Raw genomic sequence first — 72,089 nt, forward strand, 5'->3', positions numbered from 1 at the left:
TACGAGATGACACAGTTAGAAATCACCTATTTGAGTGTGAAGTGGAAGCCGCTTCAAAGAGAATTTTATGTCAAAAGTCTATTCTCTATACACTCATGAAACTAGGAGGTGTTCATGGCTGAAACGAACACAACCGTAAGAATCATAAACAGTAAAGGGTTAATTGTGTGACATTTGGTTGTCTAGGTATACACCAAAGTTCGACGGTTCAAAGATATCACATCTACCGATTGACCGAGTATATCCGACATATGTTCACTACGGAAAGTCCAAGGGGAAACCTACTTATCCAGATGCAATTAATCCTTGCTTGTAAAGTACACAATTGTCCGTGCATTCCTATGTTATAACTATTCCCCATCAATGTGGGGGATTGTTGGGTATGTAGCAAGAATTGATGGGAAATAGATGGAAGGAAAGGAATTTGAAAAGTTTAGAACTTGAAAGGTTGGGAACTTGAAAAGTCCTCTAATGCTTTATTGAAAAAGGCAATAGTCCCTCATCGGTAATGGAAATGAAAATAGGAGAGTTTAAATAAATAAACACTCCTATTAATTGTTAAAAGGGTTGGAAAGAGGGACCCCCCTCGCGCCGTCGTCGTCGCTCGCTCGCTTGGGCTTGGGCTTGGGCTTTGGCAAATGATCGATCGAGAGATAATTTATTTTAATTATTTATTAATTAATTTAAATGGCCAAAAATTATTTTCAACTTTTTAGGTAACCCGATCCGACTCGGATCCGCGCAGTGACCCGTTTTAAATTCCGTTATATTCAAATTTCCCGCCATGACTGTTCTGAAAAGTTGCAATTTTCAGGAACAGTCAATACCATTTGAAAGTTTGCAACCTTTCATTAATGGTCGTGTCAATTCTAAAAGGGTAGCAACCTTTCAGAATACATTATTCTTGCCTATAAATACCATTCAGTCTTCAGAATATTTAAAAAAATAAATTTTCTGATCTTCCTTCTTCATAAAAAACACATCTTTCTTCGTGTACTTTCCTGCTGTGGATTGATTCGCTGACAGTAGAGTTTTTGGTATCTATACTATACTGATTAAGATCATTTTACCCTGGGAGGTTATATTCCAAATCAAACCTCGGATACTAGAGGGGAATAATTTCCTTAAGGAGACACTGTGAATTCAGTGGACTAGATTTTCTTCCTAAATTATCAATAATAGTATTCCAGATTCTGGTAAGTTTTCCAAATTTAATTATTTTTTGCAAATAAATTTCTGTTCATCTTATTTACTGGTTCTAAAAATCTCAGTTACTTCGTGTTTCTGAATGATTTATTACAACCAGTAATTTCAGATTTTCATAACACGGATTGGCAACACAACTTTGATTGGCGATTGAGTAAACGCATTCAACTCATAAGATGGTCTTGGCTATAAACGACTACCACAGATCTGTTTAGCCTAGGACTTTTACATCGAACAATGATAAAAATTTTAGTTAATTGAACTGTCAAACACTTCGGTGAAGAAGTTTAGAGGTTTAAGATAAATGAAAGAAGCATATGGAAGAGTTAACCTTTAAACTGCTGGAAAAAATAGTTTCAAGATTTCTTCGAACTAGAAATCCACATTTGATACATACACCAACTTACACAGTAAAATAAAAAGCTTTAAAAAAAGGAATAAAAAGGTGTGATCCCAAAAAAGTCTACTAAGCGTAACAAAGGGAAATAATAAAATTAATGACACATGTGGATTTGAATTTGTATTAGGAGAGATAATATTTGATAAAATTTAATATCCTGATTATACTCCAGATAATAAGGCACGTACTCCTAATAATATGAGAGAATAATTGGTAAAAACAAAAACAATCAAATACAAAAATTAAATCTTACGTATGTAATTTAAAATTTATTTTGTAATTAAATATAGTATATTGATATTTTGTTGATAAAAGTTTTAAGTAATATACTTTGTAATTTTCACCTACATAAATACCTAATTCTCTAAAACATCTCTTAAGTACTTAAGATATTACCCTACATAAATCTCAAAAATTTTACTACTTTTTGTACCTTCAAAAGATCATCTTTATTTTTCACCATAGCCTGTTAAATGAAAAATAAAATTTTGTTGGGCATTTTGGTTATTTTAGAAAGGGTCCTACCATCTTAAACTGATACTCTTACAAAGTACATTTTTTTTATTTATTTTTATTTTTTTAACTTAGAATTGTATGAGTTAAATAGTGGCAAAATATTATACCTTTTAAGGGCTTTTTCGAATAGGCCAATTTTCCACTACCAAATTACTATGGATTGTTTTAAAATTAATCTACTATAAACATTGTATGTATGGAGTATATTTAATTTCGTTTTATAAGAAGCATCCTTCTAAAAGGGAAATGGGACTTAGCTCGGTAGGTTTTAGTATCAGAAATTCTGAAGTAGACATAATAAGTGCCATGTGTAAGAGATTACCTGTGTGCGCAAACACATAATTTCAGAAGCCACAACAATAAAGGAAAGATTGGAATGATGTAGCAGTTACAAACTCACTCACAATAAAGAACTTGGAAGGTTGCCTTGGAGTGTGGTTATGGAGGTTAATGTTAAAAGTGTGCTAAGAGATAAAAAGAAATTTCTCCTGTGTTGGGGCTGCAGATAACAGTTGGCAGGAAGATTCTAATCTAAGACAAGTGACATCAGATCAACAACTATTCAAACGAGTATCAACTGAGAAACATTGTAGACATTTATTTAACACACATAAGTTGCACTTCAATCAGAAACACTAAATCCTTACTGTGTGTGTGGTATCAACATATCGGAGTAGCAGTGAACTAGTGGTGACAACAAAGGCTTGCTTAAGCAAAACTGGAACAGTGAATCTTCGTGTTCATGTACAGCAGCTTTATAAGATGGAAGAAAGGTTCTCAATTTCATTATCCGTAGACTATTGCACTTGTTTGCTGGGATTAAAATGACCAAAGGAGGAAGGAAAAAATCCTACAGGCCTCTAATTATGATATTACTTTGTTAGATATCTTAATGTAATTTAGGAGTCCTCTGAGGGCCTTCCCACTGTCAATGGCTTCTCTGGCTCTATCAAAGGCTGCACTTATGTCTTGAGCTCCATCAGACCCAAGCAAATGGTCAACCATTCCAGCATTTAAAACAATTCTATCGTAGGCTGGACCTTTCTCACCACGTAAAGCTGCTAAACCCAACTCTATATTCCTTGCAACCTAAATAAATGCAGAAATAAACGGAGTATTAAAAATCCTGATTTTCCTTGAGATAAAAGCCCAAGGAGGTAGCCTACAAGTTGAGAGAGAAGCAATTAAGTTGAAACAATCAAACTCATCTTCTTCACATAAATTATGCTCATTTGAGAGGGTAGCAACCATGTTAAGACGATCAGCCTAGTCTTCCCTTCAGTATAGAAATTTTAGATCCCAAACTAAGCAAAGATGATGTCTTACACATAATTAACTTTACAGAAGCAAATGATCATTTATACTTTTTTAGAATTGATGTGCCACAAATAGAATAGTCAAATTATACAATGACCAAGAGCAATCAGTGTCACATGCAAAATGATAACTGAAAGCTAGCAGGTATTTAGAAGTTGTGTCGGTTCTATAGCAGGCATTTAGAAGTTGTGTCGGTTCTATCTTTTTGGTAATTAACCCATTAAGTACCTTTCAGAAAGGTACATCAATCTTAATAACCGATACATCTTCAACAATTTAACACCATCTCTTAGCTTTTATTATTTAAAAATAGTCTATCACCATGATATTAATAAGAGAAAAGGAATAGTTTGTCCATATTTTATGCCTTTAAGATAATCAGCAAGCTTAATAAATATCAATCACTGATCTGACAAATTTTGTACTAAAAATACAAATCAAAACCCGGTAACCGAAAAAACATTTGGAAGAGAACAAGAGAGATGGAGCTTACAGATCTATCTGTTCTTGGAGTATCTGTGGATGCAAAGCCATAATCACTAGCATTCACCTCAATATTGAAACTCTCACGTGATACACCTGCGACATCTTAATAGGCTTGAGCTTGCAACTCAACACAGACGGTAAAGGATAAAATCACTGACAGTACAGTAAACACGTACCATCAACTGCACAAGCAGGTGCCAAATTCACTGAGCGAAACCCTGAGCAATAATTTACAGGAAGTCCTTTTGATGCATTTGCTGACCGCAACCTTGTCGTCATTGAAAGTGCACCTTCCTCGCCCTAAAGATGCAAACATATACAAAGATTACATGAAATCAATGCCTGCACGAGTTTACTCAGGTCAGAGATGATAAAAGACAGTGGATGGTTCATCCCCCACTACTTCCCAACCCCCCCACCCCCACCCCCGGCCCCCCAAACAAAAAAAAAGAAAAGTAACTCTTGCAAGCTATGAAGTACCTTGACAACCAAACCAGCATGCACACCCCTTCTTCTCATAAGCATTAACAATGGTTCTTCATAGCCTCCATGATAGAAACCAGCAACAATTGCTTCCTTTCCCCGAGCCTGAAGAAAAAACAGCACATTTCAACTGCAGACCATTTTGTTCAAGCCAGCGAGCTTCTGGTGTTTTGAAGGTAAATATACACAAATAGGAGAAAATAAAAAGATATCTGAAAACTAGTAGCTTCTTTCTAAAGAACCTACATGTGATTGAGAGTAAATCAACTTAAATCATTAACATGACTACCTGAAATCTAAAAAATTTAAATAGCCAACTTGGCTCATTTGGTACAACAGGAATAAACAGTACCATGACCTACCCGCACAATTTGTTGAACTTTCTCAGTTGTTGCCAGTGGTGGACGTTTCTTTATATGTTCCCTTAACCCAATCAATGAATATCTGCAAGGATAATAACATATGTACCATCGTATCAGCTGATTTTTATTATCATATGAAGTTTAACGCAGGTATTCATAAACCAATAAGCTAAGAGACAACTTCTCTCTACTACTGAGACGAGCTTAAACGAACATCTAGGATCTCTACAGAAGGACAATGACCACGTGCGTAACCGTTGAGCTCAGCCATTAGTGACAGGGAATTTTGCAAGAAAATTGAAACAAGTAGCCACTAGAGACAAGTATAGCATACTATGTATACAGATTTTAGATGTACAACAGCAACATACCCGATGAAATCCCATAAGTGATCTGGGAAGGAAAAACGTACGCAGACCTTATAACCACTACCCGGTGGAGGTAGTGAGGTTGTTTCCAAAAGATTCTTGGCTCAAGTGCAACAAATCCCGGTATGAAGGAGACAGTAAAGAAAATATAGCAAATAACAAGGAAGCAGTGCAAAAGTCTACCCATGAGGAGTCAAAACAACACAAAAAAAAATCATGTGATAATCGAAACACCATAGACAACTTACTAGGATAGATAATTAAAAACAATAATATACAATGATAGAAGTAAAAAAACAAGAACTACAATTATAAAAGTCGCACCAAAGCAAACACCACCCACCCTAAGCAAGACAACATAGACTACCTACTAACATTCTACCCCAATACGTGTCATCAACACCCACCCTATCTAGGGTCATATCCTTGATAACCTGAAGCTATCTCATATCCTGACTTATTACATCTCCCCAATACAACTTTGGCCTACCTTTGCCTCTCCTGGCACATTCTATAACCAACATCTCACAACTCCTCTTTGGTGCGTCTATGCATTTTCTCTTCACATGTCCAAACAATCTCAATCTCGCTTCCCTTATCTTGTCCACCTCGAGGGTCACTCCTACCTTATTCCAGATATCCTCAATTCTAACTTTATCACTCCTAGTATGACCACACATGTAATGCCCTCAAATATTTAAACTAATATTCTCACTCCAACAAGTCATTCTTTGATGATAGCAACAACTCCTACTTCACAATTCCTTAACTTTTGAGTCATGGAAAATTTATTTATCTTTAATTATGTTGGTATTATAAAGAGTAGTGTCGGGGTAGTTTAGTGAATTATCATGACATGATAGACATCCTCCTAATAATATAAATCAACTGTGATATTATCAAACGCTCGGCAACCAACAATGACTTTTTGGGCAGCCACCTTTTCCCAGTAAGCTCTAGTGATAAAAATATCACGTGTATTATGCATAGCATGTGATTTTGGAGCTCCTCTATAGAAGTTGGTTCCTTTATGACTACGAAACATTTCTAACTCTCTCATAGCTAGGGATGAATTTGAGATACACTCTACCTTGTGGTAAGTAATCATAATTTGTTTTGAACCGTGCAGTTTTTAGTATTGGCCAAACCCATCGGTGCCCCCTAATGTTGGCACCAAATTTCATATAGACACCTCAACTGGACGATATTTACTTTAGACACTTTAAGTAGGGTCCTACTATGTCATTTTGACACTTTTTGCTGAGTTGGCATATTTAGTGTGTTACACTTACTTTGAGCGCATGAAAGGCGTAATTATTATGATTTTTTTAATTTATTTTAATTTCTTCTTCTTCTTCTTCCTTCTCTCTCCTTCCCACACTTCCTCCACCATTTACCACCACCTTGCCACAATTTTATATTCAACTTTCTCCTCTCTGTCCTTTCTTATTGTGGAAAATTAAATTAATAATATAAATCAACAAACATAATTTAAGAAAGGACGAAAATATGTCTAGAGCATATATCTTCTTCATGATATCAAATTTCTCCATCTAATTTTTTCCATAGTTCCATTGTCGGAAAGTTTGCCGAATCCTTTAAATATTCATTGGTCTATTTTAACCCCTCTCTCTATTTAAGTAAAAAAAAAATTCATATTCGATTTTTGAAATACTAATTTTCTACTTCTTAAAGCTTTTAACTTTTTCTATTTTGATGAACCATTTGAAGTTAATTCATAAAATGATTTGATCTTATCATGGATAAATTTTTTGGGTACTTTGAAACTTTCAAAACGAGCAATTCCAATGGTGAAGGTAATTGGAGGGAAAAAAAGGATGAATTTGAAGTATTGAAGAAATGGTAATAGTATGATACTTGAATCATGGGTGTTGGATTATGACCCAAATTGGTTAGAGGAGGAGGAGATATGGAAATGGTGGAGGAGAAAAAAAATGTGTTGTAGAATTTTTTCCTTTTTCTTTTTTATTTATAGGTAATTTTTAAAGTAATTAATTAATTAAATAATTTTAAAACAGGTTTTTATTCATAATAAATTTTCTTAATATTTATTTATATATAAATATATATATGCCACGCGTCTTTATTTAATTTGCTACTTTGACACGTCATCGACGAGTCTAATACACACATCTTATATATTTGGCTGGTTGTCAGAAAAATGTCAATATAATACAACGACCCCCTACTTAAGTTGTTTAAAATGAATAAGGTCTACTTGAGGTGCTCAAGTGAAAATTGATGTCAAATTTAGGTGGCTACAGATGGGTTTGGCCTTTAGTATTGTTAGCATATTTAGTTGTATAAAACCTTATTTTCAATGAAATAAATACGTTTTGGAAAGTTAACATATATACCTACATCTTTCATGAAGGACATAAAGTCCAATTTTGCCGTTTTCCTTTTCAAAACTAAGCTACAATATGAGGTACTAGAACTGATCAGTTTTACTGTTTTGGAAACGAAGTGTTATTTACACCCGACTAAGTTAACTTTTGATGATAATCTTATTTTATGTCAACATGATGTAACTACAAGAAATTAAAGAATGTATTTAATTGTATTTTCAAGGATGTATATACTCATGTACAAGTTGAGGAACTTGAGAGATTGGTTGGTCTACAGATTGAGCTCTTGAAGTTGTTCGCCAACTTGTATGCTAAAGGCTAAGGTTTGTGCAATGTTTTGAAAGGCGAAAGAAGACAATGGTCTGCTTCACCACAAGGCGAGCCGCTCGCCTTTTTGAATTGCGGCGCAAATTAATACCAAAAAATAAAGGCGGAATGACATGAGAGACCCCTATACTTCGCTTCGTTTGTCACATAGGCCCTTCTACTCACGAATTTGCCAGATGAACCCTCGAACCCACTGAAACATAACATTTTAAACCCTTTTGGTTGTGCATGCACTTCAAACACACAATAAAAATAACACTGCATCATCCATGTAAGATTTTTAATGACACGTTATTTATTTTTAATTTATTTAAAATTTACAATTTCTTTCTCTTTCTCTCTCTCTCTCTCTCTCTCTCTCTCTTTATCTTTATCTTTATTTTTATTTTTATTTTTCGTTTTTCGTTTTTTTATTTTTATTTTTATTTTTCACTATGTTTCTCCCTCACCATCTTTGTTCTTGACTACCTCCCTCCATTTTTTACACCAAAACACACTATTGCAATCTTACATCCTTACCTGAATCATTGCCTTAAATAACTCTAATCTGTCGTTCTTCTCCAAATTTTCATCGTTCACAACTTTCTGTCATTTTTTTACAAACGTTTTTGTCCACAACTTGAACCACCATGAATCGTTCCTCCATTAATGCCGACAAACCACAGTAAAGTACCTGAATATTCTCAATGAACCACACTAAAATATATTAACATGCTCTAACATCATCTTACAATTTTACACAATATATTTCACCTAATTTTACAAAGACATACAACAATCACTCTTCACTCTCCAAAATCGCCGAATTTTTGTCACTTCACCACCTATATTACCTATCCTCTATTTTCTCAATAGCTTCTCTCCATATAATTTTATCTAACAAATTTTGAAATAATTACGATAACTGAATGGGAGAGAAATGGGAATTGGATTGGGGAAAAATGAGTGGGGGAAGAAAGGGTGGTAGACTGATAGTTAGAGAAAAGAAATTGGGGAAAAAACAAAGAGGGTGACATATATTACATTTATTTATTTATTTCATTTTTATTTTTTTATTTAATTGTTTTTAGTCCAAAATTTAATGTCTACGCCCCTTTAACTAGTGAAATCACGTGTTTGTTCCAGCTCAGCTATTAAGTTGCCATGTAGACTAGGCAATGGTCAGAGGGGTTTAAAATGTTATATTTCAGTGGGTTCAAGGGTTCAATTGACAAAATCGTGAGTAGAAGGATCTATGTGACAAACATAGCCAAGTACAGGAGCCTCCCAAGCCATTCCACCAAAAATAAAATATGTAAATACACACATGAATAATCAAAATGACAATAGCAATAACATATTAGCAAATATATCAATTCAAAAACTGAAAATAGATAGTACATACTAATAGTCTAGAACTTGGATGAGAAAAAATATAATAAAAGTCCAAACAATGAGCAAAAAAATAGGCGGAAGTAAGTCTGATGTCTGAAGCAGAAGGATAATGAATTAGAGGAAGAAGATCTCTGAAGAAGAAAAGAAGAATTATGTATTGGTTAGACTTTGGAGTTGCCGGAGAAGTCTAGTCGAGTCAATTAGTTGGAGCCCCAGTTGTGAAAATTTTTAAAGAAGGCCCTAAAATTACCTTTCAACTTTTAAGTCCCTCAATTGGTTGCCTTTTTTGAGAAGGTATACAAAAAACCACACCTTTCTGTCCATGGCGTCACCTTTTAAATATCGCCTCGCCACAACTCTAAAAAGCGATGAAAAGTCGCCTCGCCTTTCACAATACTAGGTATTTGTATAAACTTATGAAGAAATGGCGACGAGGCGATCGCCTTTCACAACATTGGGTATGTGTATTAACTTATAAATATATCTAAAAGGTTTTCTAAATACGTGGTTACTTCTTGTCACTTGTACATGAGTATATAAAACCTTGAAAATACAATTAAATATCCTCCTTAATGTCCAATAGATCAATCATGTTAACATAAAACAAGATAATCATCAAAAGTAAGCCTAATATGTGTAAATAACACTATGTTTACAAAACACTAAATTTGGCTTGTCCTAGTACCTCTATTGTAACTTAGTTTTGAAAAGGCAATCTGGACATTATGTACTTGATGAAAGATGTAGTTGTATGTTTAAGCTTTCCAAAACGTATTTATTAATTGAAAACAGAGTTCTATACAACTAGATATGCTAACAATACTTAACATTGCACAGTTCAGAAAGAGATTTTGATTAATCACCACAAGGTAACGTGTGTCTCAAATTTCAACCAAAGGAACACATTTTTCATGTGATTTTGCTGATATTTATCACTAGAATTTGCTTTAAAAAGGTGGTTGCCAAAAAATTCAATGTTGGAGGCCAACTTCTACAATTATCACACTTTGATTTCTATAATTAAAAGGATATGTATATTTTAACGAGAATTTTCTAATCTAGCACAATTCTTTATAATACTAGCACAATTAAAGATAAGCAAGTGTTCCATGTCTCAAAATTCGAGTAAAGCAATTGTGAAGTAGGAGTTGTTCCCATCATCGAGGAATTACTTGTTGGTGTGAGAATATTAGTTTAAATATTTGGGGGTGTTACAACACATCTACCTCAGCTTTCTCATCTCTGCAACACGTATCTTCTGAACATGGGAGTTCTTGACTGGCCAACACACAGTCACATACAACAATGTCAATGAAACACCACTCTACAGACCTCACTTTAAGGCCTACCTCACCCATGACATCTTTGAATTTGCACTCACATATTCTATCTTAGTCCGACACATCCAAAACCCTTTAGCCTCCTAAGTATAAAGATTTTAGATGTAAATTTTTATATCATTATTTCCGTATGACTTTCATAAATGTGGTAACTCTCTTTTACAATTTAGCTAGATATCAATATTTAGTGTTTTATACTTGCAGTTTTGCACCACAAAGAAACTCCCCCCCTCCCCCCCCCCCCCAAACAAAACAAACAAATAAGTAAGATCATGATTGAAGTGCTCCAATCAAAGACATAATGATGTCACGTTGATCATTTAAAGAAAAAAAGAAACTAAAATGTGAAGAAGAAACCACAATGTAGGTGTGGTGTTCAGATGGGAGTTGAAGTCAGCAAATACCAACTCTAGTATTAAGAAGACATAACATAGATGAAGGAAGGAATCCAAACATATCAAACATATCAGATTCGATCAACCTAGAACTTTAGAAGTCTTCAGATTTCCGAATTGGGAAGACCAGATTAGAGAATCCATAGCAGAAACTTGCCCTTTTACTTTTAATTGATATCTAGGACAGTTGCTGGGAATTTAATTGGGGAATTAACTTTTTCCATAGAAAGTACAAAAGAACTAAGAAAAAGAAAAAAAAAGGATAAACAGGTAATCAATGGTTTCTGAAAGGTTGGATCTACATACAAAGATGGGCGAGCTTCACGCTGACTTACATAAGCAAAACCAACTTCATCATCCTGAATACAATTTGGATTACTAAGAAACCGCAGCAATTCATTTAAGTTTTAAGTTAAAAAAAGTATCAAGGAAGGGAGAATCATGGACCTCAAGAAGCATTTTAGCTTGAGAGGGGGTTAAGTGTGTGTTTGCCCCCATAAACATCAGCATTTGTTCTTCAGTAATGCCTCCCTGGAGTAAGAAAAGGAGATTTGAGTAAACCACTTGCTTCAAAGAAATGGGAAGTGCAAAATTGAACAGATGTGATTATATATCTGCCATTATAAAGTCATAACATTCTCTGCAAATTCAAGTAGCAGCAGGTTCCTTTTCAAGTAAATATTTCCATTTTCCTCACATATTCATGTATACTACTAATAAAATCTGCATCTCAGCATATACAACGGACATAAATTTCAGATTAAAATAAAAGTAGTCGACATCATATTAGTTATTTCAGCATATAGGATCATATGACCTTTGGTGGCATCCAATCCACACCATGAAGCAGGCAAGATTCACCATAGCAGGATCTAACAGCAGCAACAAACAGTGTGCTTCTGAAGTAGCGGGTGTTACCATCATAAGGTTCACCGTAGTGTGTCAATGAGTTTACATCAGCAATAGGTGCAGGGCCTGATAAGGGAAGATGATAAGATTTAAGCAGACACTATAGCAATAGGCATGTATCAAGTAACAACCAATTATTTTTAAGACAAAAGGTAATAGTATTATACCAAGTTCATCATCAAATGCAAGGCAGTAGGCTTTCAACTCACGGTCTGTCTCCCGATTCATTCGTTGTCCTATCATAAATGCAGAAAGGAGTGACTCACTTACATTAGATGATCCCATTTCTTCTACTTTCAATGGAAGGATGTCTTTTAGAACACCTTGAACTTCCTCGTATCCAAGATGACCCCCAGCCAAAACCTCCCTGAGGGCACCAACTAGTCTCATCTCGGCAGTACTATTTCCAACAAATTTGGGGCCTATTGAACTGCCAATTCCCATTATTGAGTCTTCTGGATCAGCGATAAATATGATATCTTTGGGAAGCACTCGAATTAATTGAGGCCAATAACGATGCATCGCACGCCTTTCCCCTTCACTCCACTGGGTTGGCTCTGGAAAAGCATTTGCACGAATTGTCATTGCAGTAAAAAATGCCCCAAGTTGTGCTTTTGATACTGGCTCTTCATCTTTGAGCTCTCCCTTTGCTGAAATCAAACAATATGGTACTGAGTATCTTGAGTAACTAATCAAGAACTGTTACACAAAAATATATGTGTTCCTCTAGGGATTGGGAAGTCAAGCCTCAATAATTGTAGTGGCTTCGGTTAAATTTAAATATCTGGACCCTTTAAATTTCATCTTCCGAAATTCTTCTGCAAGAATGTAGATCAAACTATATATGGCACGCAGATTATGGAAGAGTGGCAAAATCAGAACAGTAGATGAACTCAAATACAAGTTATTTGATGCCTACTTAGAAGGGAAATCTCACTCTTGTCCGTATATGTACATATAAATCTCTAACCAAAATATTTGACAGACATCAAACCTAATGTAAGAGTAACAAGAAAAAGTAAGAAATGAAAAGAACCTGATCTCAAAATGGTGTCCAAAACTTTGAGGGCTTGTTCCTCATTGAGAGGCTTGGTTTGTGTGGGGCCAGTACAAACTTTGGTTTGAGCATCCAAAACAGTCTGATTAGGCTTTGAAAACTCAGAATTTCGATAGGAAGTTGACAAAGCTGGATTCTTGATATCTGGTTCTTCATGCCTCAGTTCATCAATCGATGCCGAATCTAATACAGCCTTAATTGCAAAATAACACCTCTTTCCGACACGTTTGATGGGAATTCGAATTTGAGCATTGGAGAAAACTCTGGTTTTTGTTGTAATGTGTAGTGGAGATACCAACGAGTCAACTGGATATAACAAATCTTTCATATCGAAATTGACCTCAAAAAAAAATAACTGACGTTAAGTTTATGTGCTCAACTTCGATCGATGAGACAAATCAATCACTGGGTGAGGAGGGTGACCGCTTATTACCACTATATATCCTCCAACTTGTTCCTACTCCGGCCCTTCTTTCCTCTTTACACCTTCAATATTACTCTCTTAAGAGAATTAAAAAGGGGAAAACATAAAGAGAATATATTAAAATAAAAAAATATTTATTATTTATAGTGATAATTTTTTTCACTTAATTATTTTTAATTATTTGTAATATAAGTTTAATACATATTACAAAGATCAATTATTATTCATATATAATATAAATTTTAAATATGAATAATACATTTATCACACATTTTAATACACTTATAATACAATGTGTCAAATTTTTACCAAACAAACATAATATATGTCAAAAAATAATTATAACTCATATATATTGCAAACATAATTCACTTTTAATTCATATTGTAGATTTAACATAATATTGTTATAAATGGTAATAGATAAAAAGTATTGCTAAAATCAGTAATTATTTATTAAAATGTACTACTTTATATAATTTTTCGTTAAAAGAAAGCTTCCAATTAAGTTTTTTTTTTTGGGACATATTAACTCAAATTCTCTAAATGTAATCAAGTAATTTTTGGACCAAATTAATATTTTCAAAACTTTTAAATTTTTTTATATAAATACCAAAAAAAACACGTTTTTATAATTAAATTCAAATAATTTTAAAAAAATAAAAAATCATTTCTCCCAGGGTTCTCTCTTTTATTCTTCTTCTTCTTTAGAAATTCAAAGATTTGACTAGCTTCATTATCTTCCTCCGACTATCACCATTATCTTCTTTCTCATCGACAATCGTGACTCTTTCCTCTTTCTAAACTGAAATCGTGTTCGACTTAAAATGGGTAAGCTATTTTATTTTTTAACGATTTTACAAATTTTCGAATAATAGTAGATTTTTTTTTCTTGGATTAATAACGATAAATCATTCTATAGATGTGAAAGTTGAATAACAATGTAATGATACCTATTATTTATTGTTTTTTTAAAGAAAATCAACAAACCCAAAAAATTCTAATTTTCAGGAAATGTATATGTATTGATAACATTCACTGAAAAATCATTTTTTGTTGCTTTTGTTGTGCTTTTTTTTGCCATTTTATTGATATGATTTTACAAATACAGTCATGTTTAGTAGTTCAACATATATTACATTTGTTGAAAGATGTATCGTATGTTGTCACATTTTAGTGACATGTTGGTGCATATTCCGACAAAATTGTCATATGTTGGGACATATCTCCTATATGTTAGGGCAATAATACGGTGATTTGTGGCAACATAAGATTCATTTGTGGCAACATAAGATTTATGTGTGGTAACAGAAAATTCATTTGTAGCAACAATAGGTACATATGTGGTAACATAAGTATAAATTGCTACCTATTATTATTTTATAATCAATTGTAAACTCTCAACCCTTTTTTAATAATCTTGTAGATGAAATGATACAAGAAACTTCATCCATGAAATCAACTCAAATTTTTATAGATGTTGCTTTCTCTTCTAACATCAAATGTTCTTTTTGTCTATGCGAAGAATGTGAGTAGAAACATGATTATTTTATTAGTCGTGTTAAAGAACTCACTGATATATTTAATGAAATGACTTATAATATTGATGTGCATACATTATAGAAGATTTTAAAACCTTTGAAGTGTAGCAGGTTGAAAAAATTTATTTTTAATCACTTTTTATAATTAGTGAAAGAAAAAAATCAACGAATATTGTTTTAACATCACACTCAAACCCAAAAGGCAAGGAGAAGGAGGAGGAGAATGAAAAGGAGAAGGAGCAAGTGAAAAAAAAATAGCAAAAGAGAAAGAGAATTCGTTGGCACTATCAAAGGGTTTAGTATAGCTGGTGGATTGCCTTGGCACCGCGTCAAGGACTACTAGAAAATTGTGCTACGAATTCAAAATACATTATTTTCAAAATATTTTGAATTTTTTTAATAAAAAAGACCGAACCAACTGGTCAATTCTTAAATCTTACTAAGGAAAGATCAAATATCGTTAATGCGAAGTCAAAGATGTTACTGGTATTGCAAGCCAGTACTAGTCTATAAATATCATTTTTTTTGCCATACCCTATTAAAATATGATGTTACTATATTTTTTAATTGATGATATACTATGCAGATATTGTGGACTTTTTTGTTACTGCATATACTGAGTTTTTGAGTGATGGACTACAAAAATCAATTCATGGAATTAGTTCTGAAACCCTTCGTTTGAGATATGTTTCACTCCTATGGAATTATGGAATTCTAAAGAGTGACTATGTTAGTAATAATAAAGACCTACATAAGGCCTAAACCTAAAAAAACAAAGTAAGTTGAAAATATTGATGTTATTTATACCATCGTAAATTACTTTTTTGTTGATAAGTTGTATAAAACAAAACAATTGGTGAGGTGCTCATTTTTGCTGATAAAATTAATATTAATGATTATTATTCTTAGTTTATTTTATTGGAACAAATTTCAATTACGATGGAAAGAAAGAAATGTGGTATCTGTGGCAACATATATAACCTCTATTATAGAAAAACACCAAAAAATTATCTGCATGTACCCAATAGAGAGGATATATGTCGCAACATATGTCACCGAAAGAAGATATGTGGTAACATATATCACAGAAATGATATATGTGGCAAATTATATTGTCAAAATTGTTCTTTTTTATTGATAATATAAAAATTAGTCATTATTCTTATTATTTTATTTTGATGGAACAAATGTCAATTATGATGGAAAAGAAGAACTGTGGTACCTATGGCAACATATCTAATCCATGTTGTGCCACAACAGAAAGAACTTATGTGGCAACATATGTTACAGAAAGAAGATATGGAGTAACATATGTTATATAAAGAAGATATGCGGCAACATTAGATTGTCACCAATTGCTCATTTTTGCTGATAATATTAATTTAATTGTAGCGACCTCCTTTACACAGATACTATCACTTAACAAGAAACCTAATTTAATACTTTGGACATTTAAAATATATTAATGAAGGGCACACTAATTTTAATCTAGTTGAGTGATTAGGTTCATAACGAATAATTTAATTAGGGATGAGCATCTTGTCCATTTAAAATATTTATTTGATGTCAAATTGATATGACACGGATTTTAAATTATGACAAAAAATCCTCTCCATAATATTTTAAGAAAATAATCGATGCACTTTTCATGCATATATTGTTTTCGCACTTAAGGATGAAATAAAAAGAATATTACCAACTTCCAAGTACCAAAAATCAGTTGGTTCATGCTTCACAAAAAATTTTATAATAAATATTTAATTAGGTATCAAGAAGGGCCAACACCCTGTGACATGATCAAGACTTGAGTTTACATATCCCACAAACAACAAACATATAACCATACTTATATTATAACCTATGGTGACATGATCAAATCATCCCTTAAAATTTCATATAAATATACAACACATAGATCATGGACAAATCCCAAGGTTTATACAAAATACAGATGCCTATATGCAAATGTGATCTGCCTTAAGACTCTCAAAATCTTCATCTCCAATGGCCAGCTTCACGCATCTTCTCGAACCTTTCCAACGATAGAAACAACTATCGCTAAGCATATAGCTTAGTGGTACAAAAAATATAAGTTCGGAGCTCTCATATTCACCAAGTTACCTTTCGTAAGTCATGGGCAGCATAATTGAACATAATAAATAAATCAAGTAAATAATATATAAAGAGTATCAAGTTTGATATTTAAAGATCTAAATATAAAAAATGCTCATAGGACCATTTTTCAAGAGATTCAATAACAAGGCTCGCCCAATATATATATCATATCATCACACCAAGCACAAACATGTATCAAGAAGGGCCAACACCCTGTATCAAGAAGGGTCAAAGCCCGATAATCAAGAGAACCAAGAACCATATTAAAAATGGTTTTCTAGTTCATACTTAACATGGACAACTTCCATTCTTAAGACAAACTAAAAATCCAGAGTCAAGATGACAAATGATCATAGCACCAATGTATACATCACTTCAAAAAATGCTCATAGCACTATTTTCCAAGAGATCCAATAACAAGGCTTGCCCAATATATACATCATGACATCACACCAAGCATTTGCATGTATGAAGAAGAGTCAACGCCCTCTATCATGAATGGTTAAATCGTTATAATCAAGAGAACCAAGAACCATATTAAAAATGACTTTTGTAGTTCATACTAAAAACGGACAACTTCCATTCTTAAGACGGACTGAAAATTCAGAGTCAAAATGACAAATGATATGAATGAAAAGGCATTTTAATAGTGACCAAGTCAAAATCACAAAAAGGACAAGGTCCCAAAAAGAGTGTCAAGTGATCAAACAATCCATTTGGGCGAGTTACACAAGCATCTTTAATGTCTTAAAGGATACCAATACGACAATGCAATGTGACAAGAGGTAACAAAGGTACCAAAGTAAACTTTTAAACATTCCAGCACATAAAAGAGTTGAACTACAAGTTTATACACAAACCTCAATACTTTAGCAAAGAAATAGTCTAACAACATTTCAAGAGTTCAAATCGTAGACCAACCAACTTATGAAGGTCCTCAACTTCTTCACGAGTGTATAAAACGTTTAAAAATGAATTTACTAACTTATTTACTTTCTAGTAGTTCAATAGTTATGACGTAACACAATATTATCATCACAAGTAAGCCTAGCCTGTACAAATACGACTATGCTCCCATACCAATAATTTTATCCAACAAAAGCACTACATATCGCAACTTAGATTTAAAATATAAAACGGCTAAATTGGACTTTATATCCTTCATAAAAGATGTAGGTACATCACTTAAGCTTGTAAATAATCAAGAATCATCTCAAATTACATTTTGTACAAAAAGATCTAATCAAAACACTAATACATGAATATATAGGATTTCTAATTCTAGAATCTGAACAAAACTTTTCCAATGTTGAGTACCATATTTCGAATCCACAACTAAATTAGAGTTTTAAATATGTATAAGATTTATAGGTATAATAAATATTTACAAATCATATTTAATCACCATAAAAAAAGTTATATACTATGAGATATGCTTAAAATACCAAACACTATCAAGCTCAAAATCAGATTTCATCACTTACCAAAGAGAAGTGTGTGTCTTGAATTTTAGCTAAAATGACATAGTTTTTCTCTTCATTTTAAAGAACAACTTGTCAGATAATATTCTAAGGTTCCTACACTTCAAATGAGATGGAATGAACTAGTAGAGGTTTCAAAATGTAGTCTCAAAGGTGAGACAAGTCACACGTATAACTGTCACTAAAAGGTGCTGCCCAAATTATTATGTGCCGCCCAAAATGCATACATATCTCTTATATGCATATACTTCATACTAATACTTTTAATTTATATGTAATTCTAATTAGTCAAATTACGTAAATACCCCCATATAATACCTTAAATTACGATCGCAATGTATGTTTAGCAAGGTTGCAAATATAAAAAAAATTTATATTCTCAAAATGAGAATAGCAGATATTGTAGTAATTAAGCAACGGTAAATCAACATGCCACTCTTGGTTAATATTTCGAGGTGTCACATTAATGATTATTATTTTTTAAAAAAAATTATTGGAACGAATGTCAATTATGATGGGAAGGAATAAATATGGTGTCTGTGGTAACATATATAACTTTGTTGTAAGAAATATCATAGAATTATTTAGATGTGCCCCAACATAAAGAATATATGTGAAAACATATGTCACACTTTTAATAGTCAAGATTTAAAAAAAAAAGCCTAAATTTTTGTAAAACAACCGCCCCTTCATTTTTCTCTCGCCTCACTCTCCTATCCTCCATAAAAGTTCATATTGTTTCACACTCTAAAATTTAATTTATTTTTACTAATTTTTATTTTCTTTTCTCTCGTTTCATTATTGCTTCACCAATCAAATTCTTGCGATATTTTCTACAATATATGTGGTAATTCTATAATAAGGCATCGGCGTCCTCATCATTTCTAGATTATCGTTGATATCTTCTTATGTAAAATTTAATTAGAGTTTTAAATAGTTACTGGTATTAAATCGGGATTTTTAGTGGTTTTCACTTATTTGTTAGAGTTATTATTCCTTTTGAAATATTATCTGATTTTAAAAAGCTTAACCCCAAAAAACACATATTAGGATATGGATATTTTACGCATTCTGTCCAACAGAACGTGCATATGTTGTCATAGATGACACTTCAAAAATGGGTTAATCGATAAATTGAGTGATTTAGGAATGGGAAAATATCAAATTGGATAAAAATTTAGTACATTGAACCATAATTAAACAATAAAAATATGTTATTGCATTTGAAAAAATGATTCACAAGGGTGTTATATAACTATCATTTGGAGTTACTTGGTCATTGTGTGATGAACTAACTGTATGATAATCTTTGTAAAAATAATTGATAAAATTTATGAGGGTTATTGTATTAAACCATAATTTTGTACTTCGACATGTTGCGGGACTATATATTAGTGTTACATGTTGAATTATGTGACATTTTGATTGAAGTAACCCAAAAAAACACATTTTAGGATATATATGTTGACACATATGATATGTTTGTTGCAAATTTTCCAACAGAATGTGTATATGTTGCCACATATGTCACTCCAAGGATGACTTAATCCATAACTTGAGGGATTTAGGAATGAAAAAAATGTCAAATTGGTCCCAAATGTTAGAACTTTTGACCACATTAAGCAATAAAAATATGTTATAACACTTGAAACAACGATATACAAAGGTGTTATTGTAACAACCAAAAGTATCCCTAGGAATTACCGTGTACTCGACCTCGAAGAGGTCTTATACAACCCTTAGCATTTGTGATAACATTTATCATAGGTAGAGAAAATGCATCAAATTAAAAACTTTTACAGAGGAAGTATACTTAGACTTCTCACATATCATATATGGAGTTTACATAGTCTCCTCACTTATGAAGTTTACATAGACTTTTGTTTCAGCAATATAACCAATTCATCAACATATTCTAACATAGTCTCACATATAACCATCTAATAGAGAATTACAAAAGTTTGGGCATAGCCCTTACACAAGTACAACATGCCACATATAGGCTTACAAAATAGTCTCAACATAACGAATGAATAAGTGTCATTAGACATAGGCAACACTAACGAAGATAGAAATGGGGCACCATCCTCGAACTTGAGGACTCACCTACGACTTGAGAAAAGATCCAAGTCTTCCTTGCAAATGGACTCAAACTCCTCAATGGCCCGAACCTATACTGTTTTGGAAAAAGGGAAGAAAATATGGGTTAATACATTACACGTACTAAGCATGACATCTATGCATAAAAATTACCAATGCATGAGAAAAAAAGGACATTTTAGTCAAAATCATGCTTTCTATTAATTTAATCCAACATGCACATATAATAAGCATTATAAGTCAACTCAACGTAATATCAACCCAACTTGTTGACAACCCAAAATACTTGTGCAATGACAAGAATAGAATTCCATAACCCTATCCAAAGATAAATTTCATACTAAGTCACCCACTTCATTCATACAACATAACCTCATATTTCATCATGACATGTTTTGTACATAAATATCATATATAACTTGACACGGATAACATATGTGACAACCTGCAAGTACACCCTATAATTTAGATCACTCTTGGGTCGATACACGACATATTTGACCTCTCGGAGTTCTTGTACAATCCCTTAGACATCATTCATTGCATACATGTATGAAAAGTAATGCGGAATGAAAACTTTTCACATGAATAATATCTCAAAACATCTTTCATATAAAATGGTAGAAAATACCAAGTCTCAATAAACGCCAATGTTAGACTCAAGAATGCTTGGGACACGATCCATAGAATACTCATATAGAAAACTAATGTCTATTACAATACTTTGAATGAAAGAAATCTAAAGATAGTAATGTCCGCGAATCAAGTGAGGACATACCCCAACTTTGCTTGAAAGAGTCCTAGTTTCCAAGCCTTGCTTCAAGATGCTTCTTACCTTCTACCTACAACTTTAGAGATAGACAAAATGTATGGAATTAGTACAACGCATGTACCAAGTATGGCTTAATGTATAAAATCATGAGAAACAGACATTTGTATCAAATATGCTCTTTTTGATTAAAATTTCATATCATAATATAGAAGAACCACATATAACACCAACTTCACATATAAGCCACATATCACAAGAGAACATTAAGAACACATCAAAACATATAACATGTGACCCTCCTACCAAAGGTAATTCTAAGGCTCTCTTAAGATTGTTATGAAAGGACCGCCGATACAATCCTTTCACACACACCAAAGAGATCCTTTAGACTACCTAAGCTAAGATTATTCCCATTTGACTAATCAAACTCTCTACCTAGAATTACTCTAAGACTCACCTAAGTAAGACAAGAAGAGAACGCCCATACACCCTCTCCAAGCTTACCTATGTAATCCTCAAACCTACCCAAGATACACGCCTTTTCTTAAGTCATTAAATTCACAAGTCATTTAGGAGACATTCAACACTTAAGGACATTCAGATAATGGTTTTGGAGAAGACCTAGGGACTCAGACACTAGCATCTTTAAAGCATAAACGTGCAATGACTAGATAGTGTCCCATTCCACTACCTAAACTTCATATAACTTGTCCAACACCAGCATGTATCCCACATGATGAGAGCATGCAATAATCGACATAGACCATACTATCTATGCATGGAATCTGGAGTCATAAACCCACTCCGATGGAGGGTGTTCTACTTGCCAATGGTAGGATTAGGACACATCCCATGTAGGCACATGGTTAAAGAATATCAGGGTTTCTTTATACTCTAGTGTCACCTCCGGGTTTACCCCCCTGGACCTAACTGGCGTCGTCGTCCTTTTTAAGGACTAAAACTAGCATCTTAGTCTCATGTCATTACATTCATAGGTTGAAAATACGGAAAAAATTTAAAACTTTTCATTATATCTACTTAGAGGTTTACATAGACCTCTATATACACATAATATAGTCGTATTGAGTATTCATAGACCCTTCATATAGGAAGGTTACGTAGTCTTCTACTTTTATTACACATTCATATAGATTAAATAGAAAGATAGTCTCAAATATTGTCTCATCTCGTACCATCTAAAGGATTATCACAATATGGGCATAGCCCTACATAAAATGTAAAGAAGCCACATATAGGCTTATACAAGTCGTACACAATGAAAGTGGAATGAACATAAAAGTCTTAGAAAACAAATAAACTTTGTAGGCAAGATATTGGCATTGCCCTCGGAAAGTGCGGACTTACCCACTTAAATGATACTGAACAAGTTGTCTTGAATGATCCTTCAATGAACGGAACCTAAAATGTTTGGAAAAAAGAATTTGGGGTTAGTACTCCACATGCACTAAGTATAAGACCTTATGCACATATAAATAAAAAAATGCTAAAAATGGACATTTAGTCAAAACATGCCATTTTACCTTTTTAATAGCCTCACACATAATTAAACAAGTCATATCAACCAACCAAACATGCTTACTAACTTAAACACGTAATATGCATTTCTACATACTTGAAAACCATGATTTAATACAACCCTACCATCAAGGAATAATATCACAAGAATGAATAAGAGTCAATCATGTCATAATAAGCAAGACAACTACTCATGAATCCTTATCAAGTCAAAAGTGCAATGACAAAGCAAAGCCTCATAACATTACTCAATTAAGTAGCCTAAACAAGAAACCATAACCAATGTCCAACTTCACATAATATAACATTTAGATATATATTTCATCATATGTTAACAACATAACTCAGTGCATACTCATAAGTGCCAACATATAGTATCAATAATGTGAAAGTTCATCATGTACATATCATATATCATCATATCATAAACATATATAAGAACATCCTCCTAAGACTCACCTCAAGGCGAACTAGTGCAATGCTTAGGTAGAGTCCCATACGCCTACCTAGACTAAGCTAAACCCCTAAGGTTATCTAAGATAGAGTTCAAGTCCTTTAATTCATTTTACCTTTTGGGAACATCTTGCCCTAACTGACATAGACCACATGATCTAGTCTGGAAGCTGGTGTCATAAAACCCTACACCAGAAGAAGGCGGACTACTTGCCAAGGTAGTACCAAAAATATGAAACATAGCAACTACGTGGATCCACTAGCTAGTATTCCTATGTCAGCAACATAGTTCAACAACTACGAGATATAGTTGGGACCCTCTTTATGCGCCATGCATTATAGTCTCCAATCTCAAGAGTAATGTAGTGTTCCTACCTTACCTATATAGGAAGGTACACTACTCAATCTAGTTCACTCGGTGCTAAGCTAGAGTCCCTTTTTTGAAATGTCTTTGAGCCTTTAATTATCAATCATAGCTTAGTTTAAGTAATAGGGTCTACCCCTTGTATAATCATCTCATCAATAGCTCAAATATAATTGCATGAGTATAGTTCTTTCATCACAATTCATATAAGTGAGGTTAACACATTACATATCATTTCATAATAAGGCACATTGATATACATTACCACCCTTATAACCTTTACATCTTAACAACCTCACAACCATAATCAAGACATTTCAATTCAACATCATACCACCCTATCAATCCTAATACAAGAAATACTCGAATATAACATCATGACTTAATCACAATTAATCACAATTGAGAGTAAACATAGAGATTCCAAGACTTACCAAGTCTTCCTCATAGTTCATCATTTATACCTTACCCTAAAACTTCAATTCAATACAATTTAGATGTTCAACATCGTAATTCAATAATCAACATGATAATAAATCTAGAATAAACACTATAGCACAATTCAATACTAGATCATAACTTAAAATAAGATGCCTAGGTCAACTCACCCTCTAACCAAGATCATCTTCTCAAGTCTAGAATGAAAGACTACATTTCACTCCAATTTGTTAATGATTATTTTAACTACATCATTTAATAGTGATATAACCCATAAGCAAGACAATTGAATCAATCACAACCCAATTTACATCAAGATCAAACCTAGGGTTAGGGGTTAAAGATCACATTCTTCAATTTAAATCTAACCAAGGCAATTAATCATAATTAAGTTCAATTACTTGTTAATCTATTCATTATATCCTAAAGAAACAATAAACAACTCAATTCAGAACATCAATTTCTTAATTTGATGAAAGCCACATAAAAACTTAACTTTTGAAATGCAATTTGGAGAAACCCTTTGAGGAAAGAGTCTCAAAGGTGAATTAGATCTCATACCTTCACGTTTGATGAAGAATTGATGGTGAATTCACCCCTTTCCATCCCTCAACCACTTTCCTTGCTAGTCTTTAATGGTGAGTTCATGTAGAGAGAAAAAAGAGAGAAGTAAAAGAGTTTTATTTGTGAGTTGTGTTAAGATTAATGAGGGTTGGGGGTATTTATATTTGGACTTAATCAACTTAATTAGACTGCCCTAAATCCCTAACTAAAAACTAAACCACTTAATTAATTAAATGACTTAACCCTAAAACGTGCAACAAAGTCAAGAACCTCACTGACGGAACCCCATCGACGGGCCGTCTGTGAGTCTACCGGATGGCCTACCCTCCGTCCTGCACTCCGTAGGTAAGTTCAGAGACTGTTAAGACGAGGGGATTCCTTGAATTGTGTAAGTGTGTGATGAAGGTGGCATCGACGCCCTGTCGATCCACACGCGGGCCGTCCCTTGTCCCGTCGATGCACACTACCAGACAATGTTGCCTTAAATTGCAAGCGTCCTCCTCAAGGGCACTTGGTTTGTCCTTGGGGAGTTGTACCCGAAAGTTTCAACCATGAAACAACATAAACACCTATTAGATACCCTTTCACCTCCTTTCATAAATTTCTGACTCCTAAAAGCTAGTCAAATAGGCTGAGGCACACTAGTACCCCTTTGAACCAACTTCCGAGCGTCATGGAAGTTCTTGGACGTTTTGATTCTTAAACTTCTTAAATGACCTAAATTCATTAAACTGGACTTAAAAACAGCACTTATACCTCATGAAACCTATGTTAGGCTTTACAACACGTCTTTGATTTTCAAAGTGTTACATTATCCCCCCTTAGGAACATTCATCCCCGAATGACACTAAAATTCTTTTTGAAGGGATGAATAGACTAAAGACTAGCAGCCAAACCAATTAACATCAAATCAACATAAATCATATCATTTCAACAAGGCAATTTTCAAAACTTAAATTTTCACACTTAAGGCTCAAAACACTTCATCATGAGGTATTTCCTTCTCACAACACTTATGAGCTAAACATACATTACATGAGTCAATTAACACAAAGTTAAACTTAACAACATTCTACATATAATTTCATAAATATTACCATATCAAAATGCACAACAAAACTCAAAACAAGCAAAAATCCAAATTTCTTAGTCTTAAGGTGTTATTCACTTTAACTTCATTGTGAAGTATTCAAAAATGCACATTTTGCAAAAATTCACCCAAAAATCAAGAAACTTTAATTCTTAGTCATATTTATATTATTAAAAAGAATTAATAAACTCAATTATAAAAAAGATGAGGGTAACGGGACTTGATGTCGGCCTCGGCCTCCCATGTTGTACCCTCTACTAAGTGATTCTTCCGTAACACCTTTACGGAAGCCACCTCTTTATTCCTTAACTTCTTGACTTTTCTATCAAGAATTTGAATAAGAACTTTCTCACAAGAGAGGTTATCCTTGACATCAAAACCCTCAATATGAATAATTGACTCGGGATCACCAATACACTTCTTCAACATAGAAACATGGAATACTGGATGAACCGAAGCCAATTCACTAGGAAGTTTCAATCCATAGGCAACCTTACCAACCCTTTGCAAGATTTGATAGGGACCCACATAACGAGGACTGAACTTTCCATTTTTGCAAAATCTAACCACTCTTTTCATTGGCAAAATTTTCAAATACACCTTATCACCTTCTTCAAACTCCAAATCCCTTCTCCTATGATCGACATAAAACTTTTGCCGACTATAGGCTGTTTCTAATCGGTTTCTTATGATATAAACTTTTTTAAGGTCTTAAAAATCAGATTGTGACCATAAAGCAAAGGCTCACCCACTTCAAACCATCCAATAGGAGACCTACACCTCCTACCATACAAGGCTTCATGGAGCCATGGAAATGGATAAATGAAAACTATTATTATAAGAAAACGCCACCAAAGGCAAATGCTTATCCCAATTCCCTTTTAAATCAATAATGCAAGCACAAGCATATCCACAAGGGTTTGAATAGTGCGTTATGCTTGACCATCCCTGTAGGGATGAAAAGCGGTGCTCAACTTCGCCGTAGTACCCAACCCTTTTTGGAATAATCTCTAAAAAATCTAGATGTGAATTGTGCACCCCGATCCGATATGATGGATAACGGAATACCATGGTGACACATAATCTCATTTATGAAGATTATTGCATAGTCTTACATCGAATATGTATACTTGACGGGAATAAAGTGAACGGACTTAGTCAACCTATCAACAACCACCCATATAGAATCATATGACTTTTGTGTCTGAGTTAAACCCACTACACATATGTCTTCCTGTAACATTCCAGAAAATGTACATGATTAGTGAAAATCCTAGTAAAATTTTATAAATGTGTATTGGGGTACATAGGCATCCCAATGCCCAATATTGAGAAATATAGGGCATATTATAGAATATTGGCTTAAGGGTATTAAGCGATTTTCATGTATACACAAGTATTTAAAATATAATTCAAGCTTGTTTAAGAGTTGTACCTGCAATAAATACTCTAATAAAATTATTGATTCTCAACTTAACACACTATGTACTAGGCATCCAAGTGTCAAGCCTAGGTACCATAGCACATGACCACTTAAAATGATTATGTAGATTAAGTAGTGTCCAAGGACATAGTGAGGGTCCTTGGGACAATAAGTAAATATTCCAAATAAACCTTCCAGAATAGTTAGTTAGGAAAGTATACGCAACACATGTGCAAGCACATGTGCAACCAACCAAGAGACAATCGTTACCGATCAGGTTAGAGCGGTTGGGGACAGGCGCGCATCCCGTTTAGCCAACGTGGGGCAAAGCTCCTTAACCGGTCCTAGACTCTAACTAATTGACATAGATAACTAATAACCTAGGACAAACAAAAAAATAACTAACTAAGGGACCCGACAACCTAATACCTAACTGGGTGACATTAAGACAAGTAACTAACTAAGAAACATTCTGGTACCTAATCTAGGATGGTCCAAAGGGTTGGTTATGGTCATAACAACTTATGGGTACTTCAGTAATTACCCTAGGTTAATTAATTAATCAATTTAATTGGTCAAAACCAAAACAACTAAGCAATTTCCAGATTTCGATTAAGTCAACTGTTCTTCTAATTCTAGTCAATTTAGGAGGGGCATTTTGGTGATTAGCTAATTTAGTTACTTTAGTTAAGTTATATAGTGTATATTGAATTAGTTAACATTCAGTTCCTAAAGATTTAGACTCACTCTATTCATCATAAACTCTAAGACCGAAAAGCAGTGATAAAACATAAGAAACCCTAGGCAATTTCGAGCAAATTCTTCAAGGTTTTCGTGCAAAGTGCAAGGTAATCTTCGTAGATTTAATTCTATAGTAAGGTATGTGTTTTGTCTCTGTATTTATTTCTCCAAGAGACTTTTCAAACGTTTAAAAGTCAAGAATATCGAAACTAGGAGTGTTTCCAATGAGTCACATGTTTATCTCCCTAATTCTCTCGATTTCTGATTCTTGTAATTTGAATGATGTAAATTTCCATCATGTTGTTTGTATGTGGTGTTAACTGATTATTATGTGTATGTTTCCGTGATTATGATGTCGAATGAAACCTACATGTTTGATCTGCATACTTAGGGTGTTATCTACATGAAAGTTAAACATTATAATGCCTACTTGTGTTTGAGAAGATAAAATTATTAAAAGTTGCTCGTTGAATTGTTTCATAGGCTAATCAAATGTTAAAAGTTGGATTGTTTAACATGAAGATTATTACAGTGTATTTATGATGTAATTAGCATGGCTAGTGATAATGTTATGAAAAGTATCTAGTGAAATTGTGGTTTATGCCAACAAATTGGCTAGCAAAACTATGTCTAATCATATTACTTCCAAATCATGTAAAGTCATATCAATCTCTACATCAATGAACTCATAACATAGGGTATGCCAATCAATGGGACAAGTCCCAACATACTATATCCACACAAATTGGTGAACGTAATAGAATTGAATAAGTAGTTATAACTTTCATAAAGAATTGTACAAAACTATCAATAAACGTTGAATAAGTTAAGGTGAGTAATGAAATAACTAAAAGCTCAAGTTAGGAAATTCACGTAATACAGAATGTTAAAAGAAGTGAGACAAGTATCGATTATAGCTAATAGATTATGTCAAAAATACTCACATAAGAGGGTGCTGGAGTCTACGAGACTAGTCTCACTTGCACCATGATGATAATATAAGACTTACATTCATATTCATCAAGCAAAGAAAGGGATGACCAGTCAACCGTAGAGTTAAGTAAACCTCATAACTAGAAGCAAGCATCCATAATGTTTTAGTCAAATCTAAGAGATAATAAAGTAAAATAGATCTGAGCTTAGCACCGATAGACTAGCGATGAGCTTGTGCCAGCACATGTAAGCCTCATGATACAAGATCACCACCCAGGTGGACAAGGTTCTTTGGGTGTCTCCTAGTCTTCGAACTATGTTTTCCAGCATAGGGGTACTAGCTAGTGGATGCCTCCACCTAATAATGCTAGGCAGTTTGATTTCACTTTGGCCGGTGATTCATGTTTAACTCACATGATCTATGTCGGTTAAATCTAAGGAAAGTATTCAGTTCACTTCAGCCGTGAACTCTCTTTTCGGTGTGGGGAAGACACTGACTTGTTTTCACTTTAGTCGGTAAACCCCATTTTTCGATGTGGGGTAGACCCTGGACTTGGTTCACCTTACCGGCTGAACCACCTTTTTTTGTTGTGGGGGAGACACTGATTTCATGTTAGCTCACATGATTTACTTCCATTAATGCTAAAGAATTCTTTAAAGAATGTAAGAAAGAATGAAAGTTACATGTTCACAATGAAAAACAGATCAAAGAAGTAGAAATATAAGTTTTAAGTGAGCTAAGTAAGTAAGATCTTAAGAATGTCAATCACTAGCGATTGATCAGAATGAAGTCATAACAAGTTAGTGGTTTATGACAATATTGGAATATGAATATATTCCTCAAAGATTCATATATTAGTGTAACAATCAATTAATGGGAATAGCCAATAAAGATTGTCTTATAAATACAATCATGCCTAATTTAATAAGAATGGAAAATATAACTTGTAAGTGAGGTAGCCAAATCATTTCCTTAGTCGTTTGGATTACTTACTCGATTCATTGTAGGTATGGGACTACAATGAACCATTGCACTTGTAAGTAAAACATAATATCAAAGGAGATCATTGAACTACACAACAGAAGAAGAAGAATACCAAAAATTAAACTAAGGCTTGATGGAAGTGCTCTCGGCCTAAGGGAGAAAATTTCTAAGGTTTTGTTTATGTTGTTCTAAAATTATGTTCATGATTCCAAGGTATTATGTTCATATAGAAAATGAGTTGTATGCCTTATTGCATGAGAACATGTCATATTCAAGGTATGAAACAAAAATAACGATTTAAGAAAGTAAAGTTACTTGACTTTCCAGAAACGACATGTTTCTTTAGGAAGAGGTTTCCTTGATCATCCATAGTCCTTATGTGTTTATGTGCATACAACCAAACTTAGTACAAGTGTGTACTAAACATATATATTATTACTATTTTATAGGTGCGGGTTCTATACAAGATTGAAGATTAGACGAATTAATTTGGATTAGCGATCTCCAGACTTTGGTAGGTCCTCTTGAGTTCGAGGATTCTACACTTTATTATCCTAGATTTAGTACAATATACATAGCTTGTGGATATAGTCCCTAGCGTTTAATTTCAAACATTTGTTCAAGAGTTTGTAATAAGGCCGATTGGCAAACTATAATTATTATTATGATTCTCTATATCGATTGTTCAAATTTTAATAGATGGTTGCTTCAGTTTGAGCTTATTAGAATATCACTCTTATGCAGTATCATATGAAATATATGTACACTTCATTAAGTATTAAAAAGTTCTAAATTTTCTACAAATTTAACTGTATGATTGTGATGAAATCTAAGAAGAGGTTTGTCTGCGACCTCTAAGAGGTTAACGACGCTAGTTGCATTCGAATTCCAGAATCCGGGTGTGATAAACTTGGTATTAGAGCATGAGGTCAAATTACCTAGGAACTAATGCTCAACACAACCAGGTTGTGTAGTTTCTAATTTATGGTTGTGAAGTTCACCACAATCATGACTTAGAGACTTTGTGATGTTAGGAATTTTCCTTTCGTGTTGTCTAGAGCTTTAACAGTATGTGTCATGTAGTGTCTAACTTCCTTCTTGTGTATACGTGTAGAAAATGAACACAAGAAGAAACGCAAGCAGAAGAGTTGAAGAAGCAGCTGTTGGAGGCAACCAAGATACTCCTCAAGCCCAGCTACTGAAGTACAAGTGCCCGCCAACCCAGTTGTGACGACGGATGGAGAAGTAAGGGCGACACTACTTCAGATGGCCCAAGCCATCACTTTGCAGGCACAGGACATCACGACCCAAGCCACTAGAGAGGGTGCTCCCTTGGAGAACCCGCATTCTAGCACCATGGCTAGTAGACTTAGGGATTTTACCAGAATGAATCCTCTAGTTTACTACGGGTCCAAGACTAATGAGGATCCCCAAGAGTTTGAGGATGAGTTTTACAAGATTCTTTGTGCTATCGGTGTTAGTGAAGAGGAAAAGGCTGAGTTGGCTGCATACAAACTCAAAGATGTGACTCAATTGTGGAACAACATGTGGTGAAATGGTTGAGCACCAAGTCCCCATCACTTAGGACGTTCTCAAGACTGCATTCATAGAGAGGTTATTTTCCAGAGAACAAAGAGAGGCTAAGGTTGAGGAATTCATCAACTTACAATAGGGAGGTATGTCAGTCAGAGAAAAATCTTTGAAGTTTGTAAAGCTTTCAAAATATGCTTCTTCTCTGGTGTCCAATAGCAGGGATGAGATTAAAAGGTTTATGATTGGTGTAGAGGATTTAGAAGAGGAATGCCGGGAAGCGATGTTGCATGATAACAAGGACATTGGTAGGTTGATTCTTCATGCACAACAGGTTGAGGAGAGTCGTTAGAGGAATTGAAGCCGAGAGAGCAAGAAATCTACACCCTTAGATCACTCCAGTTCGAGCAATGGTAAGAATTTGTTAGAAGTTAGGGATAGGCCCAAGTTCAAGAAGGTGCAAAAACACTTAGGTAATCCTAATCCTTCGAAGAACACTAATTCTAAGAAGGTCAATGATTAATATGGCCAGCGTGACCGAAAGATGTGTGTTAAGTGTGGCCGTGTGCATGTTAGGTTTAAATGGATGCTACAGGTGCGGTAATAGTGGGCACGTGATAAGGGACTTCCCAAATGCAAAGAATCAGGCCAAGGCAGATACTGAGCCTCAGCGTAATCCCACTGCTTCAGCCGAACCTCCCAAGAGAAATCGGTTCTATGCATTGAATGGAAAAGAGGAACAAGAGAAGTCTGCAGATATGGTTACTGGTTACTCTCTTGTCTTTTCCTTTCCTCTTTATGCATTATTAGATCCATGATCTACCTTGTCTTTCGTTACTCCTTTAGTAGTTAGTGAATTTGACTTGCTTCCTTAGATCTTTGATGAACCATTTCTAGTTAGTACTCCCATAGGAGACAATGTTAGGGCAAAAATAGTATATAGAGATTGCCCAATAACTATTCTCAATAAAGTTACTCACGCTAATCTAATAGAATTAACCATGCTTTATTTTGATATAATCTTGGGTATGGATTGGCTTCATAAAGGCTATGCTACCATAGATTGTCGAAACAGGGTAGTAAGTTTTTAGTTTCCAAATGAGTTATAGTTAAAATGGGAGGGGCGTGGTTCAAATCCAATAGGCCAAATAGTTTCAATCTTTAAGCCAATAAGATGTTATTAAGGGATACTTATGCCAAGCTATATATTGATGAGATTGTGAGGTGCATGGGATTCCTTTATCTATCATTTCAGATAGGGGAGCCCAATTCACTTCTCATTTTTGGAGATCTTTTCAAAAGAGTTTTGGTATGCAAGTAAAGCTCAGCACTGTTTTTCACCCTCAAATGGATGGGCAAGTAGAACTTACCATTCAGACCCTTGAAGACATGTTCAGAGAATGTGTTATTGAGTTCAAGGGTAGTTGGGACGATCACTTGCCACTAATTGAGTTTTCTTATAATAATAGCTACCATCCAGTATTGGGATGACACCTTTTGATGGATTGTATGGTAGGAGATGTAGGTCCCTAGTTGAATAGTTTGAAGTGGGATAAACTGCCATCCTTGACCCCGAGATCATACATGAGGATTTGGAAAATATGAGAATGATAAGGGCTAGATTGGATACTGCTTAGAGTCGTCAAAAATCATATGTTGATAACTGAAAGAGGGATCTTGAATTCAAAGTAGGTGATCAAGTATGCTTAAAGATATCACTCATGAAGGGGTGATGAGGTTTGGAAAGAAATGGAAGTTGAGTCCGAGGTATATAGGTCCTTATGAGATCTTACAACTAGTAAGAAATGTTGCTTATGAACTAAAGTTATTGAATGACTTGGATTCTATTCATCCAGTGTTTCAGGTTTCAAATGATTAGGAAGTGTCTAGGCGATCCAGTGTCCATTCTACCTGTCGAGGGGTTAGGGGTTAATGATAACCTTTCTTATGAAGAGATTCCCATTGCAATTTTAAATCATCAAGTCAAGTGACTGAGGAAAAAGGATGTTCCTACCGTAAAGGTGTAATGGAGGAACCACTTTGTTGAGGGAGCAACATGGGTTGCCGAAGATGATATGAGATCCCGTTACCTTCACTTATTCAGTTCTTGAGTTTAGACATACTCTTCCTTAGTCCGATTTTCTTAATAAGACTCTAAAATTTAGTGCATTAGGAGATTTGGGTGTTCTAAGTCCATAACTGTGTGTTTTATACTTTCAGTATAAGAGTTTATGCTGGCAGTCATGTTGCTATTTTTGTATAGCGTTTGCGTGATTTATGTGTTGCATGAGTGTGATGTGCATTAAGTTAAAGTAAGATTGAGAAGGAAGTTCCTCAATCTCAGATATAAAGCTTCAAATAAGATTAGGGTAATGTGCATCATCAAGAATAAGTGATGAATCAGATATTCACAAAGAGTAAAGTTTAAAGTATGTTAGCGTGTTTTTTTCCCAAAATACCCTCTTTGATTCAAATGATGTATAGTGTCATTCCCGAACGAATGTTCCTAGGGGGGGGGGGATAATGTAACATTCCAGAAAATGTACATGACTAGTGAAGAGCCTAGTAAACATTTAAGAATGCGTATTGGGGTACATAGGCATCCCAATGGCTAATATTGAGAAATATTGGGCATATTATACAATATTGGCTTAAGGGTGTTAGCCAATTTCTATGTATACAAAAGTATTTAAAATATAATCCAAGCTTGTTTAAGAATTGTACCTCCAATGAGGACCCTAATATAAAATTATTGATTCTCAACTTAACACATTATGTACTAGACATCTAAGTGTCAAGCCTAGGTACCATAGCACATGACCACTTAAAATGATCATGTAGATTAAGCAGTGCCCAAGGATATAATGAGGATCCTTGGGACAATAAGTAAACATTCCAAATGAACCTTCTAGAATAGTTAGTTAGGAAAGTACACGCAAGACATGTTCAAGCATATGTGCAAGCACATGTGCGAACGGCCAAGAGACAAACTAACTTATTCGGTTAGAGCGGTTGGGTACAGGCGTGCGTCTGGGTCAGCCCATCGTTTGGGTCAGCCCATGTGGGTACAAGCTCCCTAACCGATCACAGACTCTAACTAACTGAACTAGATAACTAACTAACCTAGGACAAACAAAAAATAACTAACTAAGGGACCCGACAACCTAAGACGTAACCGGGTGACATTAATACAAGAAACTAAATAAGAAACATCCTAGTACCTAACTTAGGATGGTCCAAAGGGCTGTTTATGTTCCTAAAAACTTAGCGGTACTTTAGTAATTACCCTAGGTTACTTAATTAATCATTTAAATTGGTCAAAACCTAAATCACTAAGCAATTTATAAATTTCAGTTAAGTCAAGTGTTCTTCTAATTCTAGTCAATATAAGAGGGGCATTCTTGTAATTAGCTAATTTAGTTATTTTAGTTAAGTGTTATAGACTATGTTGAATAATTTAACATTCAGTTCCTAAATATTTACAAGTTATTCATCATAAACCCTAAGACCGAAAAGCAGTGAGAAAACGTAAGAAACCCTAGGAGAATTCAAGTAAGTTCTTTAAAGTTTTCGTGCAAAGTGCAAAATGTTCTTCGTAGATTTAATTCTATGGTAACTTATGGGTTTTCTCTCCTTGAATTCTTTATCCAAGAGGCTTTTCTAACTTTTAGAAATCAAGAATATCGAAACTAGGGTTGTTCCTAATGAATCGCATGTTCATCTCCCTAGTTCTCCTGATTTCCGATTCTTGTAATTTGAATGATGTAAATTTCCATCATGTTGTTTGTATGTGGTGTTAACTGATTATTATGTGTATATTTCCATGATTATGATGTCGAATGAAACCTACATATTTGATCCGCATACTTAGGGTGTTATCTACATGAATGTTAAATGTTATCATGCCTACTTGTGTTTGAGAAGATGAAATTGCTAAAAGTTGTTCGTTGAATTGTTTCATAGGCTAATCAAAGGTTAAAAGTTGGATTGTTTAATATGAAGATTATTATAATGTATTTATGAAGAATTGGCATGGCTAGTGATAATATTATGACAAGTATCTAGTGAAATTGTGATTTATGCCAACAAATTGGCTAGCAAAACTATGTCGAATCATATTAGTTATAAATCATGTAATGTCATACCAATCTCCACATCAATTAACTCATAACATAGGGTATGCCAATCAATGGTACAATTCCCAACACACTCTATCCATACAAACTTGTGAATGTAATAGCATTGAATAAGTAGTTATAACTTTCATAGAGAATTTTACAAAACTACCAATAAACGTTGAACACGTTAAGGTGAGTAATGAAATGACTAAAACCTAGGAAATTTTCATAATATATATTGTTAAAAGATGTGAGACAAGTCTCAATTACACTTAATCGATTAAGTCAAAAATACTCACATAAGAGGGTGCTGGAGTCTGTGAGACAAGTCTCACTCGCTCCATGATTATAATGTAAGACTTTAGTTCATATTCTTCAAGAAAAGAACGGGATGACTAGTCATCCATAGAGTTAAGTAAATCTCATAACTAGAAGCAGCCTTCCATAATGTTTGAGTCAACTTTAAGAGATAATAAAGTAAAATAGATCTGAGCTTAGCACCAATAGAATAACAATGAGCTTGTGCAGGCACATCTAAGCCGCATGAGACGAGATCACCATCCAGGTGGACCAGGTTCTCCGTGTGTCTCCTAGTCTTTAAGCTATGTTTGCCAGCATAGGGGAAGTAGCTAGTGGCTGCCTCCACATAAAAATGCTAGGCATTTCATTTTCACTTTGACCGGTGATTCCACATCTTTTTGGTATGTGGAAGACACCATATTTAATGTTTAGGTCACATGATCTATGTTGGTTAAAGCTCAAGAAAGTATTCATTTCACTTCAGCCATGAACCCCTCTTTTAGACTTGGGAAAGACATTAACTTGGTTTCACTTTATTCGGTGAACCCCCCCTTTCAGTGTGGGGTAGACACTGGACTTGGTTCACCTTAACCGGTGAACCACCTCTGTGGGGGAGACGCTGGATGACATCTTATCTCAAATGATATATTTCTGTTAATGTTAAAGAATTCTTTATAGAAGGTAAGAAATAATGAAAATAACATGTTTGCAATGAACAACAGATCAAAGAAGTAGAAACATAAGTTCAAAGTGAGCTAAGTAAGTAAGAGCTTAAGATTGTCAGTCACCAACGTTTGATAAGAATGAAGTCTTAACAGGGTAGTGGTTTATGCCAATATTGGAGTATTAATATCTGCCTCAAAGATTCATATATTAGGTTAACAACCAATTAATGTATATAGCCAATAAAAATTGTCTTATAAATACATTCATGCGCAATTTAATAAGAATGGAAAATAAATTGTAAGTGAGGTAGCAAATCATTTCCTTAGTCTTTTGGATTACTTACAAGATTCATTGTAGGTATGGGACTACAATGAATCATTTCACTTGTAAGTAAAACATAATATCAAAGGAGATCATTGAACTACACAACAACAAGAAGAAAAAGACTAAAAAATAATCTAAGGCTGGAGGGAAGAGCTCTCGGCCTAAGGTTGCAATTTTTTTAAGTTATGTTTAAGTTGTTCTCAAATTATGTTCATGATTCCAAGGTCTTATGTTCATATAGAAAATGAGTTGTATTCCTTAATTGCATGATAACATGCCATATTCATAGCATGAATCAGAAATAACGATTTAAGAAAGTAAAGTGAACTTAACTTTTAAGAAATGACATGTTGCTTTAGGAAGAGCTTTCCTTGATCATGCATCGTCATTATGTGTTTATGTGCATACACCCATACTTAGTACAAGTGTGTTCTAACCCCATGTATTATTACTATTTTTATATGTGAAGGTTCTAGAGAAGATATAAGATTCGACAAAGAAGTTTGGATTAGCGATCTCTAGATTTGGTAGGTCCTCTTGAGTTCGAGGATGCTACACTTTATTATTATACCTTTAGTACAATAGACATAGTTTGTAAATATAGTCCCTAGCATTTAATTTCAAACATTTGTTCAAGAGTTTGTAATAAGGCCGATTGGCAAACTATTATTATTATTATGATTCTCTGTTATGATTGTTCAATCTTTAATAGATGGTTGCTTTAATTTGAGCTTATTAGAATATCACTCGTATGCAGTATCATATGAAGTGTATTTACACTTCATTAAGTATTAAAAAGTTTTAAAGTTTCTTCAAATTTAACTGTATGATTGTGATGAAAGCTAAGAAGAGGCCTGTCTGCGACCTCGTAAAGATTAATGACGCCGGTTGCATTCGGATTCCAGAATATGGGTGTGATACTTCCCACTTCCAAGTAGGAATTTGGATCTCTTGTAGTAAGACACCTGACTTTTGATGTTCGACCTTTACTTGTTGGCAATTTGGACACTTACCAACAAACTCCACTATCCCTCTTCGAATCTTCCCACCAATATATTTCCCTTAGGTCATGGTACATTTTTGTCGAACCCAGATGAATTAAGTAGTGGGACCTATGGGTTTCTTCTAGGATCCGGTCCCTCAACCCATCTAGATCGGGAACACACAATCTCCCTTGGTACCTTAGAACACCGTCCTCTTTTAGGAGAATGACTCATTAAACTTGCCGAGAACCGATTCTTTCAACTCTATTAATGGTTTATTGAGGTGTTGTTTGGACTTCACCTCAACCACTAGAGATGACTAAGAGTTATGACGGACTATAGCACCCCTATTTGGAGAACCTTCCAACCTCAACCCAACCTAGCCAACCTATGAACTTCCCTTACTAGGTCCTTATTGGTTTTGTCAATGTGGTATACACTACCCATAGTCATATGACTTAGGGCATCCGCCACAACATTCGCCTTGCCGGAGTGATAGAGGATGCTCATATCATAATCTTTCAACAACTCTAACCACCTTGTTTGTTGGATATTCAACTCCTTTTGGGTAAATACATATTGGAGACACTTATGGTTGGTAAAGACATCAACATGAACCCCATACTAGTAGTGCCTCCAAATTTTCAAAGCAAACACTATGGCCCCTAACTCAAGGTCATGAGTGGGATAGTTTCTCTAATGTACCTTAAGTTTCCTAGAGGCATAGGCTATCAATTTACCGTGTTGCATATGAAAAAACCCTAAGCCCACTCGGATGCGTTACAATACAGAACAAAACCCTTTGTACCCTCCGGTAAAGTCAACACCGGAGCGGAAGTAAGCCTATCGTTCAACAATCGGAAACTTTTCTCACACGCCTCCGACCACACATATTTCGTACTATTTTGGGTCAAAGTAGTCAAAGGAGACGCAATGGATGCAAATGCATCCACGAACCTCTGATAATAACCCGCTAAACCCAAGAAAATCCTAATCGGTTTGATTCAATGTGTAGGACAATTCTTCACCGCCTCTGTTTTCCTTGTCTCTACCATAGCTCCATCACTAGAGATGATGTGACTAAGAAATTTCACCGACCTCAACCAAAACTCACACTTGATATATTTGGCAAACAATTGATGTTCTTTAAGGGTTTGCAATTCCACCCTCAATTGACCCATGTTATCGCACTCATTCTTTGAATATACCAAGATGTCATAAATGAAGACAATGACAAATGAATCTAAGTAATTTTGAAACACTCTATTCATTATATCTATAAATGCCGAAGCATTAGTGAGATTGAAAGACATAACCAAGAACTCATGATGCCCATACCTAGTTTGAAAGACCATCTTTGGTACATCCTCACCTCTACCCTAAGTTGGTGATACCCCAATCTCAAGTCAATTTTTGAAAAGTAAATCGCCCCTTGGAGTTGATCAAAAAAGTCGTCAATCCGAGATATAGGGTACTTATTCTTAATGGTGACCTTGTTGAATTGGCAGTACTCAATACACATTCTCAAGGACCCTTTTTTCTTCTTTACGAACAAAACCGGAGCACCCCATGGAGAAATACTAGGACTTATTAAACCCTTATCTAGTAAATCTTTCAGTGTAGCCTTCAACTACTTTAATTCAGTTGGAGACATCCTATAAATAGAAATTGATATGGGATTCGTATTTGGTAGCAAATCGATACCAAAGTCAATTTCCCATTCGGGAGGAATATCAGAAAGTTCATTAAGAAAGACCTTCGGAAACTCACTCACTACGGGGACCGACTCAATGGGATGAATTTTAGAGTCTAGGTCTTGGACTATGACAATGTGATATAGACAACCCTTTAAGATCATTTTACATGATTTTAGACAAGATATAATACGACCTCTAGCAATAGAATCCCCCCCTTCCACTGTACTATGAGTTCATTTCAAAAGTTAAAGCTCACCACCCTTGTCCTACAATCAATGGAGGTAAAACTTGCATGCAACCAATCCATACCCAATATAACATCAAAATCAAGCATATAGAGTTCTACTAGATCAACATAAGAAACTCTATTGGGCAACATTATTGGATAATTTTAATACACCCTTTTTGCAACAACTGACTCACCCACATGAGTAGACACTATAAAAGGTTCATGCAAATTACCGGGTAAAATATCATACTTTTTGTCTACTAGAGGAGTACCAATGGACAAAGTAGCGTCAGGATAAAGTAAGGCATAAACATTAATATAGAAGACTTTCAACATATCGGTCACCACATTGGAAAAGTCTCTTGCTCACCCATAGAGCGGAGAGCATAAAACTGGTTCTTCTTTGGTGCCTCATTAGAACCACTTACTTGAGCTTGACAACTACCTTTGTCTAGACTCTTCAAGTTTGGACAATCTCTTATATTGTGACCACTCTTGCCATAGTAAAAGCAATTATCTGTCCCCTTAAGGCAATCACCATAGTTCTTCTTGCCACACTTTTCACAAGTTGGCTTCTCGGTTCGTGAATTAGTACCTTTTCCCTTCTAGAATTTAGCATTATACACCCTATCACCACTAGCTTTTGGAACTTGGAAGGGACTTGACTTGAAACCCGCTTCTTAAATCTAGGGTTGTCTTGTATTTCAAGCCTATTATTTGAAGAAACTCCATCAAATAATCTTGCTCTCTTAGCATCTCTACTCTTTTGCTTATCCCTTGCCTACTATACCATTCTTGCATGCACCATAACACGGAAAATGTTCATGTTGTCATGTATCATTGCCAAATGGTACTCCTTTTGTAAGTCCTCCAATACCCCGTTACAAAATGACTCATTTGATCTCTAGGATCGAAAACCAAGAAAGGGGCATATTTGGACAATTTAGTGAATTCCAAGGAGTATTCATGACCACTCCTTCCCTCCTTGGAGAAGGTTGATCAACTCCACCACTTTTTACTCCCTCATCTCCCTAGGAAAGAACCTATCTAGAAAAGCCATCTTAAATATTTCCCAAGTCAACGAACAACCCCTCAATGGCCTATTATCCCTCCATTTCACATACCACTCTTGTGACACGTCCTTGAGTTGATATGTGGCCAACTCGGCCTTCTCACTTGTGGACAACCCCATCACCAGAAGTATTTTAGTGACTTCATCCCTAAATTCTTGGGGGTATTTATCAACCTTAGACCTATAGAAAATCGGAGGGTTCATCCTAGTTAACTCTCTTAGACGGGAAGCCACAATAGTGACTTGTTGTTTAGGACGGGGAACAAGCTCCCGGTTGGCTTGGGCCATCATAGCTTTGGCTTGGACGCTGGAGACTTTAGCCAATTGAATGAGGGAAGCCCTTATATCTCCATCCGTCAAGGGTGGAGGATTGACCAAAGCTTGGTCAACATTAGCATATTTTTTAAGAGGAGGAACTTGCTCACCATAGGGAGGACCTCACCCATTGTGTATTTCCTCTAAAAGTATTTGAGCTACATTCCTTAGAGTGTTGATGCTTCCTATAAGAAAAACAATAGGATTAGATGCAAATTCACACCATAAGTATACTGTAATGGCACGATATAGGATTTCCAAGAAAGAGAGCGATTCCTAGTCATCACATAGATTCCTATTCATAAGTGTGGCGCGCTTCACAATTATGAATACAAACCTACATAGACGTTTTAGAGAGAGAGAGACATAACTCAACGATATTCAATTTCATGCTCTAATACTAAGTTTGTCACATCCGGGTTTACCCCCTAGACGTAACCGTCGTCGTCGTCCTTTTTAAGGACTTAGACTAGCCTCTAAGTCTCATGTCATTACATTTATTGGTTGAAAATGCAAAAAAATTTAAAACTTTTCATTACATCTAGTTGGAGGTTTACATAGACCTATACATACATATAATATAGTCATATCGAGTATACATAGACCCTTCATATATGAAGGTTTCATAGCCTTCTACTTTTATTTCACATCTATATAGATAAAATAGAAAGATAGTCTCAAAGGTTGTCTCATCTCATACCATCTAAATGATTATCACAACATGGGAAAAGACCTACACCAAATGTAAAGAAGCAACTATAGGCTTATACAAGTCGTACATAATGAAAGTGGAATGAACATAAAAGTCTTAGAAAACAAAGAAAATTCGTCGGCAAGATATTGGCATGCCCTTGGTAAGTTAGGACCTACCCACTTAGATGATAGAGAATATCTAAGCCTTTTTCAAGTCGTCCGAAATGAGCCTTCAACGACCGGAACCTAAACTTCTTGGGAAAAGGGAAGAAAATAGGGTTAGTACTCCACATGTACTAAGTATGAAACCTTATGCACATATAAAAACAAAACATGCTAAAAAGGTACATTTAGTCAAAACATGCCATTTTACTCTTTTAAAAGCCTCATGCATAATCAAGCAAGTCATATCAACCAACCAAACATGTTTAGTAACTCAAACACGTAATAAGAATTCCAACATACCGGGGAACCATGATTTACTACAACCCTATCATCAAGGAATAACATTACAATAATGAATATGAGTCAATCATATCATAATAAGCAAGATAACTACTCATGAATCCTTACCAATTCAAAAAGATAATAACCAAGATAAGTCCTATAACCTTACTCAACCAAGTAGCCTCAACAAGAAACAATAACCAATGTCCAACTTCACATAATATAACATTTAGATATACATTGCATCTTATGTTAACATTATAACCCAATGCATATTCATAAGTGAACTAACCAACGTATAGTATCAACAATGTGCAAGTTCATCATGTACATATCATATATAATCATAACATAAACATATATAAGAACATCCTCCTAAGACTCCTCTCAAAGCAAACTAGTGCAATGCTTGGGTTGAGTCCCATACTCCAACCTAGACTAAGCTAGACCCCTTAGATTATCCAAGTTAGATTTCAAGTCCTTTAATTCATTTAACCTTTTGTAAACATCTTGCCCTACATCAAAAGAAGGCGTACTACTTGCCAAGGTAGTACCAAAACATGAAACATAGAAACTACTTCGATCCACTAGCTAGTATTCCGATAAAGGCAACATAGTTCATGAACTAGGAGATATAGTTGGGACCCTCTTTATACGCCATGCATTATAGTCTCCACTCTAAAGAGTAATGAAGTTTTCCTACCTTCCCTATGTGGGAAGGGACACTCCTAAATCTTTTTCACTCGGTTCTAGCTAGAGTCCCCTTTTGAAATGTCTTTAAGACTTTAATTATCAATCATAGCTTAGTTTAAATTATAGGGTCTACCCCCTATATAATCATCATCATCAATAGTTAAAATAGAATAGCTAAAATAGAAGATAGAGTATCCTTGCGATGTTACATGGCAAATGAGACTTCAAGAAGTCTCATCTAAGCCTCTCGTATCATTCATTGCATAATAAGCATAACTAAAATAATGTAAAAATTTAAAACTTTCTTCACACACGAAGAACTGTTTCATAAACAATACGTGAAAGGAAGACTTTCATTTAAAACATTAGAACTAAACAACATCTCATTGAACCATCTAGAGTTTAGAGTTTACAACATTTGGGACTAATCCCATACAAGACATAAAATAAAGACTTAATACATAAAGGAACATGTGGCTATTATCTTCAAATCGATGAAGACTCACCAATACTTCCTCTTCAACCCTTATAAACCTATCCATCCTTAATGGTTCATCAAGATTCCATTTCCCTACACTTTAATAAAAAATTAATAGAAGGAGTTAGCACATTAGATGTACTAAGTATGAAATCCATGCAAAAACCATGAAAAAGGGGCATTTAATAATAAGCATGCTTTACATTAATTTAGAATAAAACATCATACTATAATCATAAAAACAACATTTAACAACTTGGAAACACATAAGAAATCATTTAGGAAAAAAGTCACATTTTTAGCAAACATTACAGTGAAGTCTCTTCACTACACAATGAACTCAATTCACTAGTACAGTGAAGTTCCTTCACTTCACTTTAAAACCCCTTTAGCATGTAATATTCTCACTCAAAGTTATCCTAAGATTCACTTAAGTCACAGAATGAGAGACCGCCCATACATACACTCTAGATGTGACTTAACGACCCTCAAGATTACTTATAATGAGACACATATAGACTTAAGAGATATCAACATAAAAATATGATATTTTCCTACTAAGGTGACTCTAAGGTTCACTTGAGTGAGTTTTGAAGTGACCGCCCATACAATTTTTTACACACACACACTTAAAAGATCCTATAGACTCCCTAAGATAGAGTCATTCTCATTTAACACATTAGCATACAGGTGATATGGAATTCTCCTTCCAAATGCTATCAAAAGACTTACGTAAGTAAATCAAGAAGATAACGTCCATAGTGACCTCTTTGATATTACCTAAATAATCCTTAAGATTACCTAAGGCTTAGATCTTGTACACATAATCAACTAACTTCACTAACTAGAGTTATTCTTAAGACTTATCTAGGTAAGATAAGAAGTGACCATTCCTATGCCCCCCTTCACACCTTAACTAGACAATCCTTAATTACTCTAGAAAAGTACTACCTCATTTTAGCATACTTCATTAACTTGAGTCATTATATTCATTAGTTCATAAAGAGACATTAATCACATAAAGGACATTCAAGTAATGGTCTTATACAAGACCTAGGGACTCCAAATAACATCTTCAAAGCCTATTGTGCAATGTATAGATAGCGTCCGATACCACCACCTAAACTTCATAGAACTTTTCAAATGATAATAGGTAGTTATCCCACATGATGAGAATAGGAATTAACCGACATAGACTATGTTAGCAACTAGTGGAATCTAGAGTTCTAACCTACTTCGATGAGGGTTTTCTACTTGCCAAGGGTAGAACTAGGACACATACCATGTAGGCACATGGTTAAGGACTATGAAGGACTTTTATGTACACTAGTATCATTCTCAAGTAGAGGTACATCGTACTCCAGTCTCATCTCAAGTAGAGCTCCTTCCCATAACATAATCACTCGGTGCTAGCCTTCGTTCTCATAGATTATTTCACATTAAGGTTCATATCAATGGGTCCCATATCTAGTTCATGACCGAATTACATTCAACCAATAAAAGCAAGGTCCACTAGGGCATATCTCACTATGGCGACAAGAAGCTCATCACGACATTCCAAAGGTATGATATGATGTCGTTTCATCCAATCAACCATAAGTCCATTACTCATGACACTCCTTTATCCGAGCCCGGGACTCATCCTGATCTCTAGTAAAGCGCCACTTGGCACGCTCTTGTTGGGGAGGTGGTGGCACTGTGGCAATGGAGAACAAGTCAGCCAACATTGTGTCCTCAGCGGGCTCTGCTGAAGGGGCCTCAGACTCCGGCACCCAAGCCTCTAGTATAGTATCTAGGTCCGCTCTAAGACTCTTCACAGCAGCCTAGAGAGCCGTCATATCCACTATACGGGCTGGTCGGGCAAGAACCCGCAGCTTAAAAATGTCCAAGCGCTGGTGGACCTCCATGACCTTCCGCTAAGTGTGCTAGGACATGTTCCTCTCTAAGCACTCCTCTGCCTCAGCAATAGACGTTTGCATCCAAGGATGGATGTGGTGCAGAAGTGTGGCCATTTAGGCCTTAAGTTTCTGGACCCTAGCAATAAGGATCTGAGTAACAGATGGAGTCGAGCAGGAGGAGCTTGGAGCGATGCTACCACCCAGGATAGACTCGACCGGAGTGGTGTCGGTAGGATCAGCTACAGCCGGGTTAGCCGCTTGGTCTTGCTCTACAGTTGTCGCTAGGTTCTCACCAAGCGGATGCATTTTCGGACGGAGCCCTTTGTGGGGAGCCAACTCATTGCATCATCCTAAATGAGGCCAATATCTACTTGCGATATGGGGTCTTTAGCACATAAATGTGCCACACGGGAAATGCTGCTAACCTGCACAAAGAAAAACCATGCACGGGAAGGGGTAAGTAATAGTGGCCTTGAAGGCCCTCTTGTGCATCACCGCTTGTAGTAGCTTTGTGAAGTCTACCTCAAAAAACCCAATAAACTCATTTGGAAAATGTTAGAGCCAAAACTACAACGAAAGATCTTAACGTCAGAAAACTTGCTAATTCAAACTAGTTGACGTCCCTATGTTTTGTGATGGTTTAGAAGTGCCAAATAGAGTTCAAAACTTGTAAAAAGTGACCTTGGGTAGGTATTATTAAGTACAAAGGGTCCAATCATCTGGTAACTACACTCAAGGACCACCCAAATGGTCCTTGGTGAGGACCTAATCTTGGGTGAGCAGGTTGCCTAGCAACATGCAAATTCGCGGAATTGGAAGAACAAGTGTGCGACGCGCGGTCCTTACAAGGTGTACTACCTAAAGATATTAGAGGCATCTTCGGGATGCAAATCAGACACGCACCTCACTGCCTGGACCCAAAAGAACAGAAAAATAATGGGAATTGGCCCAGCGACGCATAACCACTTCCCTGAAATGTTAAAATCATATTTTTGGTAATTTAACTTCATAAAAAGACCCATTTAAGGGGAGTTTTGTTTTGGATAATTCATAGGAAGACTGTATATGGATATTATTTAAATTTTAGACCACTTTTACACGGTTCAAATCAGATCAAATATGTCTTCTCTCGTCTCTCTAAAGAACGCTCTCTTTTCCAAACTCCATTGATGAACAAGAAGTTCTTAAGGAATAAGACGAAGACTCCAAGATTTCAAATCAAATTTCATGGATAATTATTTTATAAGGTATGTTTTTTTCAATCTTAGGATTCCTTTCCCCAAGATGTCCTTTCAAGATGGTTTCAAGAAATTCAAATTCTTGGATTTTTACTCTACAAAATGGGTTTTCTTCCTAACTTTAGATTTATGAATTTCGATGATAAATAATGGTTTTCTATGGTTTAATCAACATAAAATTTTGAGTATTTGATAAGTAACATTTGAATATCGTGTGATGCATGATCTTTCTCTAAATAACTTTCTTGATTCTGTTGTAGTTACTACTTTATAATATGTAAACATTGGGATTGGAACTAAGACTTGAATGAACTCGTAAATGACCCCTTCCCTTGTCTTACATTACAGATTGGTCTTGTGTATGATTTTAAGAGTATTTCTTGGTTATGCTATTCAATATTTCACGATGTTATGGTTGTGAATGTTGTAAGTTGAACGTAAATTCTTAAATAAGGAACTTGGAAGCGAGAGGTATGTCTTCTATAGTCGTGATTACTCTACAATGGTATGTTAGCCTATAAATCATGTTATGGAATTATGTATGATGTTTCTACATGTATATGTTTGGCTTTGAACATGTTAATTGTAAGATCATGAAAAGAATAAGATAATGCAAGTTATGATATTCTTTTGTATTAGTTACACAAGATGATTATGGTTTGTTAATCTCACACATGAAGGGCTGCAATGAAAAGAAATTATCATCTAATCCTAAAGAGATCATGATCATGTTTATAAAAAGAGTTAAATTTCAATTACATATGATAAGTTTATGATAAAGTACAACTTAAATATTATTCAAGAAAATGACTTAAGTTATGCGCCGATGGAATAGATGTGAGAGGTGTCCCTTCCCTACTTGGAAGTTAGGTTCACATTGACTCTCATAAGATAGAGGCTGTATAATGTGGAACAATAGGTCTCTAATATCCTAGTTCATTAACAATGTTGCCACCACAAGATGCTAGTTTGTGGATCCACCTAGAAAGCTATTCATGTTTTGTTCAACTTTGGCGAGTAGACCACCTTTTCTCGGTCTAGGGTTTTATGACACCGAATTATATGCTTAGATCACATGGTTTATGTAGGTTAAGGAAAATGTTCCCTCATGTAAAATGAAAGAAAAAGTAAATGAACATTGATAAGGGTGACTTAAGGAGTGTACTTAGTGTAGGTATAGGGGTATGGGACTTTATATATACATTGCACAAGTTGACTCTAAGGGAAATCCTAGGACATTGTTCTTATGTAATATGATAAAATGAAAGGTATGATGCTTATAATAGATGATGTTATTCTTATAAAATGTTTGTTATGTTGATAAACATGTTATTGGACTATATTGCTATATAAGATGATGAATACCATGTTACTGGTCATATGAATCAATGTTTTACTTATTGTCTCCTATCTTATCTACTTGGTTGTGTGGGTTTATGGGGCTTCACATGACAATTGCACTTGTAGATTAGGGATGTGATCATTGATAAGTGTTTGTATGTTATTTTTATATGATCTATGGATTATGAAATGTTAAAATGACTATTGATAATATATTATTGATTATGACCATGCTTTAAGTTTATGGAATACATAACTTGTACATGTTCTATGATATGTGCATTGAAGTGATTCATGTGACTTAGCATGTTTTCCAAAAAAATTATAAATGATCCTTTTTCATACATGTCCTCATATCTTATGTGCACATACTCATACTTAGTACATGTGGCGTACTAACTCCATAACTTTATATTAATACAAATGTTGGGTATGGCTATTGAAGATTATGAAGGTCAATTAAAGAAGGTTTGAACTCTTTCTCAAAGTGTTGGTAGGTCCTTATGTTCGGGGATCTATCTTTCTATTATTCTTGCTTACAAAGACTTCAGTAGATTTTAAGCATACTTGTATTTCCATATATGTTCTCTGGATTCTTTTGCACACTTCACACAAATATGTAATAAATTTAATATTTTCGCAAATTTTGACTGATGATATGTTATGAGGAACACTAAGAGGCTTGCCTGAGTCCCCTGAGAGGACGGTGACGCTTGTCGCACCTAGGTGTACTCTCTGGGTGTGACAAGCTTGGTATTAGAGCATGAGGCTAAATATTCTTCGGATCAATGTCTCAGTAAACTATGTTACATAGTGTCTTATTCATGGTTGTGAAGCGAGCCACAGTAATTGACGAGAGGCTATGTGATGACTAGGAAACTTATCTTTTCCTCATACTCCTATGTCGTGCCTTTGGAGTTTTGAAACTATATATCTTTTAGCATATAATACCTTTCTTGTTGTTGTAGGCAATGAACACAAGAATAAAAGGTGTGAGGAGAGTAGGGATGAGATTGCGAATGCGGGAGCTACTCCCCAAGGAAATCAAAATTCTCCTTAAGTGAAAGCTACTGTGAATGACCAAGTTCCGTTCAGTTGTTCGGCAATGATGGATGGTGAATTGAGGGAAAACCTATTTCAAATGGCCCAAGCCATTACAACCCAAGCTTATCCCATTACGACACAAGCTAATAGGAGGTTGTTACTCGAGAAAACCAAAATGCTAGAAATATGGCTAGCCATTTGAGGTATTTTACGAGGATAAATCATCCCATGTTCTTAGGATAAAAATTTGATGGAGACCCCCACAATTTTCTTGATGATATCTACAAAAAAAGTTTTTTTTTACGGGGGTGAGTACTACTTAAAAAGCTGAGCTTGCTGCTTACCAACTCAAGGACGTGTCTAAGACATGGTACAATCAGGGCAAGGATAGTAGGGATTTAGAAGGTGGTACCATGACTTGGGAGATCTTCAGAAAGGCATTTCCTGATAGATTCTTCCCAAAGGAGCAAAGGGATGCTAAGATAGAGGAGTTCATTAACCTTAATCAATGAGGCATGAGTGTCAAGCAATACTCCTTAAAGTTCATTAAGCTTTCCAAATATGCTTCCTCTTAGGTTTTGAATGGTAGGGATGAGATGAGCCATTTTGTAACTGGCGTGTCCGAAGAGTTTGAAGAAGAATATCGTGAATCCATGCTTTATGCAATATGGATCTTTCTAGGCTGATGATTCATGCTCAACAGGTTGAAGATAGTCATCTAATGTAGATGAATAGGGAAGCTAAGAAGACAAGGTCTTTTCAAAGTAGTTCTTTTAAGAGTAGGCTTGATATGCAAGATAAGCCTAAGTTCAAGAAGAGGTTCTCAAATCAGGTTCCTTCTAATTTCTCCAAGAATCAAAATGATAAAGGTTCCTAAACCTCAAATGGGGATAAATGTTGATCCACCAAAAGAAAGACCAACTTGTGGTATGTGTGGTAAGAAACATATGGGTGAATGTCTTTTTGTGACTAAGAGTTACTATGGTTGTGGAAAAGGTGGCCATATGGTGAAGGATTGTCCTGATGTGAGAAATCAAATTAAGGGGAATATCCAAACTCAACAAAGAGGTCCTAATTCTGAAGGTCCAAAAAGGAATTGTTTCTATGCATTCAAGTCTAAGGGTGAATAAGAGAACTCCTCCAACGTTATGACAGGTATGTTACAAGTTTTCTCTGTTAATGTTTATGCATTGCTTGATCTAGGTGCTACACTTTCTTTTGTTACACCTTTGGTAACTAGGAAGTTTGATGTATTCCCTGATGTTATTGAGTGAACCCTTTTCTGTTAGTAACCAAATGCGTTACTCTATTGTTTCAAAAAGAGCCTATAGGAAATGTCTTGTAGTATTGCCTAATAGAGATATTCTTGTTGATTTGGTAGAATTTGACATGTTTGATTTTGATATCATATTGGGTATGGATTGGCTTTATGCGTGCTTTGCTTCAATCAATTGTAGAAAAAGGGTAGTGAAGTTTCAATTCCCTAATGAACCTATCCTAGAGTGGAAGGGGGAACGTTCTACGCAAAGAGGTCAAATTATTTCTTGTTTGAACGTTTGTAAGATAATAGACAAGGGTGTTCTATATCATTTAGTGAGGTTTAAGGATTTAGAATGTGAAACTCCTTCTATTGAGTCAATCCCCGTAGAGAGGCATAACCAAGAGGTTTATCCTAATGACCTTCCGGCGTTAGTCCCAAATGGGATATTGAATTTTGCATTGACTTATTACCGGTTACAAACCCCATTTCAATTCCTACCTATAAGATGGATCCTGCTGAATTGAAAGAGTTGAATATCCAACTCAAAGATTTAATAGACAAGGGTTTCATTTAACCTAGTATCTCTCCATGGGGTCCTCCGGTCTTGTTTGTTAAGAAGAAGGATGAGTCTCTTACAATGTGCATTTATTATCACCAACTTAATAAGGTCACCATATAGAACATGTATCCTCTCCCTCGAATTGATGATCTATTTGATCAACTCCAAGGTGCTAGCTACTTTTCACAGATTGACATATGTTCGGGATATTACTAACTTAGGGTGAGAGGTGAATATATTTACAAAACAACTTTCCGAACAAGATATGGTCAAAATTAATTTCTAGTTATGTCTTTTGGGTTAACGAATTCCCCGCTGTCGTTTATGGACATAATGAATAGATTTTCCCGAGATTACCTTGACTCATTTGTGATTATGTGCATTGATAATACTTTGATATAATCCAAGAATGAAAATGAACATGAGAGTCAGTTGAGGTTGACCCTGCAAGTCCTCAAAAAATATCAGCTTTATGCAAAATTTAGTAAGTGCAAATTTTTATTGAGGTCAGTGGCTTTTCTTGTCCATATTATCTCTGGTGATGGTGTAGAGGTTAATTTGAAGAAGACGGATGCGGTCAGAAATTGGCCTTTGAATCCCATATACATAACAAGTTTCTTCGGTCTAGCTGGGTATTATAGAAGGTTTGTTGATGGATTTTCGTCCATTGCTTCTCCTTTGAAAGCTTTGACCCAAAAGAAGGTGAAGTTTAAGTGTTCGGAAGCTTGTGAAAAAAATTTTCAAGTATTAAAAGATAATCTTACCACCGCTCCGGTATTGACCTTAGTGGAACGTAATGAAGGCTTTGAGTGTATTGTTATTCTTCCAGAGTGGGCTCGTGATTTAACCTCATGGAACATGGAAGGTGATAACATATTCTTCAAGGCAACTCAAATTTTGTGAGAAGAATTATCCAACGAATGATCTTAAGTTAGCTGTTGTAGTTTCTCTATCACGACCCAGATTCTTATATCTGAATCACGACTAGAATTTTTAACCTTTCAGAGGTCGTAGACAAACCTCTTCTTACCTTTCATCACAATCATATAGTTAAATTTGCGGAAAATATAAAAGTTTTAAAACATAGTGAAGTATACAAAGAATTCAAATGATGATTACATAGAATAATATTCTAATGAGCTCAAAGACTAAATAACCATCCATAACCATCCATAATTTATGTAACAAGTGGAATGGAAATATCAATATATAACATAATAGTTTACCAAAACGGCCTTCATACAGTGCTTTGAATAAAACATCTGGAAAGAAATGTTAGGGAGAACATCCACTAGCTATATCGAAAATACTAGGCTAGAAAGATAAATGTAGCATTCTAGAACACAGGTGGACCTACCAAAGTCTGGAGATCACTAATCCAAAAAGATTAGACGAGTCTTCAACATTAACTCTAACCTGCACCCATAAAGATAATAATAGTATAAGGTTAGTATAGACTTGAACTAAGTATGGGTGTATGCGCACATACACATAAGGACTATGCTTGATCAAGGAAAGCTCTTCCTATTACAACATGCCATTTCTAGAATGTGACATCACTAGACTTTCCTAATTCGTTATTTGTGAATTTTGGTATTAATATGACGTATTTTAATGCATTAAAATAACACAACTCATTTAATATATGAATACAAGACCTTAGAATCATGAACATAATTTTAGAACAACTCGAGCGAAATTTTTTCATTTTGATACCCTAAACTCGAGAACTCCTCTTTTTGTACTTAGTTTATTTTTAGTCTTTTTATTCTTCTTGTTGTGTAGTTCAATGATATCCCCTAAGAGTATGTTTTACTTACAAGTGCAATGATTCATTGTTGTACCATACCTACAATGAATAAACTAAGTAATCCGAAGGACTAAAGAAATGATTTAACTACTTATTGGGCATGAAATCTTATTAAGTCAATATTTATTGGTTATTTATATTATGTGATTCTTTACATAATATAAGAAATCATTATAAGTCAATCTCATTTGGATATGATCATGTGCATACTATAATAAGTCATTAAAAAATAATCTTATTTGGCTTTGCTCAATTTCATAACAAAAGAAGTCATTAGTGGCTATGCCAGTATTTGCTGAAAACTTCATTATTATCAAACACTGACAATTCATATTCTTGATGTCTTACTTTCTTAGCTCACTTTGAACATACATCTCTTCTTCTTTCTTTCTTGCTTTCTTAAGGACATCTTTAGAATTAAGATCATGTCATCTAATATGAAATCAGTGTTTGCCCACACCTAAAGGGGTGATTCACCAATCAAAGTCAATATAGATCATGTGAGATAACATGAAATCCATTGTCTACCGACATCGAAAAGGGGTGGTTCACTTGTTAAAGTGAAAACAAGTTCAGTGTTCTCCCCACATTGAAATGAGGTGGTTCATGGGTAAAGTGAACCGAATACTTCCTTTGATCATTTAACGTAGTTAGATCATGTAAGCTAAGCATGAAATCCAGTGTCTTCCCCACACTGAAAAGGGGTTCTCTCACTAGCCAAAGTGAAACCGCATCATACCTAGGTCGCTTAGGTGGAATCCACTGGCTAGTTCATATACTGACAGCATAGTTCAATGACTAGGAGATATACGGAGACTAATTATCCACCTTGGTGGTAGCCTCAGATCATGAGTCTTACCTGTGTTGGCACAAGCTTATTGCTAGTATATTGATGCTTTCCTCAACTTCTTTTTCTTTACATATTTTAGAGTTTACTCAAACATTATGGAAGCTTGCTTCTACTTGTGAGATTTACTTAACTCTTTGGATAATCGGTCATCCCTTTCTTTACTTGATGAAATGTGAAATTTAACCTTACATTATCATCTTTCTGACCTAGCGCTTGCCTCCGGTGATTTCCTTCTCCTTTCTTTCTAAACTAGCATAATCGTGGGACATCAAAAGAAGTAAGTTGATTGTTAATCCATTGTCTTCCGCATACTGAAAAGAGGTTGTTCACCGACTAAAGTGAAACCGAATCTTAAGAAATCAACTGACATAGATCATGTGTGATAACATGAAATCTAATGTCTTCCCTACGGTAAAAAGAGGTAGTTCACTAGCCAAACTGAAATAGAATATTTCTTAGGTTTCTGAGGTGGATCCACTAGCTAGTAACCTATGTTGGCAACATAGTTCAAAGACTAGGAGACTTTGCAGACCCTTATCCTCCTTAGTTTTAGTCTCATCTCATGAGGCTTACATGTGCTTGCACAAGCTTATTTCTAGTCTATCAATGTTTTGCTCAATTTATCATACTTTAAACTTTTTAGAGTTGACTCATACATTGTGGAAGCATGCTTCTAGTATGAGGTATGCTTAGCTTAATGGATGACTTGTTATCCCTTTCTTTACTTAATGAATGTGAACTTGAATCTTACATTATCATTATGGTGTGAATGAGATTTATCTCATGATTTCTAACATCCTCTTATGTGAGTATCTTTAACATAATTGTTCATATGCAACTAAGACTTGTCTCACATCTTTTAACACCCCACTCTAGGTCAATTTCATGACTCATAAGCTTTTATGTTATCTCATTACTCACCTTCTCTTGTTCAACATTATTTGATAGTCTTGTACCATTCTTTTGTGAAATTTGTAAGAACTTATTCAATGTGCCACTATGTTCACAAGTTCATTTATATAGGGTATTTTTGGACTCCAATCATTGGCATACCCTGGGTTATGAGTTCATTGAGTTATAACTTTTCAAGTCATTCTTTAACATGTATTTGTCCTTACAAGAAGATCATAATTTATATTGGCCATATAAGATTTGTATTGATTTTTCAGTGGCCAATTCTATTACATATTTTGGAAATAATATCGTAAGCCAATTTATTGGCATAAACCAAACATTCACTCAACACTAGTCATGAGAATATCATTATCCAATTCAATTAGCTTCATGTATATGCTATCGTAATCTCATTATTTTAAGCAACCCAACTTATAACAATTTTATCTTCTCAAACACAATTGGGCATTATAACTTTCTTATCTCTTGTAAACGATTCTCTACTAATCATACGTTTCTAACATATAGGTACATTAACATTATTAAATCATAGAAACCTATACATAATGATCAGTTAGAACCACATACCAACAACATGCTCGAGATTTGCATTATACATACTACTAGAATCAGAAATATGGAGAACTAGCGAGATGATTTCGATTCATTGGGAAAAACCCTAGTTTCGATTTTCATGAATTAAAAAACTGTTTGATAAGAAAATAGGGGAAAAGAATCCAAGAGAGAAAACCCATAGATTACTATAGAATTAAATCTACGAACATCACCCTGTACTTTGCACGAAAATCGTGAAGAATTTGCCTGGAAATTGCCTAAGGATAATCTTTCTATTTTTCTTACTTTTTTTTGAGTAGTGAGGTTTCTACTGATTACTCGGAGTCTAAATATTAGGAACTGATATTAACTAATACTACTTTGGCTAATTAACTTAATAAAATAAATCAATTATCTAATTACCAAAACACCGCTCCTAAATTGACTAAAAACATGAGCACAATTGAATTAGGTAAATCTGAAAATTTTGTTGGGGTCTCGAATTAAATTAATTATTCAAATTGCTAATTAAATTAATTAAGTTAACTAGGATAATTACTAATGTACCCCTAAGTAAATAATACAATAAGTAACCCCTTTGGACCATCCTAAGTTAGGTACTAGGATGTTTGTTTAGTTAGTCACTGGGCTAGTGTCACCCATTTAGGTGTTAGGATTTCGTGTACACTAGTTAGTTTATTATATATAGTCCTTGGTTAGATAGATAATTAGGTAATATTGTTAGAGACTAGAGTTTGTTAGCAAGCTAGGACCCACGTGACATTACCCGTTCGCACGTCTGCCCCCTAACCGCCGTAACCGAATTCGGTTGAGGGTTGGTCGCTTGGTCTCTTGCACATGTGCTTGACATGCGTTGCTGCCCACTTCTTGTCCAAGGATCCTCAATATGTCCTTGGACATTTCTTAACCTACATTATAATTTTAAATTATCATGTGCTATGGTACAAAGGATTGACACATGGATGCCTCGTTCATAATGGGTGTAAGCTATTAAAAAGAAAATTTTTGGTTTAGAGTCTTCATTGCACGTACAATTCCTAAACAAGTTTGGATTGGAGCATTTGAACATCAAAGTATATTTCAAGTTACTTATTAATACATATAAATTGACTAACACCCTTAAGACAATATTCTCTAATATGAGCAATATTACATAATATTGAGCATTGGGATGCCTATATACCCCAATACATATTCTGAAGACCAAATAGACTCTTCACTAGACAAGTACATTTTCTGAAATGTTACACTATCGGCCCCTTAGGAATATTCGTCGGCGAATGACACTACACATCATTTTGGATGAAAGAGGATATTTTCGAAAATCACATAAACATACATGAATCTTTACTCTTTGTGAATATCTGATTCACAACTTGCTCTAGATGATGCACATCACTCAAAGCTTATCTGAAGCTTAATATCTAAAATTGAGGAACTTCCTTTTCAATCGCACTTTAACTCAATGCACATCACAACTTATGCAACACAAAAATCATGTCAATGCTATAAAAAAACAGCAACATGAACTCATATTAACTCATATAGTGCAAGTATAAAACACATAGTTATGTACTTAAAACACCGAAACCAACTAATACACTAAAATTTAGAGTTTCATAAACAAAATTAGACTTGGGAAGACTCTATCTAAACTCAAGAACTGAACAAGTGAGGGTAACGGGATTTCATGTCAGCTGCGGCCTCACATTTTACTCCCTCAACAAGGTGGTTCCTCCATAACACCTTTACTGTGGAAACCTTCTTGTTCCCCAGCTCCTTCACTTGGCGATCTAAAATATCAACTGGAACCTCTTTATAAGAAAGGTTCTCATCGACTCCTAATCCCTCAAAAGGCGTGATGACACTTCTTAAACATCGAAACATGAAACACTGGATAAAAAGAAGCCAAGTCATTTGGTAACATTAGTTCATGAAACATTCCCTACTCGCTGTAAGATCTCATAACAACCTATGTACTTCGGACTGAAATTCCCTTTCGTATCAAACCTCATCACCCCTTTCATGGGTGATATCTTCAGGTAGACTTGATAACCTACCTCGAATCAAGAGCCCTCATCCTGTTATCAGCATAGGATTTTGTATGACTGTAAGAAGTAGCCAATTTATGCCTAATCATTCTCACCTTTTCCACAGCCTCATGTATGATGTTAGGGCGAAGAATTGAAGATTCTCCTATCTCAAACCACCCAACTGGGGACCTACATCTCCTACCTTATAGTGCTACAAAAGGTGCCATACAAATACTTGAATGATAGCTATTATTATAAGAGAACTTAATCAGTAGCAAGTGATTATCCAAACTCCCATTGAAGTCAATAACACATGCTCCCATCATGTCTTGAAAGGTCTGAATTGTATGCTCTGTTAGTCCATCCGTTTGAGGATGAAAACAAGTACGGAGCTTCACGTGTGTACCCAATCTCTTTCTAAAAGATCTCCTAAAGTGAGAGTGAACTGGGCTACCCTCTCTGAAACGATAGATAAAGGGATACCATGCCACCTCAATATATCATCAATATATAGCTTGTCATAATCTTCAACTATGTAAGTAGACTTCACATGAATGAAGGGAGAAGACTTAGTCATCAAGTCGACAATGACCCAAATGGAATCATGTAGTTTCCTGGTCTTGGGTAGACCAACCACAAAGTCAATATTAATATCCTCCCACTTCGATGTTTGTATCACAATCGACTAAGTAATACTTCAAGGATTATGATCATGATACATTTTAACACTCCTCCACAAATTTAGAAATATCTTGCTTCATATCTTCCCACCAATACATCTCCGTGAGATCATGATACATTTTTGTGGAACCTAGATGAATGAAATACCTAGAGCCATTAGCCTGTGCAATTATATTAGTTCTCATATTATCAATATTGGGCACACAAAATATGCCTTGATATCTAAGCACACCATCCTCCTCTAGGGAGAATGATTCATTCAGCTTACTCAACACTATTTCTTTGAACTCCATGAGCATTGGGTCGAGATGCTGCTTAGCTTTAATATCTACAACAAATGAGCATTCAGAACTAGAATCAACTGAAACACCCCTCCTTGGTGTATCTACTAGTAGTACACCTAACCTAGCTAATTGGTCTACTTTTTTAGCTAGTTCCTTTTTATTGTAATCAATATGAGACACACTGCCCATGCTCAATAGGCTGAAAGCATCGACCACTACATTGTCCTTACCAGCGTGATAGTGGACACTCATGTCACAATCCTTGAGCAGCTCTATCCATTTTCTTCTAACGAAGATTCAATTCTCTCTGTGTAAAAATATACTGAATACATTTATGGTAAGTAAATACATAATCATGTACAACATATAAGTAATGTCTCCAAAGTTCTAACGCAAATACAACATCATCTAACTCAAGTTCATGGGTAGGGTAATTCTTCGTGTGTATTTTCAATTGTCTTGATGCATATGAAATCACCTTGCCATCCTGCATAAGAACACATCCCAAACCTACTCGAAAAGCATCATAGTACACTACATACCCTTCACCACTCCTCGACAATATGAGAACTAGGGATGAAGTGAGGCTCTGTTTGAGCTCTTGGAAGCTACTTTCAAAAGTTTCAGACCACTCAAACTTCACCTTCTTCTTTGGTAAAGTTGTTAATGAAAAAGCAATAGCGGAAAAGCCCTCAACAAACCTGTGATAGTTATTAGCCAAACCCAAGAAACTTCGGATGTCCGTAGGAGTAAGGTATATCGGCCAATTCTTTACTGACTCAATCTTTACTGGATCAACCTTTGCACCCTGGTCGGACATAATATGAACAAGGAAGGTAATTGATTTAAGCCAAAACTCACATTTTCTGAATTTTGCATACAACTGATGTTCCTTGAGTACTTGCAATGTATTCTCAAATACTATTCATGCTCTTCTCTGGTCTTAGAGTATATGAGGATTTCATCAATGAATACTATTACAAATAAATCAAGGTATTAATGGAAAACCCTATTCATAAGGTTCATAAACGCGGCTGGTGCATTAGTGAGGCCCAATGAAATTAAAAGAAACTCGTAATGACCATACCTAGTACAGAAGGCAGTCTTAGGAATGTCCTCTTATCTCACTCTAAGATGATGATATCTTGACAGGAGATCTATTTTTGAAAAGAAACTTGAACCTTGGAGCTGATAAAATAGATCATCAATTCTAGGAAGACGGTATTTGTTCTTTATAGTGACTTTGTTGAGTTGTAGATAATTGATACACATTATAAGGGTTCCATCTTTTTTTAACAAACAACACAGGAGCATCCCATGGGGATATACTCTACTGGATGAATCCCTTATCAAGTCGATCTTTTGAATGCAACTTCAACTTTTTGAGTTCAACTGGAGACATTCTATAAGGAGGAATGGTAATTGGTTTGGTTTTGGGATCTAAGTCAACACCAAATTCAATTTCGCGTTCAACAGGGATTCTTGATAAATCCTCCGAAAATACATCTTGAAACTCATTCACCATGGACACTGAGTCTATGGAAGGAACATTATGTTAAAAGTCATTGAATCTGACTAGGTGGTATAAATACCCCTTAAATAAAATCTTATTGGTTCTAAGATGGGAAACTATTTGGTCTGTTGGATTTAAACTATGACCTTCCCATTCCAGCTCTAACTCATTAGGAACCTTACTATAATGTTTCGATAGTCTATGGTAGCATAGAGTTTATGGAGCCAATCCATACCCAAAATTATATCAAAGTCAAGCATGGTTAATTCTATTAGGTCATCAAAGTTAACTTTATCAAGAAGAGTTATTGGGCAATCTGTATATACTCTTTAAGCTATAATGATATCTCCTATGGGAGTACTAACTAGAAAAGGTTCATTCAAGATCTCATAAAGCAAGTCAAATTTACTAGCTACTAAAGGAGTAACAAAAGACAAGTGGATCTTGGATCTAAAAACGCACACAGGAAGAGAAAAGACAAAAAAGTTACCAGTAACAACCTCAACTTACTTCTCCTGCTCCTCTCTACGTTCAAATCATAGAATATGTTCCTCTTGGGAGGCTCGACTGCAACAGTAAGATTAGGTCGAGGCTGAGTATCTGCCTTGGCCTGATTCTTTACATGTGGCCAGTCCCTTATCATATGCCCAGTCTTGCCGCACGCATAACAGGCATTAGAACCTACCATTCACTCACCTCCATGCGAACGACCAAACTACCACATGACTTTTTTTTACGCTGGACATTTCTATCATTGCCATGCTTGGGTCCATACTTTTTCTCTTTGGCATTAGTGTTCCTTGAAAGAGTAGGACTACCTGAGTAATGGTGCCCCTTATTGAACTTGGGCCTGTCCTAGACTCCAAACGAACTCCTACCAGTGCTAGAACAAGCCTGATCCAATGTCCTAATCTTCTTTCCATCTTCACCTCTCTTGCCCTGTAGACTCCCCTCCACCTGTTGTGCATGTACCATCAACCTAGCAAGGTGCATCTTATCATGCAACATGGCAGCCCGACATTCCTTCTCCAGATCCTCCGATACACTAGTCACAAACCTGCGAATCTCATTCCTACTACTGGACACATGGGAAGAAACATATTTGGAATGTTTAACAACCATCTAGGAGTATTCCTTGAACATACCTCTCTCATGTAGATTTATGAACTCCTCAACCTTATCCTCTCTTAGCTCTCTAGGAAAGAACCTCTCTAGGAATGAAGTCTTGAGAATGTCCCAAGTGATGGGGACTTGTTCTGGTGCTCGACCATGTTACCACATCTTGTACAATATCTAAGCCACATCCTTGAACTGGCATGTAGCCAACTCATCCTTCTCCTATTCATTAGCACCCATAGAACAAATAAACTCATAGACCTCATACACAAAATCTTTGGGATCCTCATTGGTTCTTGACACGAAGTAGACTCGAGGATTTTTCCTACTTAAATCTCTCAGTCTTCTAACCATGGTGCTGGAAAGTGGGTTACCCCTGCGATCACCCTCTCTAGTGGCTTGGGCTGTGATAGTCTGTGCCTAAGCAGTGATGGCTTTGGCCATCTGAACCATTAATGCTCTCACTTCTCAATTCGTCGATGTAGCTGGGTTGCAAACACTTTCACTACAGTAGCTGAGGCTTGAGGAGGAGCTTGGTTTCCCCCACCAGCTCCTTCTCCAACTGTCCTTGCTGCATTTCTTCTTGTGTTCATTAATATACACCGACACACAATAAGATAGTTAGTTGCTAGAATGACAGAAAATTTCAAAGCTCTACACAACACGATAGAGAGTACAAAAAGGGAAGATTCCTAACATCACTAAGTCTCTCTGTCATGGTTGTTGTGCACTTCACAACCATAAGCTAGAAAATACACAACGTGATTGTTTTGAGACTTAGTTCCTAGGTAATTTAACCTCATGATCTTACACCAAGTTTGTCACACCTGGATCCTAGATCATGGATGAGACCGGTGTTGTTAACCTCTCAGAGTTTGCAAACAAGACTCTTCTTGGCTTTCATCACAATCATACAGTTAAATTTATCGAAAAATTTCGAACTTTTTAACTTACTGGAGTGTACTTAGACTTTATATAATTTCTACATAAAACTGATCTACTAATAGCTCAAACTAAACGACCACGTATTAAGAGATTAAACAATCAAAATGAAGAATTCGTATTATTATTAATAGTTGCTAAATCGGGCTTAATACAAAAGATTGAACAAATGTTTGAAAGGAAACGCTAGGGAGAACATCCACTAGCTATGTCTAATCTACTAAATCTACAATATAAAGCATAGGCATCCTCGAACTCAAGAATACCTACCAAAGTCTTGAGATACTAGTCCAAACCGCTTAAACTGATCTTCAATCTTCTTCAAAGACCTGCACCTTTAAAAGTTAAAATTGTATATGGGTTAGTACACACTTGTACTATGTATGGGTATATGCACATAAACACATTAGGACTATGCATTATCAAGTAAAGCTCTTCCTATAGAACGTGTCATTTTTGGAAAGTGAAGTCACTTTACTTTCCTAATTCGTTATTTATGAATCGTGCTATATATATGACATATTGTCTTGCATTTAAAGAACACAAATTATTTTCTATAGGAACATAATACCTTGGAATCATGAACATAATTTTAGAACAACTCGATCAAAAATTTATATTTGTGCTCCCCCTTAAGCCGAGAGCCCCTTTTCCCACACTTAGGTTATTTTTAAGTCTTTTCATCTTTTTGTTGTGTATTTCAATGATCTCCTTTGATCCAATGTTTTACTTACGAGTCAATGATCATGGTAGTCCCATTACTACAATGAATCAAGTAAGTAATCCAAAAGACTAAGGAAATGATTTGACTACCCTACTCACAAGTTGTTCTTTTCATTCAGGTTAAATTGGCATGAATCTTTATAAGTGAATATTTATTAGCTATGACCAATTTTTTGGTGTTTGCATAATATAAAGATTATTGACTACGCCCATTATTTGATAAATGCACAATATAAAGATTATTGGCTATGCCTATTATTTGATCATTTGCATAATATAAAGATTAATGGCTATGCCCATTATTTGATATTTTTTATAATATAAATATTATTGGATATTCTTATTATTTTATCATTTGCATGATATAAAGATTATGGGGAATTTTCTTACTTAGTTCACTTTGAACTTACATCTCTTCTTTTCTGATCTCATGTTCACTTTAAACATACTTTTTACTTTCTTAAAGATATCTGTAGCATTAGAATGACTTAGATCATGTGAGCTAACATGATATCCAGTGTCTTCCACGCACCGAAAAGAGGTGGTTCACCGGCCAAAGTGAACATAGATCATATTAGTTAACATGAAATCTAGTGTCTTCCCTACCTTGAAAAGAGTTCGTTCACCGACTAAAGTGAAACCAAATTTGTAGCATCTAACCGACATAGATCACATGAGCTAACATTAAATCAAGTGTCTTTGGCGCAATGAAAATAGGTGGTTCAGTGGAAAAACTGAAATCAAATACTTCCTAGCTTTTTTAGGTGGATCCACTAGCTAATAACCTATGCTGGCAACAATGTTCAAAGACTAGGAGATTTTGTAGACCCTTATCCACCTTGATGGTAGTCTTATATCATGAGGCTTACTTGTGCTTGCACAAGTTCATTGTTATTCTAACAGTGCTTTTCTCAATTTATCATACTTTACAAGTTTTAGAGTTGACTCATACATTATAAAATCTTTCTTGTAGTATGAGGTATGCTTAGCTTAATGGATGACTTGTTATCCTTTTCTTTACTTGATGAATGTTAACTTGAATCTTACATTTTCATTATGGTGTGAATGAGACTTGTCTCACAATTTCTAACACCCTCTTATGTTAGTATCATTAACATATTAGTTTAGATTCAAGTGGGACTTATCTCATTTCCTTTAACACCCCATTCTAGGTCAATTTCATGACTCATAAGTTTTTATGTTATTTGATTACTCACCTTATATTTTTCAACATTATTTAGTAGTCTTGTATCATTATTTATGAAAGTTGTAAGGACTTATTCAATGTGCTACTACGTTCACAAGTTCATTTATATATGGTATGTTGGGACTTGTCCCAATCATTGGAATACCCTTTGTTATGATTTCATTGAGTTACAACTTGTCAAGTCATTCTTTAACATGTATTTAGCCTTACAAGCAAAATCATAATTTACATTGGCCATATAAGATTGGTATGTCTTTGTCAATATCCAATTCTATTACATATTTTTGAAATAATATTCTAAGCTAATTTATTGGCATAAACAAAACTTTCTCTTAAACTTGGTCATGAGAATATCATTAGCCATGTCAATTAGCATCACGTCTACACTATAGTAATCTCATCGTTTTAAGCAAGCCAAATTTAAACAATTTCATCTTCTCAATTACAATTTGGCATTACAACATTCTTATTTCATGTAAATGATACTCTAATCATATGGATCTAACCTATCTGTCTCATTCGACATTATTAAATCTTAGAAACCTACTCATAATGATTAGTTAGCACCATATACTAACAACATGCTCGAGATTTGCATTATACATACTACTAGAAAAACAAATAGGGAGAACTTGGGAGATGAACATTCGATTAATTTGGAACAACCCTAGTTTTGATTTTCATGAATTAAAAAAAATGTTTGAAAAGCCTCTTGGGGAAAGGAATCCAAGTGATAAAACCCATACCTTACTGTAGAACTGAATCTACGAAGACCAACTTGTACATTGCATGAAAATCGTGAAGAATCTTCCTTGAAATCGCCTTAGGAGAAACTTTATGTTTTTCGTACGTTGGTTACTGTTTTTTAGTCGTGAGGTTTCTACTTAATAATCGCGAGTCTATGTCTTAGGAACTTGTATTGATTAATTCAACTAAGGATAATTTTTTTAATTAAATAAAACAATTATCTAATTACCAAAATGCCCCTCCTAAATTGACTAACGATAGGAGAGTATTTTACATTGTCAAAATCTACAAATTTTCTACGGGTCTCTGCATTGACTAAGAATTTAAATTAACAAATTAAATTTCTAATTTAATTAATAAAGTGACCTAAGGTAATTACTAAAGTATCCCTAAGTCACTAGGACCATAAACAACCCCTTTGGACCATCCTATGTTAGGTACTAGGATATTTCTTTAGTTAGTTACTCCACTAGTGTCACTCGGTTAGGATATAGATTTCGGGTACACTAGTTAGTTTATTTATTTATTACTACCTTATTTAGCTACTTAGGTAAGTTAAATAGAGCCTAGAGTTTGTTAGGAAGCTAGATCCCACTTGGCATTACCTGTTGGCGCACCTGCCTCTAACTGCCCTAACCTAATTCGGTTGGGTCTTGGTTATGTCTTTCACATGTGTTGCTGCCCACTTTTTGTCCAAGTATCCTCACTACGACTTTGGGAAATATTTAAATTTCATCATCATTTTAAATGATCATGTCATATGGTATCTAGGTTTGACACTTGGATGCCTCGTACATAATGGGTGTAAGCTATGAAAACAAAAGTTTTAGCTTAGGGTCTTCATTTCTGGTAAAATTCCAAAACAATTTTGGATTGGAGCAGTTGAACATCAAAGTATATTTTAAGTTACTTGTTAATACATAGAAATTGGCTAACACCCGTAAGCCAATATTCTCTAATATGCCCAATATTACTCAATATTGGGCATTGGGATGCCTATGTACCCCAATACATATTCTTAAAGCCTAATAGACTCTTCACAACAAGTACATATATGTGAATGTTATTGCTTAGGTTAGCGAGCAACATGTTCCGTCGGGAACTTACAAAAAAGACTAGGTGAACCCAAATGTAACCTCCTTTGGACTCAAGAAATTCTAAAATTGGAGTCTCTAAATATCGGTGAGCCAAGTAGAAAATTGGGAAATTGCTGATGCAGTACGACAATTTTGTCCTCTGTTTGGACCCCCACATTAACAAAAGTTCATGTTAAACTCAACTAGGTAAGTGCTTACTCGTTCTATCGGCGAGTGGTTCAGCGAGCAAAACATATGTCAACGAATGGGAGAGAACAAGATGGTTTTTAAGGTCAAAGGTTTAAACTTTCAAACTCATTCATATTCAAACTCATACTTGTACTATATTTTCCTATATTTTAGTGTTTTTATCAATTTTAGTCATCACTCTGTGTTCGGAGACGTATATTTTTTTCCCTTCCATTTCAACTTATTTAATGCACATCAAGTGTTTGTTTTCCGCACCCTAAATTCATATTTAGCACTTTTTACTCATTTAAAATTGCATTTATCTTAGTCAAGTGTGTTGGGCCTCTATAATTTCGTTGTTTGTAATTGTGTGCTTTGTTGTTTTTTAAATTTGAAAATCTAGCCTAAAATGATTAATCATTTATTTCCCAGTATTTTTGTGCTTAAAATTGATTTAAAAAAATGTTGGGTTGTGCTAAATTGGTCTAGGATCTAGTTGGGTGAAGTTTAAGTTACTAACATTTGTGCCAATTAAGGTATTTTTTACTATGATGACGAGTTTGATGTCATTCTTAAGGGGAAAATCATAAAATCACCAAAGTTTTCCAAATCGAGAAAACTCTGAGTATCCTGAGGGAATGGGTAGTATGGACATAAATCAAATTGAATAAGTACATAGTTTGATTTATTTTGGGGCTTGTGGGGTTGAATTTTTGAAGTTGGGTTTGAAAGTAGGCATGTTAGTTTGTTTGGCGAGCAAAGACGAGCTCGCAACACCACTCGCCGATTTTCCTAATTCCTCTTGATTATCCTTTAAGTCTTAATGAATTGAAATTAGGTTCCTGTACTTTTGTCGATAAGCCTTAGTTTTTTGAGTGCACTCGGCGACCCTCCTGAAGTTTTTCTTGATCACCCTTTCAGCGCCCCTAAACCTTAAAATACACTGTAAATTTTGCCACGCTAGTGCTTGCTTGCTAAATATTGTGAAATTTTTTCCGAAAGGGCTATCCGATTGCTATATTCTAATATTTTTGGAAACTTTTGAGTCAATCATTTCGTCGAGCGTTATCTGGCTTCCTAAAGTGTGATTCGGCGAGTCTTTGTGCAATATCATTTCTATTATTTTTCTTTAACTATTCCTTACTTTCCTTAATATGTTTGTAGATATTTATAGAACAAAAATGCAAGAAAAAAAGATGTCCCTACGCAACAGGGAGTAGGAAATAACAATTAATGAGAATGCAACTGCATCCAGGGCCAAAGCTATAGATCTTCCAACTTGTGATTGAGGATAAAGTTGCATCCAGGGACAAATACCAAACTTTCCATAATAGGGGGTAGGTGAAAAGGTAAGAGTAAAGCTCCTGCTCCTACATTACCAGAGGACGGCTCTAATAGTGACAGAATCTATGACACTCACCACACCACTTCATAGAGTGAGAATGCGCACCAAAATCCCCGGGCTACCACTTACGAGCTTAAGTATGATGAGATACTATAATCCTAGAGGGTAAGGATGAGGTCAAAAAGGATGAATATTCAATGATATGGATTCCTGATGTCACCACCATTTCTTATACTCTAACGCAAGATGTGGTTTTGGCATCATTGGTACATAGTTTTTAACAACAATCCAAATTAAATTGGACAAGCTAAAGCTTCACATTTGTTTATTGAGTTTATGACTTGATAAAATTACAAAAAAAAATCTTTAGAAGTCAGTTTTGGAGTTTTTGGAAGTCTCAAAGAATGAAAAAGATATTTTGAAACCAGTCTTGTGCGTGCTAGTTGACCTTTGCATGTTTTATGTGTTTTTATGTGTTGTTTGGAGTATAATATAAGAAAACCTACAATATAGATAGTCACGTTTAGGGTAGAGACATCCGGGTAATACTCCCAAAAGATCACCCTATGGGTCCTTAAGGAGGACCTAAACTTTGCGATGAAGCTGCCAAAAATAGCCCAATCAAGATCCTATGTACGACCCTTTGATCAATCGACGCCCTGTCGAAAAAGGGAATAAGCCCCACACTGATTTGTAGAATATTAGCCCCCATTTTGGGGAGTATATTACCAAAAAATATGGACAAGAAGGTTGGCCCTTCATCTAGATGATGCCCCATCAATGGGAACTGTCATTCTGCACCGAAAACTTTTTACTAGGTCTCGACCAACCTAGGCGTTAATTGGTAATTTAACCCCACGTCCTAATTAATTCATAGAAGGTATTTATAGTTGTTTTAATGTATTTTAATTAAGTTTGCACACCTATACCTAAATTTAGACATCACTTTCCAAAATCAAAACCCCTCTACCAAGTAAAGATCTCAAAAGACTCCATGCGAGCTTGAAGCCAAGTTGAATCTAGAGTTAAAGAATTCAATTGATTCCTTAATCAAATTTTGTGGGATTTATACTATTAAGGTATTGTTATTCATCATTGATTCTTCTGTTATTCAAGGAGCCAATCCAAAGGATTTTCAAAAGATTTAAAAATCCTCAAAGTTCCTATTTCGGATTCTAAGCATCAGTTCTTGAAATAAAAGGTTTTTATGGATGAAATAAGATGTTCTCAATGATAATTGATTATTTTATGATTAAATCTCCCTGTAACCATGATCATCCTAACTCTCTAATTTTTATTTATGAAGTGGTTTGATGAATGTGATTAATTATTGTTAGAAATGAGTTTATACTATCTTGAATTATGGTTATCTACTGCCGTTTTTACCTAATTAGGAGGAATTGTCGGATAATTCAGAAAAGGTGATCAATCCTTGGATGAAGGGTAAGTTGACCTAAATTGTTCTAGCCTTCTTGAATTGATCTTGCGTGGTATAGTCCATTTATGGTGGCAGTGTTATGTTAATGTATATGAGTGTATATGTGAAATGTGATTATTACCTTAAAGGAATTGAATGTGATATGATGTATATTTATAGAGTTGTATTATGAAATAATGAATGTATATCATTACGATATTGTGACTAATTGAAGTATGATGTAAATGTGAAGAATGATTATGTGTGGATTATGATGAGTGTAGTATGATCATGTTTAGAAGATAAAGTTAAGAATGATGGTGGTTGTGTGAAAGTTTTCTCACATATACACACACAATGAATGAATGAATGAAGCTAATGAAAATATAATGAATGAGTGTCTATCGAAAGGTTTTCTCAATAAAACTTATAATGAATAAAAAAAGGGGGATTATAGGGTGCAAACTCTTTGTTAGTTGAGATTTATTGTCTAGTAGTAACCTTAATATCCTAAGAGATTTCCATTGAATTAATGATGGGTTAGAGGTTTGATACTCTTCATGAATAGACATCTAGTATCCATATTTAACCTCTACAGATGAGTACTATTCATGAGTTAAGATGTATTATTTACTAGCAATATCTTAACCTATAACAAATAAATGTAATTAATATCAAAAACTATGTAGCATTTACGGTCAGCACTAAGAGGGGGACAAAGGGGTGTATACTCTTCGTAAGTTATGATGTAGTATCTTAATGTACCTCTTTAGATGGATAGTCTTCCTTAGTTGAGATTTAGTACATAGAATCAATCTATGTATCCTCTCATTGTGTGCCCCCATAGGACTATCTATTCGTGTTCCACATAAAATCTAAAAGGATGACTCTACCTTAGGCAAGTGGGGCTCCCTAATCTGGTAGAGGTTAATACAGTGGTTCCATGTGAAGATCACATGGTCTAGGTCGGTTAAAGATTATCCCAAAACATGAATGAAATGAACTACGACTTCCTAAGGTTGTGCTACTTAGGGTAGGTGGTGGAATAGGACGCCATCTATGCATTGCACAAGAAGACACTTGGAGGGAGTCTTGGTATGTCATTGTAATGTAAATGAATGAATGTGTTACAATATGATGTTAATGAAGTAAGTCGACTTTATGTCTATTATTAATGAAGAATGTTGATTTTATGTCTAATGTTGATTAAGGTTGTGCAAATGATAGAATGTGATGTTCCTAGTCTAGAGTGATTCATAAAAACCACTAAGTAGAAGTAGTAGAATTGGATGCCACTTTTACTTGCACTAATGTAACTTGGAGTTGTCTTATGGGATGGTGTTCATATGGAGTTCTTAATTGCATAAATATTTCCTCTACTAAGGAATGTTGACTTGTTTAGTTGGGGTTCAATATCATTATCTTTGTTATCTTAAGGATCAATTAATTGTGTATTGAAAAGGTTATATAGGTTGTCTGTTCATGTCTAACCTAGGTGGGTCATAGGATAAGTTTTGATAAAGGTCTAAATAATTAATGTGTTACTTAATGAAAATGTCTATATGTTGAGAATCTTTAAAGTATTACCTTGTATGTTTATGATCACTTGTAGGATGTCATGTATCGTTGATTTATCAAGTTCTTACAAAAGAGAATGGAAAGCATATTTCAACAAAAATGTCCTTATTAAAGCATGTTTTTTTCATATTGTCATACTTAGTGAATTAATTTTTTTAACTCTATATTATTCTCTACTTCTATAAGTTTAGGTGGGAGGAAGTGTATAACGGAGATTTGAAGCTTGGGAAGTATATTGTTCTCCCAAGAGTTTTGATACGTCCTCATATGTTCGAGGAAATGGATTTTATTTTTAATTTCTATATAATTAAGATGTTTTATTGGACATGATTTTCTTTTCAATGTAAGGGTTGAGATCCTATATTAATGAGATGTGCCTAAGATAGCTTGTGATGATGATACTTATTTTTCTTACACTTTATTAAAGATTTTCTGATTGACAATACCTAAGTGATGAATGTTATCTAAGAGAATTGTGCAAGACCTTCGAGAGGTAAAGTACACCATGTTACTTCTAGGGGGTACTTCACATTAGTTACAAACTTGGTATCAGAGCATAAGGTTATGCAGATAATCTAAGTCCAAAGTCACACAATCCACGTCTAGTAGAGTCTTTTCCATCAATTTGAGTCGCGACAAAACAATGAGCGAGAGCATGCAGGATGATAGAGCTTACACTTCCTTGATATTCTTATAGTCGTGCGTTATAGTGAATGCATATGAGTCCCTAATCATATTCATGTGATATTAGGAACATGAATTTGAGAGGGTCTAATGCAAGGAGGAATCAAGGAGAGAATGTGAATGAGAAGGTTCCACCTCAAGTTCCCCAAGTTCCTAAAGTTCCAAATGAATAAGGGGATATATCTAATATGGAGATAAGAGATGATTTTAAAAATTTGACCCAACTCATGATGACTCAAGATCATGTCATCCCAACTAAAGCTAAATCCATGAAGTCCAAGCTAACCGAGGAGTTAGACCTCAAGTGGACCCCATAAAACTACTACTGCTTCTAGAATCTGAGATTTTATGAGGATAAATCCTCCTACTTTTCATGGGACTAAGGTTTACGAGGATACATAAGGCTTCATATATGATGTGTTTAAGATAGTAGATGTTATGGGAGTGCTTTCTAGGGAGAAAGCGGAACTATCTTCTTACCAATTAAAAGATGTGGCTCAAGTTGGTTTGAACAATGGATGGATGAGAGACTCATAGGGATAGGCCCGATAGATTGGGAAATGTTTAAGACGACCTTTCTTGAGGGAATATTCTCTCAAGCTCACCCAAATCTCTAAGTATGGCCCATCCTTCCTAGACAACTCGATGGTTACAATGATTAAGTTTGTGTTGGGGTGTCTTGTTTATTTAAAGAAGAGTGTCGTACGACAATACTCCATCATGATATGTATATCTTTAGATTCATGTTGTATTCCTAAAGAAATAATGACACCAAGATTATAAAGATTAATAGAGATTGGAAGAGGGCTAGGCCTGAGGAACAAAGTCAACCTAAGTGTAAGAAGAGGTTTTATAATCAAGATTCCCCGATGCTGAGTAAGGATAGGGTTTCCAAGTATAATTATCAACAAGGTAATAGAGCAGGCTCTATTTTTGAGAGGTCTAGATGTACTATATGTGGTAAGCAACATTAGGGCAAGTGTCTTTTTGTAAGAATGAATGTTTTGGATGTGGAAATAAGGGTCATAAGTTGAGATATTGCCCAAACCTCTAAGAAAAAGGTATGGAAACCAACCTAGCCCCTCAAGATGGTCCATTTTCTACTACACAAAGGAAAAAACATTTCTATATGCAATAAACTAAAAAGGAGCTAATACAGAATAGAGGCTCCGGTAATTCATAGTTTCTGATGGTTGTCTATAATTTTTCTGAGATGGGTTTACCGCATTTGTGAAAGAATGAGTTGATAATTAATGTGGTTGATATCCTTATATTTTCCTTGTATTCTTACTCTAATTTGAGACAAAAATTCTTAGTAGTTTGGTTAGGTTATGGAGTATTGCATTTGAGTATCAGTTGCATGTCATGCTTATGTAAGAAGTGTCGTTGATAATATAATATTTTGCATGCTCTTGATGATATCACAATTACATGGTAAGATTAGTGGATGTACATCTAATGTTATTTGCTTAATTGCCTAAAAAATTTCTTTGTTAATATGCCAATATGTGATTTTAAAGTTATTGCATGTTAAGCCTGGTAGTGAAATTATGAGAATTTATAAAGTTTGAGAAGGTATCTCCTCCGAAATGCAATAAAAATGATGAAGTATGTGTGCACTATGAATTATGGAAATAGTTCCAAATTGCCTGTGTTTCTTAGAGTACGGA

The 72,089-nt window shown here is 35.0% G+C and overlaps 3 protein-coding genes across 4 annotated transcripts; 1 reads left to right on the top strand and 2 right to left on the bottom strand.

Moving 5' to 3' along the window:
• Positions 1-2,695: 2,695 nt before the first annotated feature.
• On the bottom strand, positions 2,696-14,294 carry LOC101259530 (uncharacterized). 2 transcript variants are annotated; one of them, XM_004237203.5, is made up of 10 exons: positions 12,889-14,294; positions 12,020-12,502; positions 11,761-11,918; positions 11,391-11,474; positions 11,250-11,302; positions 4,771-4,852; positions 4,406-4,513; positions 4,102-4,225; positions 3,933-4,018; positions 2,696-3,211 (listed from the first exon to the last, which is right to left on the bottom strand). In XM_004237203.5, exons 1-10 carry the CDS (start codon positions 13,235-13,237, stop codon positions 2,987-2,989), a joined length of 1,752 nt encoding a protein of 583 aa, XP_004237251.1. In that variant the 5' UTR covers positions 13,238-14,294; the 3' UTR covers positions 2,696-2,986. The 2 variants fall into 2 exon arrangements, with proteins under 2 accessions (XP_004237251.1, XP_010319587.1); XM_010321285.4 differs by having other exon boundaries at positions 3,933-4,027.
• A 16,840-nt stretch (positions 14,295-31,134) lies between these two features.
• LOC101261807 (uncharacterized) lies at positions 31,135-32,216 on the top strand. Its single transcript, XM_004237254.1, has 3 exons — positions 31,135-31,418; positions 31,621-31,706; positions 31,975-32,216. Exons 1-3 carry the CDS (start codon positions 31,135-31,137, stop codon positions 32,214-32,216), a joined length of 612 nt encoding a protein of 203 aa, XP_004237302.1.
• Positions 32,217-56,540: 24,324 nt separating this feature from the next.
• Positions 56,541-58,702, bottom strand: LOC138348018 (uncharacterized). The gene is made up of 4 exons (XM_069296621.1): positions 58,393-58,702; positions 57,746-57,926; positions 56,945-57,115; positions 56,541-56,754 (listed from the first exon to the last, which is right to left on the bottom strand). The coding sequence occupies exons 1-4, from the start codon at positions 58,700-58,702 to the stop codon at positions 56,541-56,543; spliced, it is 876 nt and encodes a 291-aa protein (XP_069152722.1).
• Positions 58,703-72,089: the final 13,387 nt, after the last annotated feature.

The sequence above is a fragment of the Solanum lycopersicum genome, chromosome 4 (assembly GCF_036512215.1).
Source record: "Solanum lycopersicum chromosome 4, SLM_r2.1".
Taxonomy (NCBI): Eukaryota; Viridiplantae; Streptophyta; class Magnoliopsida; order Solanales; family Solanaceae; genus Solanum; species Solanum lycopersicum.

What these genes read in the sequence shown, in the direction of transcription:
- LOC101259530 (XM_010321285.4), bottom strand. Translation starts at nt 13,237, where the DNA reads ATGAAAGATTTGTTATATCCAGTTGACTCGTTGGTATCTCCACTACAC. An exon ending in GGACACCATTTTGAGATCAG is followed by an intron (nt 12,503 to 12,888) that starts GTTCTTTTCATT and finishes GTTTGATTTCAG; the next exon opens with CAAAGGGAGAGCTCAAAGAT. An exon ending in TGGATTGGATGCCACCAAAG is followed by an intron (nt 11,475 to 11,760) that starts GTCATATGATCC and finishes TTCTTACTCCAG; the next exon opens with GGAGGCATTACTGAAGAACA.
- LOC101261807 (XM_004237254.1), top strand. Translation starts at nt 31,135, where the DNA reads ATGGCCCAAGCCATCACTTTGCAGGCACAGGACATCACGACCCAAGCC. An exon ending in CAATTGTGGAACAACATGTG is followed by an intron (nt 31,419 to 31,620) that starts GTGAAATGGTTG and finishes GTCCAATAGCAG; the next exon opens with GGATGAGATTAAAAGGTTTA. An exon ending in GCATGATAACAAGGACATTG is followed by an intron (nt 31,707 to 31,974) that starts GTAGGTTGATTC and finishes TGTGCATGTTAG; the next exon opens with GTTTAAATGGATGCTACAGG.
- LOC138348018 (XM_069296621.1), bottom strand. Translation starts at nt 58,702, where the DNA reads ATGTCCGACCAGGGTGCAAAGGTTGATCCAGTAAAGATTGAGTCAGTA. An exon ending in CTATGATGCTTTTCGAGTAG is followed by an intron (nt 57,927 to 58,392) that starts GTTTGGGATGTG and finishes CATTTGTTGTAG; the next exon opens with ATATTAAAGCTAAGCAGCAT. An exon ending in ATGAGGGCTCTTGATTCGAG is followed by an intron (nt 56,755 to 56,944) that starts GTAGGTTATCAA and finishes TCGATGTTTAAG; the next exon opens with AAGTGTCATCACGCCTTTTG.